At 46.1% G+C, this 72089-nt stretch overlaps 1 protein-coding gene across 2 annotated transcripts; it reads left to right on the forward strand.

Annotated features, from left to right (window-relative positions):
- The first annotated feature begins 948 nt into the window (after positions 1 to 948).
- On the forward strand, positions 949 to 40655 carry LOC121274791 (atlastin-1-like). Of its 2 annotated transcripts, XM_041182142.1 has the most exons (13): positions 949 to 1080; positions 4051 to 4285; positions 7021 to 7158; positions 11217 to 11321; positions 14211 to 14261; positions 17315 to 17371; positions 17902 to 17988; positions 18455 to 18578; positions 19180 to 19310; positions 30520 to 30573; positions 38155 to 38229; positions 39191 to 39454; positions 39882 to 40655. In XM_041182142.1, the coding sequence occupies exons 2-13, from the start codon at positions 4079 to 4081 to the stop codon at positions 40440 to 40442; spliced, it is 1854 nt and encodes a 617-aa protein (XP_041038076.1). In that variant the 5' UTR covers positions 949 to 1080; positions 4051 to 4078; the 3' UTR covers positions 40443 to 40655. The 2 variants fall into 2 exon arrangements, with proteins under 2 accessions (XP_041038076.1, XP_041038077.1); XM_041182143.1 differs by lacking the exon at positions 38155 to 38229.
- Positions 40656 to 72089: the final 31434 nt, after the last annotated feature.

Raw genomic sequence — 72089 nt, forward strand, 5'->3', positions numbered from 1 at the left:
TGCTGTCTCAATCCCACTGGCCCACCAGGTCAAACCTGCTCTCTAAGTGATATTGAATAGAGGAAACATGGGAATTTAAAGGGATGGGAATAGGGGCAGGGGAACCTATAGGGATGAGTATAAAGATGCAGGATCTATAGGAGTGGGTACAGGGTCACAGGATCATATTGGGATGGGTATTTTAAGCAGGACCCTATCAGTTTGGGTAAGTGTGCCCCATAAGCAATGATCAGCAGACATGTTCCGGGGGGGGGAGGGAATCCCCAGCTGTCAAAGTGAGCTCTTTGCACATGTGTGCAAAAGAATGCACTGCTCCCTGAGGCAAAGTCCTTCATCAGGGAGATTCGTGAAAGGTAAGTAAACTCTAAAAATAGAACAATATTAAAAAAACGAGATGGGACAGGTTAATCATAAACAATTAAAATTTATTACATTTTTAAAAATTGGACTTGAAACTTCATCCCGCCAGTGAATGAAGTTTCATGAATAATCTGGAGCCCGCTGGGGCTCCTGACCTGCCCGCCAGCCTTAAGCTTGGATGGGCAGGTCTTTAATTATGTTAACTAGCATGTCTCAATTGGCCATTGACAGGTTGGCGGGCAGACAGCTGATTTCGCTGTCTGCCCGCCTTCCTAAAAATTTAAAGGGACCGGGATGACGTCGGGGATTCCTCCTGATGTCATCCCGCATCACTTTCCCCTCAGCGAGCTGGCCCCGCCCCCAAATCACAGAGGGGAAAATCCTGGCCGTTAAGTCAAGTATCTGGATTGAGAATGCAGTAGGGCCAGTTCCTGTGTTTTCTCAAATACTGAGGTTCACCGAGTGATTTCTCAACATTCGAAAGTGAAATAAATGAGCAAAACTCTGCTCAGGTACTAAACCGCAGCTTCCTTCCACTGGCACTGTAGTGTCTTGCTTGGTGCTGACTGAACCGTTCACATTCCTGGTGAGAGTTTGGACAGGGTGTGAGAGGAGATCACAGCTGGGTCTGTCCAGGACCATCTTACTGCTTCATCTCTGACAGCTCAGGATACACTTGCTGTTTCCAGTTGCTGCTTCCTGAGTGTCATCGTGTGCCAGGTAAAGACATTGGGATTTAAAGGAGCAAATTTCACTCTCTCTTCAATTTCTGTCACTCTGTCCCTCTCTCTGTGTCTGTCTGTCTCTCTCTCTCTCTCTGTGTGTCTCTCTCTCTCTCTGTGTCCGTCTATCTGTCTCTCTGTCTGTCTCTCTCTCTCTCTCTGTGTCTGTCTCTCTCTCTGTATTTGTCTGTCTGTCTCTCTCTTCCCCTGTCCCTCTCTCACTGCCCCTTGTTAATTATATATAAACTGTGTGCTCATTGGATTAAGGTGCTGGGTATGAATTGGAAACTCACCTGTTTTCAGGAGTCGACTGCAGGAGGAGTTTCCTTTGGAGGTGTACAGTATATATTACATGTCTCTGTAAACCAAGGCTTGGGGATGAATAAAGACTCCAATATCCTATCCTTCATCACTCAGCTATTCTCTCTCTACCTGGCTGTGTGTTTCTGTTTGCCTCTCTCTTATTGAAACTCTCTCACTTTCTCTTTGTCCCTCTGCCCAAGAATCTCTCTCTCTCTCTAGCTCTATTTCTCTCTCTATCTTTTTCCCACTCTTCTTCTCTCTCCCTGTGTGTGACTCCCTCTGTCCCAAACTTTCCCCTTGTCGCTCTGTCTCTCCCCTCATCCCTCTCCGCCCCTATTCTATTTCTCTGTGCCTCTGTCTGCAGCTCTCCCTGTCTCTTTCTATCCCTGTGTCTCTCTCTCTACGTGTCCCCATCTCACTCTCTGTATTTCTTGCTCCCCTTTTCTGTGTCTCATGCTCTTTCACTGTCTCCATCTCTCTCTACATCTCCATGGGATATATCTTACCTGTGACAAGCAGAGAGGGTCTTCGGGTTTAATGTCTGAACTGAAAGACAGCACCTGTGACAGTGTACCAGGCCCTGAACGCTGCCCTCACTCCAGTGCTGCCTGTCCCTGCCGACTCAGGCAGGTTGACCAGCTAGTATGAAATGAAAAAAATAAAGCTGGATTCAAAGCTACAGATTTGGCTGCTTCTGACCTCCAACAGCACCAGAGGTTCAAAGCGGGAGAGCGTGCGGGTGCTGAAATATCAGAAATACACTGTTGGGCGCAAGGTGTGGAGTTCATTCCTGGAAGTTTCCCCAATCGATTTTAAAAATGGGACAAAGGCCGTTCTGGGAGGAAACCGTACAGGACGAGAGACGATCATCTGAGAAACAGGACCAGCCCACGAAAAGGGGATGATTGGTCCCCTCAAGATCCCACTCCCTCCTTGGTTCCAGGTCTAATCCTTCTCACTCTCTGCTCTTACAATCCAAACGACTGTTCACATGGATCACCAAAACACAGTAATTTTCGCCATCGTGTCACAGAGAGATGTAAAATAGGGAAAACACAAAAAGGTTTCAGCTCCCCTCTGGGACCGGGTGTTACAGTGCATTAGATACGCTGTCCTTTCCCCCTCTGGGACTGAATGTCACAATGCATTACATACTCTGTCCTTTCCCCATCTGGGACTGGGTGTCACAATGCGTTAGATACACTGTCCTTTCCCCCTCTTGGACCGGGTGTCACGGTGCGTTAGATACACTGTCCTTTCCCCCTCTGGGACCGGGTGTCACGGTGTGTTAGATACACTGTCCTTTCCCCCTCTGGGACCGGGCGTCACAGTGCGTTAGATATGCTGTCCTTTCCCCCTCTGGGACCGAGTGTCACAGTGCGTTAGATACACTCTCCTTTCCCCCTCTGGGACCAGGTGTCACAGTGCGTTAGATATGCTGCCCTTTTCCCCTCTGGGACCGGGTGTCACAGTGTGTTAGATACACTGTCCTTTCCCCCTCTGGGACCGGGTGTCACAGTGCATTAGATACACTGTCCTTTCCCCCATCTGGGACCGGGTGTCACAGTGCATTACATACTCTGTCCTTTCCCCCTCTGGGACCGGGTGTCACAATGCATTACATACGCTGTCCTTTTCCCCTCTGGGACCGGGTGTCACAGTGCGTTAGATACACTGTCCTTTCCCCCTCTGGGACGGGGTGTCACAGTGCATTAGATACACTGTCGTTTTGCCCTCTGGGACCGGGTGTCACAGTGCGTTAGATACACTGTCCTTTCGTGTCACAGTGCGTTAGATACACTGTCCTTTCTGCCTCTGGGATCGGGTGTCACAATGCATTACATACTCTGTCCTTTCCCCCTCTGGGACTGGGTGTCACAGTGCGTTAGATACACTGTCCTTTCCCCCTCTGGGACCGGGTGTCACAGTGCGTTAGATACGCTGTCCTTTCCCCCATCTGGGACCAGGTGTCACAGTGCGTTAGATACACAGTCCTTTCCCCCTCTGGGACCCTGTGTCACAATGCATTACATACTCTGTCCTTTCCCCCTCTGGGACCAGGTGTCACAGTGCGTTAGATACACTGTCCTTTACCCCTCTGGGACCGGGTGTCATAGTGCGTTAGATACACTGTCGTTTCGCCCTCTGGGACCGGGTGTCACACTGCGTTTGATACACTGTCCTTTCCCCCTCTGGGACCGGCTGTCACAGTGCGTTAGATACACTGTCCTTTCCCTCTCTGGGACTGGGTGTCACAATGCATTACATACTCTTTCCTTTACCCCTCTGTGACCGGGTGTCACAGTGCGTTAGATACACTGTCGTTTCGCCCTCTGGGACCAGGTGTCACACTGCGTTAGATACACTGTCCTTTCCCCCTCTGGGACCGGGTGTCACAGTGTGTTAGATACACTGTCCTTTCCCCCTCTGGGTCTGGGTGTCACAGTGCGTTAGATACACTGTCCTTTCCCCCTCTGGGACCGGGTGTCACAGTGCGTTAGATACACTGTCCTATCCCCCTCTGGGACCGGGTGTCACAGTGCATTAGATACACTGTCCTTTCCCCCTCTGGGTCCATGTGTCACAGTGCGTTAGATACTTTCCTTTGTTATGGAATTGTATAGTGAAGTTTTGAATTATTTTCATTCTCTCTCTGTCTCAACAGGTCCTGATAAGACACTGTGTTCCTGGAGATGGAAGGCAAACTACAAGTCGGAGAATCCATGCGCCTGCTGGCTATTGACAATGGCTCAATAAGCATTAATGATGATGTTTTAAAATATTGTTTTTTAAGAGAGGATGTGAAAGATCTGCCAGTTTGTCTGATTTCCATCATCGGCAAAGAGGGGATGGGAAAATCCTTTTTACTCAATTACCTTCTTTGGAGACTCAATAATCTAGTCAGTAACAACAAAAAGCACTTGTTCTTACCGTGTTTACCTTAATTTTAACTCCTATTCCTTCATTGAAACACCTATAATCTCTCTTCCCTGCCCCCTCCCACAATCCTACCCCAATTCCCTGCCCCTCCCCCATCCCTCTTCCCCGCCCCACCCCCAATTCCACCCCATTTCCCAATTCCCCACCCCTCCCCTTCCCCAATCTCTCTTCACCGCCCCCTCCTCCAATCCCACTCCAAGTCCCAATTCCCTGTCCCTTTGCCATCCCTCTCCCCCACCCCATATCCCACCTCAAATCCCAATTCCCCTCCCCTCCCCCAAACCCTCTTTCCCACCCAAACCTACGCCAATCCCAATTCCCCTCCCCTCACTCCCACCCCCAATCCTACCCCAAGTCCCAATTCCCTGTCCCTCCCCATTCCTCTCCCCCACCCCAAATCCCAATTCCCCACCCCGAATCCCACCCCAAGTCTGAACTCCCTGCCCCTCCGCCTTCCCCAATCCCTCTTCCCCATCCTACTTCCCTGCCCCTTCCACATCCCCATCTCTCTTCCCTGCTCCACGCCAAATTCCATCCCAAATCCCTCTTCCCTGCCCCCTCCCCCAATTGTTTGCCCCTCCCCCATCCCTATTCCCCACCCCACCCCCAATTCCACCCCATTTCCCCATTTCCCGCCCCTCCACTCCCCCAATCCCTCTTCCCTGCCCCCTCCCCAATCCCACTCCAAGTCCCAATTACCTGCCCCATCCCCAGACCTCTCCCCCACCCTCAATCCCGTCCCAATTCCCCTCCCCTCCCCCAATCCCTCTTCCCCACCCCCACCCCAATCCTACCCCAAATCCCAATTCCCTGCCCCTCCACCTTCCCGAATCCCTCTTCCCCTCCCCTTCCCCCATAGCACTTCCCTGCCCCTTCCACATCCCCATCCCTCTTCCCCGCCCCAAACCCGATCCCTCTTCCCCAACCCCATCCACAATTCTTCTTTGCCTCCCCCCACCCTCAATATCTCTTCCTCTCCCCCTCTCTGATCCCCAATCCCTCTTCCCCATCCCAATCCCTATTTGCCTCCCCCTTACCTCTTCCCCATCCCCAACTCCAATCCCTCTTCCCCGTCCCTCCCCATCCCCCTACCCCTGCCCCATCCCCAATCTCTCATCCCCTTCCCTGCCCCCATCCGTCTTCCCTGCCCCTTCCCCATCTCCATCCCTCATCACCAATCACTCTTCCCCACCCCATTCCCAATCCCTTTTCCCCACTCTCGCTGCCTCCATCTCCAATCCCTCACACAGTTTCCCCTTATTCTGGCCCCTCTCTCTATCCCTTCATCTGCGATTCTGCACTTGCTCAGTCCCTTCAGCTTCATTGTCTTCTCCCCATCCCTCTTCCCCTCCCCATCCTCCATCCCCAATCCCTCTTCTCCTCCCCTCCCCAACCCCTTTTCCCCATCCCTCACCATCCCCCTTACCCTCCCCCATTGCTGTTCCCCACCCTCATTCCCAATCCCTCTTCCCACCCCATTCCCAATCTCTCTTCCCCATTGCTGCCGCCTCCATCTCCAATTCCTCAGTTTCCCCACCACTAATCTCTCTCTCTCCCTTCATCTGTGATCCTGCATTTGCTCATTGTCATCTCCCCATCCCCATCCCTCTTCCTGCCCCAACCCCCATCCTTCTTCCCCTTCCCGGCCCCCATCCCTCTTCCCAGCCCCCATCCCCATTCCTCCTCTCCTCCCCTATCTCCATCCCATCCCTTTCCCCCAATCCTTCCCTGCCCCCAACCCCTCTTCCCCATTCCTCCCCCATCCCTATTCCTCTCCCATCCCTCTTCCCTACTTCTCCCCCATCCCCAATCCTTCTTCCCCTTCCCCACCCCATCCACATCCCTCTTCCCTGCCCCCAACCCCTCTTCCCTGTCCCTCCCCTATCTCTATTCTCCTCCCCCATCCCCATCCCTCTTCTCCGCCCCCAACCCCAATCCCTCTTCCCACATCCCTCCACAATCCCTCTTCCCTGCCCTCTCCCCATCTCCAATCCCTCTTTCCCACTCCCTCCTCCTCGCTCAATCCCTCTTTCCCGTGCTTCCCCCAACCTTTCCCCATCCCCAATCACTCTTCCCCTCCCCATCCCTCTTCCCCCCACCACCATCCCTATCCCTCTTCCCTGCACCATCCCTCTTCCCTGCCCCTCCCCCGCCCCAATCCCTCTTCTCTTCTCCCACCCCCAATCCCTCTTCCCTGTCCCTCCCCCATCCATCTTCCCCTCCCCTTCCCCACCTCTCTTCACCGGCCCCACCCCCAATCCCAATCCCTCTTCCCCGCCCCTGCACTTGCTTCATTGTCTTCCCTCCATCCCCAATCTCTCTTCCCTGCCCCCAAACCCAATCCCTCACTCTCCCTCCAACTCCAATCCCTCACTCTCCCTCCAACTCCAATCCCTCTCTCTCACCATCTCCTATCCCTCTCTCTCTTCAATCCCTCAGCCTTAGTTCCGTCATTGAGGTAAATAATGGGAACCCCATTGAATTGTGTCAATACTGGATACTTCCCTAGACTATGACCCTGCTATTCATCCCTGAACCAGATGTCTATCCCCTGACACCTCCCTCCCTTCAGCCTCTTAACTCACTTAGTGATTCATTTCTCATAATTATTTCTGCCACCTGAGAATGGAGGGACATTTTTCAGATATAGAGCTGTAAATTTTGAGCTTGTTTTAACCTTCTCCGATTCCCTCAGGAGAGCAGAGACCAGGAGTGGATGGGAGGTGCAGATGAGGACTTGCGTGGATTTGAGTGGAAATCAGGATTGAACACAACAACCAAAGGTGTTTTTATCTGGAGCAAACCGTTCCTGATAGATACTGAGCAGGGTAAGGTAGGTGTGAACTCGATTGTGTCTCACTCTGTAACACACTCTCACCCTGTGTCTATCCTGATGGATACAGAGCTAGGTAAGGTAGGTGTGAACTCGATTGTCTCTTACTCTGTAATACACTCTAACCCTGTACCTTTCCTGATGGATACAGAGCAGGGTAAGGTAAGTGAGAGCTCAATTGTCTCTCGCTCTGTAACACACTCTCACCCTGTACCGTTCCTAATGGATATTCCTGATGGATACAGAACAGAGTAAGGTAGGTGTGAACTCGATCGTCTCTCGCTCTGTAACACACTCTCACCCTGTACCTTTCCTGATGGATACAAAGCAGGGTAAGGTAGGTGTGAACTCGATTGTCTCTCGCTCTGTAACACACTCTCACCCTGTACCTGTCCTAGGAACAGGAGTAGGCCATTAAGCCCATTGTTTTTGCTGCACCAGGCAATTAGATCATGGCCAATTATCTAACTCAATGCTACTTTCCCATGCTACCTACATATCCCTTGATGTCATGAATCTCCAGAAATCTATCCATTTTTGTCTTAAACGTGCTCAATGATTGAGCTTCCACCATCCCGTGGGGTGCAGAATGCCAACGATTCACTACCCTCTGAGTGAAGAAATTCCTCCTCATCTCAATCTCAGGATAAGGGGCAGGCTGTTTAGGATTATGTCACCTGGTTCTAGACTCACCAGCCAGGGGAAGCATCCCATCTACCCTGTCATGTCCTGTAAGAATGTTGTAAACTTCAATGAGATCACATCTCATTCTTCAAAACTCTGGAGAATACAGGCCCAGTTTCCTCAATCTCTCCTCACAGGACAATCCCACCATCCCAGGGATCAGTCTGGTGGACCTACATTACACTCCCTGTATGACAAATATATCCTTCCTTTGATAAGGAGACCAAAACTGCACACACAACTCTAGGTGCACTCTCACCAAGACTCCATACAATTGCATCAAAACATCCTTACACCTGGACTCAATTGCCATGCAGTGAAGGCCAATATACCATATGCCTTCCTTATTGGTTGTTGCATCTGCATGTTAGCTTTTAGTGACTCATGAACAAGGACACCTGGGTTCCTTCAGACACCCGCACTTCCCAACCTCTCAGCCTTTAAGAAATATTCTGTCTTTGCTTTTACCAACCAAAGCGGATAACTTCACACGTATTCACATCATATTCCATCTGCCATCTTCTTTCCCAGTCGCTTAGCCTGCCCAAGTCTGCTTGAAGCCTCCTTGCATCCTCCTGACAACTTACCTTCCCATCTCGTTGTCATCATCAGCAAATTTGGAAATAATACAATTGGTCCCCAGATCCAAATCACTAACATAAAATAGCTGTGTACCTAGCGCTGATTGTTGTGGTACCCCACTAGTAACAGCCTGCCATCCAGTTTACCCCTGCTCCGTGCTTTCTGTCTGTTAACAAATTTTCAATCCATACCATAGCAACAGGGGTCTCACAGAGATGGAGAGGCAGAAAGCAGATTGAGTTCAGTTGGTGATTATGCTGTAAGTGGAGGAAGCAGTTTAAGACTCTCTCTAGTTGGACATACTAATAGACTGCTCAGGAAAATAAGTCTACGAGTCATAGATGGCTGCCCGATAGTTAAAGTAACAGGGAATGTTGAGTCAGTTCTGGATCTCAAGGGAGATACCGGGTTGTCAGCAGTCTACTGAGAGAGAGAACTGCAGGGAGCAGGTCCCAAAGGAAAAGGAGGAAGGTCCCAAGAAGGCCCCCATACCATATTACCCCCAATCCCATGCATTCTAATTTGGCTTACTAACCTGTGTAGGATCTTATCAAAAGCCTTCCAAAAATCTGGATACACCACAACCACTGGTTCTCCTTTCTCCATGCTACAAGTAACATCCTCAAAAAATGGCAACAAGTTTGCAAAATAATATTTCCTTTTCATAAATCCATGTCGACTCTGCCCAATTTTACCATTAATTTAGAGGGCAGGATCCACCTCCAGGGCTTTATCCTCTCCTTCTGATGTTCCTTTCCCCTGGATCACCATGTGCTTTCCACGCAGCCTCTCAGAGATACTTAGGCATGCCAACAGAACACCATTGCTCCACAGGCCTGTAGTAAGGAGTCACCAACCTTTGGCTTTGGATCTTCTGGCATCTCACAAGCCCACTTTGCCTTGATTCTGCTTCCCACAGCTTTCACTCTTTAATATGGAGCCTTTTCCTCTGCTCCTTACTAGAACTTTACTAAACAGGATCTTATTCCAGATTCCTGTCCTTTGATTTAACCTAAAGGTCTTCTTAGGACTTTTCTCCTTTTCCTTTGGGACCTGCTCCCTGCAGTTCCCTCTCTCAGTAGACTGCTGACAACCCGGTATCTCCCTTGAGATCCAGAGCTCACTCAACATTCCCTGTTACTTTAACTTTAGAGCAATGCATTTAAGACTCTTAGAGATATTTTCCTGAGCAGTCTGCAAGTATGTCCAAGTAGAGAGAGTCTCAACTACTTCCTCCACCTTAGAGCATAATCACCAACTGAACTGAAACTGCTTTCTGCCTCTCCATCTCTGTGAGACTCCTGTTGCTAAGCAAAAGCACAGTGTTCCCGGCTTTGTTTTGACTTCCCTAAACACTTCAAGGGTCATAAAGTCTCATTAACATGAAAGTATACACCGATGCTGCCAGACCTGCTGAGCTTTTCCAGGTAATTCTGTTTTTGTTTTAAACAAATCCACAGACTTGCAAGCAACTCCTTAAAGTGAAACTAAAACTCAGGTTCCCCTTTGCTTAATACAGAGATACAGAACACAAAATTAAAATCAAACTTAAAGCTATAGCTGATTCCGAACACCCATAAATACAAATACAACGTAACTTAACCTATATCTAGTTCCTAACATTTACTAACTTTACTTAATTAACTTGCTTTACTTACACATTAATACCAGTTCAATGTTAATTGCAGAGCAGACTTTTAGAAAGATAGACACTTGACAATCACGACACACACCAATCTCAAATCTGCTTTCTCAGCTTGCAAACTGCATTCCATTTTTAAGCTACATCCAGACCTCTATATTAGTACTCTGAAGCTGAAGCCGCAGCAACTAGATTGGACGAATTAGCTAATTAACGAATCAGCAGTTCTCCACTAGAGCTTGTTAATTCTGCTCAAGGCTGGGAGGAATGTGATCCTGATGGATGCAGAGCAGGGTGGTTTGGAATGCCAATGTTGAGGGTGCCATTACTGAGGAAGCACCGAAGGGTGAGGACTGAGGGAGCTCGGCACTGTCAGAGGGTCGGTACTGAGGGAGCTCGACACTGTCGGAGGGTCAGTACTGAGGGAGCTTGACACTGTCGGAGGGTCAGTACTGAGGGAGCTCAACACTGTAGGAGGGTCAGTACTGAGGGAGCTCAGCATTGTTGAAGGGTCAGAACTGAGGGAGCTCAGCACTGTCGGTGGGTCAGTACTGAGGGAGCGCCTCATTGTTGGGGTGTCAGTACCGAGTGAGCGCTGCATTGTCGGAGGGTCAGTACTGACAGAGCTCAGCACTGTCGGAGGGTTAGTACTGAGGGAGCTCAGCACTGTCAGAGGGTCAGTACTGAGGGAGCTCAGCATTGTCGAAGGATTAGTACTGAGGGAGCGCCGCACTGTCGGAGGGTCAGTACTGAGGGAGCTCAGCACTGTCAGAGGGTCAGTACTGAGGGAGCGTCGCACTGTCAGAGAGTCAGTACTGAGGGAGTGCCGCACTGTCGGAGGGTCAATACTGAAGGAGCTCCGCACTGTCGGAGGGTCAGTACTGAGGGAGTACCACAGTGTCGGAAGGTCAGTACTGAGGGAGTGCCGCACTGTTGGAGGGCCAGTACTGAGGGAGCGTCGCACTGTCGGAGGGTTTGTATTGATGCCCTCTGTTGTGAAGTTTGTTTAGAGGCATCAGCCTCAGGATTAATATGCATGGGGGAAGGTGAAGCTTGAGTACCGAATGATATAAATAAGGCCAGGGACAAATCCCGGATGCGGAATGACAGAAAGTACCAAAACAAGCCAGATTTCTCATTGCATTTACAGGTGGCTGTCTTCCTGATGGACACAGAGGGATGTGATGGTGTTGACCAAGACAAAGGCATCAGTGTCCAGCTGTCAACACTCAGCATGTTACTGAGCTCTTACCTTGTAAGTGCATATCTCTGTTCATCTGCTTAGTAGTGAGTTACGACTGTTAGTGTAGCACTTTGGGTATATTATAACAGTCAGTATAGCACGCAGGATATATTACAGCAGTCAGCGTCACACTTGGGGTGTATTATAACAATCAGTGTGACACTTGGGTTGTATTGTATAGGGTTTCTCTTTTCTCTCAGAGACCCTCCCCACACCCAAGTTCGTGATACCAAATTCACATGTGTTTGGCTTGAAGACAATGACCGGAGAGACAAGTTTCTTCTGATAATTCACGATCGCTTTTTTTGAAGCACCCACAACCCCACGGTGCAAAATCCCACAATTTAAAACAACCCGTTCCCAGTGCCCGACACGAAGTCCCCACAGCTCAGGCTTAAACTTATAAAAAGACAGGCAAAACACAAGTCTTATCCTGAAACCTTAAGATGAAAAACCCCCAGACCAATATCACCACAATAAGGCTGAAACTTACATTCCCCAACATGCCTGGTCTGTCCAGTATTGACTGTAGGCCTGAGTCAAGGTGACCAGCCCTGACCCTCCTTCTGACTGCAGCCCAGATACTCAGATCTGCTCTTCTTTTGTAATAATTTAATCAAATGTGTCAAAACATATTTCCTGTTGTTCCAATGTCCATTTAGTTGATTCCACGCAAAGTCCAGAAAATGTCATCAGCTCCTGCTGGGCGGAACAATACATGGATTTCTGTGGAAGATGAATCCAGACGAATGCAATTAGTTGTCGTTGTATGAACAATTCTTCTGCTGTTTGAGGTGGCACAGTAACAGCATATAACAGGACCTGGCTCCAAAGTTAATGATTGACCCTATTCCAGTACTATTGTCTGTGATGCAGACCTTAGTTGCATAATTCCTTGAGTGTATTGTATTGCTGACATGTCCTTTGTGCCATTGCATTGGGCAATCAGACTTTGTGATTGCATTAGTCAACGTCTGAATCATTTTGATGAGTTACTGCTCTTTTTACTAGATATCTGAATTAGCCCATTGGTCCCCAGCCCTTTACTGCTGGCTGCAGCTTGGCTTTTGCAATTTATAGTTGCAAGCATGAGGTCAAAACATGTCCATGGGTTTGAAATTATGTTCCATAAATTTCACAGTCGGAGGGGATTCTAATCCTACAATTGTCATAGCCAGTGTGACATACTAGGTGCATTATAACAGTCAGTGTGACACTCGGGGTGTATTATACCAGTCAGTGTGACACTTGGGGTGTATTATACCAGTCAGTGTGACACTCAGGGTGCATCATAACAGTTGGTTTGACACTCAGGCTGTGTTATAACAGTCACTGTGGCACTTAGGGGGGTGTGTTATAACAGTCAGTGTGAAAGTTGGGGTGTATTATAACAATCACTGCGGCACTCGGGGTGTATTATAACTGTCAGTATGACACTCGGGGCGTATCATAGCAGTCAGTCTTACAGTAACAGTCAGCGTGACACTCAGAGTTACTATAGCAGGTTGTGTGGCACACGGGGTATAGTGTAACAGTCAGTGTGACACTCGGATATTATAACAATCAGTGTGATACTCGGGGTATGTTATAACTATCAGCGTGACACTCAGGGTGTATTATAACAGTCACGTGACACTCGGGGTATATTGTACCAGTCAGTGTGACACTCAGTGTGTATTATAACTGTGAGTGTAACACTTGGGATGTACTGTAACAATCAGTGTGACACTCAGGGTGCACTATAACTGTCAGTGTGACATTCTGTGTACATTATAACAGTGTGACACTGGGGGTACAATAGAACAGTCAGTGTGACACTTGGGCTATTTTATAGCAGTGTGATAATCGGGGTGTATTATAACAGTCAGTGTGATGGTCGGGGTGTATTATTACAGTCAGTGTGACAATCGAATATTGTAACGGTCAGCGTGACACTCAGGGTTTTTATAACAGTTTGTGTGACACTCGGTGTATTATAACAGTTTGTGTGACACTCGGTGTATTATAACAGTTTGTGTGACACCCGGGGTGTATTATAACAGTTTGTGTGACACCCGGGGTGTATTATAACAGTGTGTGTGACACCCGGGGTGTATTATAACAGTCACTGTGGCACTTGGGTTGTATTATAACAGTCAGCATGATGCTTGGGGTGTATTATAACATTCAGTCTGACACTCGGGGTGTATTTTAACAGTTTGTGTGACACCCGGGGTGTATTATAACAGTGTGTGTGACACCCGGGGTGTTTTATAACAGTCACTGTGGCACTTGGGTTGTATTGTAACAGTCAGCGTGATGCTTGGGGTGTATTATAACATTCAGTCTGACACTCGGGGTGTATTTTAACAGTTTGTGTACACTTGAGGTGTACTATAGCAGTCAGTGAGACAGATGTTGTGTATTGTCACAGTCACTGTGACACTCAAGTATATTGTCACAGTCAGTGACAAAACCGCAATCGTAACACTGACTGCTATAATACACCCTGAGTGTCACACTGATTGTTATAATACACCCTAAGTGTTAGACTGACTGCTATAATATGCCTTGAGTGTCACACAAACTGTTATAATACACCGAGTATCACACTGACTGTTATAACACACCCCGAGTGTCACGCTGACTGTAACAATAAACCCCGAGTGTCACACTGACCGTGATAATACACCCTGAGTATCACACTGACTGTGACAATACATCCCGAGTGTCACATTGTTATAATAAACCCCGAGTGTCACACTGACTGTGTTAATGCACCCCAGGTGTCACATGGGGTGTAACAAACAGTCACTTTATCTCTCGGATTTTACCAAGTGCATTGGTCTGAGACGCGTGGCAGAGTGTTACTTAAGGTCTGTTTACTCTGATGCCGGCCAAGTTCTCTCTCTTCCTTTTCAGATATATAACGTTTCCAAGAAGATTCAACAGACAGACCTGGAGTTTTTGGAAGTGAGGATCCTGTGGATTGATTTCATTGATTATACGACAATGCTTAATTTACATTGGCTCCCACTCCTTTTACCAAATTAGTTCTGTGCCGAGCTCTTTGTCTGCAGGGATTTGACATGTTAGAATTCAATTTCTCCAGCTCAACACAGTGCAGGAGAGGTCCAGGCTTCATTTCCGGCCTCCTCACTGAGTTAATTAATCTCTCCTCGTGTGGGACTGATTCTCACCCCCACACGGAGCAGAAGAGGCCCAGACTTCATTTCCGGCCTCCTCACTGTGTTTAAGTCCCTCACAACATACAACCCATAATACACTTTACTTCACTGTCCCAGATTTGCACAAAGTGTGGTAACAGATGGGAAAAATTACGTTTTACCAGCTGGCTGCAATGGTGGGCTTTCGCGCCATATTGTCCCATCCCCGCCTCATTAATTCGGTAGCCGCAGAAAACACGCCAGCTCACTGGCGGGCGGCCTCCGATCTGTCCACCATGCCGTTACCTCGCCACTTCCTCAGGCAAGGTGCCACATTTAAACTGCAGCCCGTGCACACCCCTCGACGCTCGCAGCCCAGGAGGGTTCTGGTGAAGACATGGCTTAAAAATCCAAGAAGGGTGCAGCTCCCCGATTCAGTGATGCATCCCTGGCATGCCTTCTGGGCGATGTCCTCTACCTCAGCCCTGGCCCCAGGAGGTCCCATCAGTCTCATCACTCCGGCTTGGGAGAGGTGGTCAGTGCCAACGTTGCACACAAGATATCGGCCATTTGGCGCAGAAAACGGATGAATGATCTCACCCGTGCAGCCAGGGTAAGGCAACCATCTCATCACTCTAAACTCACTCACTCAAGCCCATCACACATTTACTGGCATCTCACTCACTGCCAGCTCAAGGGGCATCACCACTCATTCTCTCACACACACCCTCACATCTCCATCTGGCCTCATCTCCTCTGGATGCTGCCTCCTCAGCTCTCACCGTCTTGAGGCCACTTGCACAGATCAACATGTGACCCTCCCTCCCCACACGCACACACCCTGGGACCCCCCCCTTCTTTCCCCAGCACGGCCCTCATCTTGCAGCCTCTCCCCTCACCCGAGGCCACTTCTCCCCCTTCTCCTGGCAAGCCCTAGCCCCGCAGCCATTGAAAAGGCACCCTCGCCTCAAAGCTGATCTGGCAGGCAGAGACCTGCCCGTGAGCGCACCCCCCTAAAAGTGATGTGGTGCTGCCTGTGAAGCCTGGTGCTGATGACCATGAATGCTGCCTGAAGCAAGGTAGGCACACAAACCTTGAAGTCCTGAGCGAAGTGCAGCTCGCCTGTTGCATGTTACTTATATGCAGTTGTGAGACACGTCAGCGTGCAATCACGCCTAAGCGCCCGGATGATCCAGCGAGGGGCTATGATTCTGATGAGCAGAACTTATAATCAGATAGGAAAGTATTGAAATTAGGTTACCAAATGCTGTCACTGATGGGTGGAGCGGACGATAGCAAGCTGGTTTGACGATGGCGTGAAACTGATTTTTGGCCTTCTTGCCATATTGTCGTTCCCCCACACCTACCATGATGCCCGACACCAACAGTCCTGAATAATTACGGCCATAGTCTTTCTCCTTGGCCCTGTCAACGCTGTTCATTGCTGCTCCCTTGAAGTTCCAAGTCGCTCCCCAGAAGCTCCAATGCTGCAGTGTGTACCATCTACAAGATGCACTGCAGCAACTCACCAAGGCTCCTTCGACGGCCCCTTCTAAACTCACGACCTCTATCATCTAGAAGGACAAGGGCAGCAGCCACATGGGAACACCACCACCTGGACGTTCCCCTCCGAGCCATTCACCATCCTGACTTGGAAATATATCGGCCGTTCCTTCACTGTCACTGGGTCCAAATCCGGGAACTCCCTCCCTAACAGCACTGTGGGTGTACCTACACCACACGGGACGGCAGCAGTTCAAGAAGGCGGCTCACCCACCACCTTCTCAAGGAGCAATTAGGGATGGGCAATAAATGCTGACCTATAAGCAATGCCCACATTCCTTGAAAGAGTAAAAAAAATACTGATTTTAGACAAATACGAACCCCCCTCCCTGCCTAACTTGTCCCCCCGCTGACAAATATTCTCAGCGACCCCTCTCCCCAACCTCCCTTTTCCCCACTCTCACTCAGAAGTCTCTGTTCTAAAAGCCCGGTCCATCCCGTCACTCAATCAGCAGACACTACCCCTTTCTCACCTGTCCCTAGGACCTGAGACTTTGAGTGCTGCTGTCAGCCTACCCCGTTTGGGCCCCATCTCGGGTCTGAGTCCCTGATGGCGCCTGAGTGTCACTGGACCCCTCACCCCCTGTCCCCTCCATCCTGAGCAGAGCAATTTCACAGCAGAGTGCTGGGCTGCTGCTTAGTGTTCCACTGACCCCCTTTTCTCCTGCTCCTTGTGGCTGAGACGGCATGGGCTCTGGGCTGCACAGCGCACTTGCACAGACTCCAAAGGTACTTGGGATAGTGACAGCAGGAAGCTCTGAGCAAACTGCTCAGAGACTGCCCTGAAGAATCCCGAACAAGTGGTGCCCCGGGAAGCCCATGCGTGGGACGTGGGACAGGAAGGCCAATTTTGGGACAGCCCCCTCACATTCGGGATAGTTAGTCACTCTGATGGCTGCTGCCCCAGAAGGAAAAACATTAAAGCTTGGAAATGACTGGTACTGGCCGAACGGGATCATGTGTACCTGAAACTGGAACTCCAGTAGTGCTGTGGGGTGCCAATAGACAGGTTTTTGACAAATGTTTTCTCTATTTGCGGGTCTAGGCCAGGGATGGCACATTTCGCCTCAGTAGAGCTCATACCCAAGGCGACTGGCCAAAGGTGGACTATGGTTAGGCGTGTTTTGTTGTAAGTGCCACCAAAGGGCCTGAGCTGACATTGGGATGTCCATGCACTGCTCAGATACTGGACAGTCCGTGGTGTCCGTACAACCCAATCTACAGCGGGAGTTAAGAGAGTTAAGGAGTATCGTCAAACGGGGGGCCATTGACGTCTTCTTTCTGTTTCCTTTGCAGCTGTTTCTCCACGTGGCCCAAAAGGTCGGGGAGGTTTCTGACTTGGAACCTATTCAGGTACCAGAGCCACCACCGACTCATTCCCATCGAACCGTAAGGTGACAGGGAGGGCGAGAAGGGGAGGGAGAGGGTGTGAGCGCCTTTCACCACTTCACGTCCCAAAGTGCTTCACGCTGCAAAAACACTTCTACAGTGTAGTCACTGTTGTAATACAGGGAAACAGCTAATGTTTGTATACAAACAGCAATGATCCAGGTCACCTGTTTTTGAGTGATGTTGATTGAAGGATAAAGATTGGGTCACAGGATAAGGGATCATTTTTGAGGACAGTTAAAAGTCAAACAAATGGTTGTGGATCTGGAGTCACATGTAGGCTCAGGGCAGACCCAGTGCTCAGACTCTCAGTCACTCAGACATACACACTGACTGTTATACACTTACATATGCAGATGCAACACAAAACACTCGCACACACATCCCTTCAGATCCGAGCACAAACACAAAGGCACACATAGGCAGAAGAGGACAGACAACATGTTCATTTTCTGCACTTGCCAATGTTAATGAAATGTTCCCTCTCCAATTAGCATCTGGATATTCTCATTCGAGACTGGCAGGCGTCCAAGAACTATGGTATGCAGGCTGGAAAACAACATCTTGATGAAACCATACAGGTGAAGGAGATTTTGGATTGACAGTGTAAGGGAGCTGGATTAACATAATAGAGATATAGTCAGTAACACTGGGAGCGGGGAGGAGAGGGGTTACTGAGTGACAGTGTAAAGGAGTTGGATTAACATCAGTAGAAATACAGTCAGTAACACGGCACAGAGGGGAGAGGGGTTACTGAGTGACAGTGTGAGGGGGCTGGATTGACATCAGTAGAGATACAGTCAGTAACACAGGGCATTGGAGGGGAGAGGGGTTACTGAGTGACAGTGTGAGGGAGCTGGATTAACATCAGTAGAGATACAGTCAGTAACACAGGGCACTAGGGGGGAGAGGGGTTACAGAATGACAGTGTGAGGGAGTTGGATTAACATCAGTGGAGATACAGTCAGTAACACAGGGCACCGGGGGGGGAGAGGGGTTACAGAATGACTGTGAGATTCACAAAACTGTTTAAATTTCTATTACCAGAAAGTTGAGAATGGCAACACGCAATATCAACCTTCCATTAAGATGCAACTTTCAAGATCTCAATGCTTCCTCATGCCCTATCCAGGCAAGAAGATTGCAATGGGGTTCACAGGACATGTGAAAGGTTTGTGAGGGAGGGAAAGGACAGTGTATCTAACGCACTGTGACACCCGGTCCCAGAGGGGGAAAGGACAGTGTATCTAACGCACTGTGACACCCAGACCCAGAGGGGGAAAGGACAGTGTATCTAACGCACTGTGACACCCGGTCCCAGAGGGGGAAAGGACAGTGTATCTAACGCACTGTGACACCCAGTCCCAGAGGGGGAAAGGACAGTGTATCTAACGCGCTGTGACACCCGGTCCTAGAAGGGGAAAGGATAGTGTATCTAACGCACTGTGACACCCAGTCCCAGAGGGGGAAAGGACAGTGTATCTAATGCACTGTGACACCCGGTCCCAGAGGAGGAAAGGACAGTGTATCTAATGCACTGTGACACCCGGTCCCGGAGGGGAAAAGGACAGTGTATCTAACGCACTGTGACACCCGGTCCCAGAGGGGGAAAGGACAGTGTATCTAACGCACTGTGACACCCGGTCCCAGAGGGGGAAAGGACAGAGTATCTAACGCACTGTGACACCCAGTCCCAGAGGGGGAAAGGACAGTGCATCTGACATGTTGTTACACCCTGTATTCAGTTGAACTCCTGCCTCTTTTCCTGGTAGATTTGGATGAGGACTTCAGAGACTCGCTGGTGGATTACTTCAGCTCTGTGCTAGAAACGCTGCCCACCTGTGCAAGAAGAGACATCAGGGACTCCATCATAAGCTGCTCCCAGTTGTTTGATCTGATGAAGGTATGAAGCCACTGAAAGCAACTGATCGCCTTTGTTTCCCTGCCTTTGGTGTATCAGTTATGCGTTTGAAAGTGCTTGGGTGTTTGCATGTTGTGTGTGTGTCTATGTGTGTGTTATAGTGTAACCGAGTGTGTTTGTCCATGTCCCACCAAGGGTTAATTGTAATTGGAATAAAAACAGAAAATTCTGGAAGAACTCAGCAGTCCTAGCAGCCTTTGTTGTGAGAGAAACAGAGTTAACGTTTCCAGTTCAATATGACTCTTCCTTGTAGCTGGGTAGCTGGCAGTTTTGGGGAATTATTGAAACTGCTGCAACCCAACAAAATAGTCATATATGGTAGCCAGCAGATAAAGATGGTGATAGAAAAACCTTTTCCTAAATTGGAAGTGCTTTGAGAAAGTTTTAAGCCCTAATCAGGCAGAAACCTGGTCAACCTGGCACAGGATATTCACACGATTTTAATATGATTGGCTCTTGCAGTGAAGCCAGACTATAAGCAGGTCAGTACATGTTTGTATGCAGTGAACAGCATACTCTCTCACACACTCTCTCTCGATCGATGTGGGTAAAGCCATATATGCCAAAGTGATTGATAGGTTGGCAATGATACCAATTAGGAGGAACTGACGAGTATTGTCATTTTAAAGAAGAGCTAATTTAGAACAGTATGGTTGTTGGAGTAATCAAATGATGAACTCTCAGATAGTTTGCAATCCTAAATCGACCAGTGAAGGCAACTCAATTTCATAGGCAAGCTGAGATCAGGAGGCAGAATTGATGGGTCATCAGAGGAGTGAGTGACAGCCTGAATCCTGCACTAACAGGTGCAGTTAATTCGTCAGGCATAAAGGAAAGGAGAATAGAGAGAAGGAGAAACATGCACCATGTAAAGCAATTAATGGTGGCAGTCCAGACTAGTTGTTGCTAGTGTGAAAGAGAAAGGAATGGGCATGGGAACTGTACTTCCAAACTCATGCAATGCCGTTGGTGCAAAAAATGGGGCAGTTCCAGGCAGAATGTCTGCACGAGATTCTGCTCCCGTTCCCCCCCTACAATAGTTGGGCACCAGAATGTGTGTGTGTGAGAGAGTGAGTGTGTGTGTGTGTGTGAGAGAGTGAGTGTGTGTGTGTGTGAGAGAGTGAGTGTGTGTGTGTGTGTGAGAGAGTGAGTGTGTGTGTGTGTGAGAGAGTGAGTGTGTGTGTGTGTGAGAGAGTGAGTGTGTGTGTGTGTGAGAGTGTGTGTGTGTGAGAGAGTGAGTGTGTGTGTGTGAGAGAGTGAGTGTGTGTGTGTGTGAGAGAGTGTGTGTGTGTGTGGGAGAGAGTGAGTGTGTGTTTGAGAGTGAATGTGTAAGTGTGTACGAGTGAATGTGTGTGAGAGTATGTGGGTGTGTGTGAGAAAGTGAATGTGTGTGTGCGAGAGATTGAGGCTGTGTGTGCAAGAGATTGAGGCTGTGTGTGTGAAAGGGAGTGAATGTGTGTATGCAAGAGAGTGTTTGTGAGAGAGAGTGCGTGTGTGAGAGAGAGAGAGTGCGTGTGTGTGAGAGAGAGAGTGCGTGTGTGTGAGAGAGAGAGTGCGTGTGTGAGAGAGAGAGAGTGCGTGTGTGAGAGAGTGCGTGTGTGAGAGAGAGAGTGCGTGTGTGAGAGAGAGAGTGCGTGTGTGAGAGAGAGAGTGCGTGTGTGAGAGAGAGAGAGTGCGTGTGTGAGAGAGTGTGAATGTGAGAGTGCATGTGTGTGTGAGAGAGTGAGGCTGTGTGTGTGTGTAAGAGAGTGTGTCTGTGAGAGAGAGAGTGGGTGTGTGAGAGAAAATGTGTGTGAGAGAGAGCGAGTGCATGTGTGAGAGTGAATGTGTGTGGAGAGAGTATGTATGTGTGAGAGAGAGTGTGTGTGAGAGAGAGTGTGTGTGTGTGTGAGAGAGAGTGTGTGTGTGTGTGTGAGAGTGTGTGTGTGTGTGTGTGAGAGAGAGTGTGTGTGTGTGTGAGAGAGAATGTGTGTGTGTGTGTGAGAGAGAGTGTGTGTGTGTGTGAGAGAGAGAAAGAGTGTGTGTGAGAGAGAGTGTGTGTGAGAGAGAGTGTGTGTGTGTGTGTGAGAGAGAGTGTGTGTGTGTGTGTGAGAGAGAGAAAGAGTGTGTGTGAGAGAGAGTGTGTGTGAGAGAAAGTGTGTGTGAGAGAAAGTGTGTGTGAGAGTGAATGTGTGTGTGAGAGAGAGTGAATGTGTGTGTGAGAGAGAGTGAATGTGTGTGTGAGAACGAGAGAATGTGTGGGAGAGGGAGAGTGAATGTGTATGTGTGTGTGAGAGGGAGAGGGAATGTGTGTGAATGTGTGAATGAGAGAGTGAATTTATGGTGTGTATGTGTGAGAGCGAATGTGTGTGTGAGAGAGAGTGAATGTGAGAGTGAATTTATGGTGTGTGAGTGAATGTGTGTGTGAGAGTGAATGAGAGAGTGATTTTATGGTGTGTGATTGTGTATGTATCAGTGAGAGTGAATGTGTGAATGAGAGAGTGAATTTATGGTGTGTGTGTAAGAGTGAATGTGTGTGTGTGTGAAAGTGAATGTGTGTGTGTGTGAGAGTGAATGTGTGGGTGTGTGAGAGTGAATGCGTGTGTGTGTGAGAGTGAATGTGTGGGTGTATGTGTATGTGTGAGTGTGAATTCATGGTGTACATCTGAGAATGAATGTTTGTGAGAGTGAATGCATGGGTGTGAGAGTGAATGCGTGGGTGTGTGTGTATGTGTGAGAGAGAGTGTGAATGAGAGTGAATTTATGGTGTGTGTGAGAGTGAATGTGTGTGTGAGTGAATTTATGGTGTGTGTGAGAGACTGAATGTGTTTGTATGTGTATATGTGTGAGAGTGAGTATGTGTGTGACTGAGAGTGAGCATGTGACTCTCTTTCTCTCTCACTCTCTTTCTCTTGCACACACACACTCTCTCTCTCTCAATTTCACACTCGAACAGATCTAGCAATTCAAGAATGGGCAACCATGTGGCGCTGTGGGCCATCAGCAGCAGCAGAATTGTACTCAAACACAATCTGTACCCTCATGGCCTGGCATATCCCCCACTCTACCATTGCCACCAAGACAGGGGGTCAACACTGGTTCAATAAAGAGTGCAGAAGGGCATGCCAGGAGCAGCACCAGTCATACCTAAAAATGAGGTGTCAACCTGGTGAAGCTATAACACAGGACTACTTGAGTGCCAAACAACATAAGCAGCAAGTGATGGACAGAGCTAAGCGATCTCACCACCAACAGATCAGATCTAAGTTCTGCTGTCCTGCCACATCCAGTCATGAATAGTGGTGGACAATTAAACATCTCACTGGAGGAGGAGGCTCCACCAATATCCCCATCCCCAATGATGGAAGAGCCCAGTACATCAGTGCAAAAAGATAAGGCTGAGGCATTTGCAACAATTTTCAGCCAGAAGTGCTGAGTGGATGATCCATGTTGGCCTTCTCCGGAGGTCCCCAACATCACAGATGCCAGTCTTCAGCCAATTCGATTCACTCTACTTGATATCAAGAAATAAGAACAAAAGAACATAAGAAATAGGAGCTGGAGTAGGCCATTCGGCCCTTCAAGCCTGTCCCGCTATTCAAAAAGATCATGGCTGATCTGCCCTAGGCCTTAACTTCTCTTTGTGTCAGCTTCTCATAGCCCTCAACTCCCTGATATTTCAAAAATCTATCTACCTCCTTTTTAAATCCTCTGTGATTTAACCTCCACAACTGTCTGAGGTAGAGAATTCCAGACATTCACTACCCTCTGAGAGAAGAAATTCCTTCGCATCTCAGTTTTAAATGAGTGTCCCCTTATACTGTAACTATGTCCCCTAGCTTGAGATTCCCCCACTAGTGGAAACATCTTCTCAACGTCCATCCTGTCGAGCCCTCTCAGAATCTTGTACATTTCAAGAAGATCACCCATCTTTCTTCTAAACTCCTAATGAATCAAGGCCTGACCTGTTTAGCTGTTCTTGTTAAGTCAACCCCTTCATCCCAGGAATCTTTTGAACTGCCTCCAATGCCAGTATATCCTTTCTTAAATACGGGAACCAAAGCTGTGCACAGTACTCCAGGTGCGGCCTCACTAACACCCTGTACAGTTGTAACAGTACTTCCCTATTTTAAACCCCAACCCCCTAGCAACACAGGCCAAACTTCCATTTGCCTTCTTAATTAATTGCTGTACCTGCATGCTAACATTTTGTGTTTCATGCACAAGAACAGCTAGATCCCTCTGTGCTGCACATTTTTGGAGTCTCTCTCCATTTAAATAATAGTCTGCCTTTTGATCTTTCCTACCAAAGTGCATGACCTCACACTTTCCTTCATTAAATTCCATCTGCAAATTTTTTGCCCACTCACTTAATCTGTCTATATCCCCTTGCAGATCCCTTACAACCTCATCACAACGTGCCCTCCCACCTATTTTTGTATCATCAGCAAATTTGGATATATTACACTCTACCCCCTCCTCTAAGTCATTAATATAGATAGTAGTTAATTGAGGCCCTAGGACTGTTCCTTGTGGTACTCAACTAGTTACGTCATTCCAACCTGAAAAAGACCCATTAATCCCGACTTTTGGTATCCTGTGTGTTAACCGATCCTCAATCCATGCTAATACGTTATCCCCAAAACTATGAGTCCTATCTTGTGCAATAAGCTTTTACGTAGAACCTTACTGAATACCTTTTGGAAATCCAAATACACATCTACCGGTTCCCCTTCATCAACTCTACTTGTTATATCCTCAAAGAACTCTAGCAAATTTGTCAAACATGATTTCCCTTTCATAAAACCATGTTGACTCCATTTGATTGTGTTAAGCTTTTCAAAATGTCCAGCTATTTCTTCCTTAATAATGGACTCTAGGATTTTCCCAATGACAGATGTCAGACTGCCTGGCCTATAGCTCCCTGCTTTTTGTCTTCCTCCCTTCTTGAACATCTGCGGTTTTCCAAACCGCTGGGACCCTCTGGAATCCAGTGAGTTCTGAAATATTTCGACTAATGTCTCCACTATCTCTGCAGCCACATCCTTTAAACTCCTTGGATGCAGGCCATCAGGTCCTGGTGACATGTCTGTCTTTAGTCCCATTAGTTTGTCAAATACTTTGTCCCTTGTGATAGAGACGGTTACAAGATCTTTCCTCCCATTAGCTCTTTGCTTATCTGATATCTTTGGAATGTTTATAGTGTCCTCCACGTGAAGACCAATGCAAAATATTGGTTTAAATTATCTGCCATTTCCCTGTTCCCCATTATCAATTTTCCAGTTGCATCCTCCAAGGGACCCATGCTGGGGGCTGAAGTACTGGATGTTTAAATGGCTATGGGCCCTGATAATATTCCAGCAATAACACTGAAGACTTGTGCTCCAGAACTTGTCACACCCTTAGCCAAGCTGTTCCAGCACAGCTACAACACTGGCATCTACCCGGCTATGGGGAAAATTGTCCATGTATGTTCTGTACACAAAACAGGAAATATTAAACCCAGCCAATTACTGCCCCATCAGTCTACTCTCGATCATCAGTAAAGCAATGGAAGGAGTCATCAACAGTGCGATTAAGTGGCACTTGCTTAGCAATAATCTGCTCACTGATGCTCAGTTTAGGTTCCGTCAGGGTCACTCAGCTCCTGACCTCATTACAGCCTTGGTAAAAAACATGGACAAAAGAGCTGAACTTCTGAGGTGAGAGTGAGAGTGACTGCCCTTGACTCCCTTACCCGCACATTTTCGCCCTCCTCCGCACACTCTCCCCCGCACACTCACTCTACCCTGCACACTCTCTGCCATGCACACTATTGCCCTCCCCTGCACACTCTCTCCCTCCCCTGCACACTCCCTGCACTGCACACTGTCTCTCTTTCTCTCTCGCCCACACACTCGCTCCTTCTCTCTCTCTCCTGCACACACTGTCTTCATCTCTCTACTGCACGCATTCTCGCTCCCTCTCCCGCACACACTCTCTCCCTGTCCCACACACTGTCTCCCTCTCTCTCTCCTGCACACACTCTCTTCCTCTCTCTCCTGCACATAATCTCTCTCCCTCTCTATCTCTCCCACACACACTCTCTTCCTCTCTCTTGCACATACTCTGTCCAGCACACACTCTCCCTTTCTAGCACCCAGACACACTCTCCCTCTCTCTCTCTTCAGTGCATACTCTCCCTCTCTCTGCACACACTCTCCCTCTCTCTCTACCCACACACTCTCCCTCTCTCTCTACCCACACCCTCTCTCTCTCTCTCTACCCACACACTCCCTCTCCCTCTCTGTCCCACACACTCTCTCCCTCTCAAACCCGCACACACACTTTCTCCTCTCTCACATTCACCCTCTCCCACGTCTTTCCTGCACACTTTCTGCCTCTCTCTCCCACACACTCTCTCCCTCTCTCTCTCCTTCACTCGCTCTCTTCCTCTCTCTTCTGCACACGTTCTCTCTCTCTCCTACATATGCTCTCCCTCTCTCATGCACACAGCCTCTCCAGCACACATTCTCCATCTCTTGCTGCTGGACACTCCTCTCTCCCCCGCAGACATTCTCTGTCCCTCTCCCTCCCACGCACACTCTCTCCTTCTCTCTCGCACACACTCTTTCCCTCTCTCTCTCTCCCACACACTCTCCCTTTCTCTCTCCTGCACACACACTCTCCCTCTCAAACCCGCACACACACTCTCTCTCGCACTCTCTCTCTCCCTCTCTCCTGCACACACTGTCTCCCTCTCTCTCCCACACAGTCTCTCCCTCCTGCACACACCCTCTTCCTCTCTCTCCTGCACACATTCTCTCTCCCTCTCCCTCTCCCGCACACACTCTCTCCCTCTCCCGCACACTCTCTACCTCTCTCCAAAACACACCCTCTTCCTCTCTCTCCTATATACAATCTCTCCTCTCTCTCCCGCACACATTTGCTTCCTCTCTCTTGCACACACTCTGTCCACCACACAATCTCCTTTTCTTTCTCCTGGACACTCCCTCTCCCTCACCCGCAGACATTCTATCTCCCTCTCCCTCCCGCGCACACTCTCTCCCTCTCTCCCCCACAGTCTCTCCCTTTCTCTCTCCTGCACACACTCTCTCCCTGACTCTCGTATATGCTCTCTCCCTCTCTCTTTCTCTCTCTCCCATACAATCTGTCCCTCTCTCTCTCCTTCACACTCTCTCTCCCTCTCTCTCGTACACGCTCTCTCGCTCCCTCTCTCTGTCTCCCATAACTCTGTCCCTCTCTCTCTCACTTGCACACTCTCTCTTACTCTCTCTCCCACACACGTTCTCTCTCCCTCGCACATGCTCTGTCTCCCTCTCTCTCTCCCTCCCACATAAACTGTACCCCTCTCTCATGCACACACTTTCTCCCTCTCTGTCTCTCCCACACACACTCTCTCCCTCTCTCTCTCCCACACACTCTCTCCCTTGGTCTCTCCTGCACACACTCCCTCACTCTCATACACTCCCTCTCCCTCTCTCTCTTTCTCCCATACATTCTGTCCTTCTTTCTCTCCTGCACACTCTCTCCCTCTCTTTCGTACACGCTCTCTCCCTCTCTCTCTAACCCATACACTCTGTCCCTCTCTCACTTGCACACTCTCTCTCTCCCTCTCTCTATTCACGCACTCTCTCCCTTGCTCTCTCCTGCACACACTCCCTCTCTCTTGTATACTCTCTCTCCCTCTCTCTCTCTCCCACACACCGTCCTTCTCTCCTGCACACTCTCTCCCTCTCTCTCGTACACGCTCTCTCCCGCTCTCTCTCCCATACAGTCTGTCCCTCTCTCACTTGCACACTCTCTCTCCCTCTCTCTCTCCCACACACATTCTCTCACCCTCTCTCTCTACCACACACCCTCTCTCCCTCTCTCACTCGCACACACTGTCCCTCTCTCTCCCACATAAACTGTATCCCTTTCTCTTGCACACACTTTCTCCCTCTCTGTCTCCCGCGCACTCTCTCCCTCTCTCTCTCCCATGTACATGTTCTCCCTCTCTCTCTCACCCACACACACTCCCTCTCTCTTCCACAGGCGCTCTCTCTGTTCCTCCCTCTCCTGCACACATTTCTTCTCCCTCTCTCTTGACCACATACCCTCTCTCCCGCTCTCTCTTGCCAACGAATACTCTCTCTCCATCTCTCTCCTGCACATACGGTCCCTCTCTCACATACACACTCCCTCTCTCTCCCACGCACATACTGTCCCTCTCTCTTGCACTCTCTTTCTCCCTCTCCAACCTGCACACACTCTCTCTCTTCATCTCTCTCGCACATTCTCCCCCTCTCTCTACCCACACACTCTCTTTCCCTCTCTGTCCTGCACACACTCTCTCCCTCTTCAACCTGCAAACATTCTCTCTCCCACACACACTCTCCCTCTCTCCTACACACACTCCCTTCCTCTCTCTCCTGCACACATTCGCTCTCCCTCTCTCTCCCACACGCACATTCTCCCTATCTCTTGCACACACTCTCTCCCTCTCCAACCTGCACACACTCTCTCCCTTTCTTTCCCACACACACTCTCTCCTTCTCTGTCCCGCACACACTCTCTCCCTCTTCATCCCGCACACACTCTCTCCCTCTCTCTGCCACACCCTCTCTCTCTCCTGTACATACTCTCTTCCTCTCTCTCCCGCACACATTCTCTCTCCCTCTCTCTCTCTCTCCCACATGCACACTCTCCCTATCTCTTCAACACACTGTCTCCCTCTCCAACCTGCACACAGTCTCTCCCTCTCTCTCCCACACACTCTCTCTCTCCTGTACGCACTCTCTTCCTGTCTCAACTGCACAATTCTCTCTCCCTCTCTCTCTCCCACACGCACACTCTCCCTACCTCTTGCACACACACTCTCCAGCACACTCTCCCTCTCCAACCCACGTATACACTCTCTCCTTCTCTATCCCACACACAGTCTCCATCTCTCTCCTGCACGCACTCTCTTCCTCTCTCTCTTCTGCACACACTCTCTCCCTCTCACACACACTCTCTCCCCATTTCTCTCTCGCACACTCTCCCTCTCTCTCACACTCTCTCCCTCTCTCGCTCCCTGTCTCTCGCATACACTCTCTCCCTCTCTCTCGTGCATACACTCTCTACTTCTCCAACCTACACACACACACACACACTCTCCCTTTCTCCTGCACACACACTTCCTCTCCATACTCTGTGTCCTTCCCTTTCCCCCGCACACTTTCTCTCTCTCCTGCACACTTTCTCCCTCTCTCTCACCCATACACACTGTCTCCACATTTCTCTCTCGCCCACACTCTCTCCATCTCTACCCACACACACTCTGTATCTCTCCAACCCACACATACACTCTCTCCCTTTCTCCCATGCACACTCTCTTCCTCTCTCTCTTGCACACACTCTCTGTACCTCTCTTTCTCCCGCACACTTTCTCCTTCTCTATCTCCCACACACCCTCACTCTCTCCCTCTCTCTTGCACACCCTGTCTCCAGCACACACTCCCTCTCTCTCCCACACAAACTCTCTGCCTCTCCCTTGCACACACTTTCTCCCTCTCTCTCTCCCACACACTCTCTCCCACTCTCTCATCCACACACACTCTCTCCCCTCTCTCCCACACACACTCCCTCCCTCTCTCTTGCACACACTCTCTCCCTCTCTCTCTCCTGCATACTTTGTCTCTCCCTCTCCCATTATGCATTTGCAACGTATCACCTGTCCTACCATCTTTATTATATGTTAATTAATTTATTTTCTAAATTAGCTTATAATTAATATAACCTACCACGACAGCTAGTAAAGTTTATTAATAGTAATAAAACCTTAGGCTTTACACAAATGTGCAAAGGAAAACAAACAAAATACTCCCCAACCCATCACTTACCTGTTTCTCTGGGACTACTTTTTTCAGAAGTTAGTCGGTCCACAGCCTGAGCCCCTCCTCACTGCTCTCTCACTGTCTCTTCCTCACAGTGAGAGGAGGGAGACACTGGATCACAGTGAGAGGAGGGAGACACTGGATCACAGTGAGAGGAGGGAGACACTGGATCACAGTGAGAGGAGGGAGACACTGGATCACAATGAGAGGAGGGAGACACTGGATCACAGTAAGAGGAGGGAGACACTGGATCACTGAGAGGAGAGAGGCACTGGATCACAATGAGAGAAAAGAGACACTGCATGAAAATGAGATGAGGGACACACTGGATCACAGATAGAAGAGAGAGACACAATCACAGTAATAGGAGACAGCCACTTGATCACAGTGGGAGTAGAGAGACACTAGATCACAATGAGAGGAGAGAGACACTGGATCACAGTGAAAGGAGAGAGACACCTAATATCGGTGACAAGGAGAGGCACTGGATCACATTGAGAGGAGAGAGAGACACTGGATCACAGTGAAAGAAGGGGGACAGTGGAACTCTGAGAGGGTGAGAGACACTGGATAACTGAGTGTAGGAGAGACACTGAATCACTGAGAGGAGGGAGACACTGGATCTCAGTGAGAGGGGGAGACACTGGATCACTGAGAGGAGAGAGAGACACTGGATCTCAGTGAGAGGGGGTGACATTGGATCACAATAAGAGGAGAGGGACATTTCATCACAGTGAGAGGAGGGAGACACTGGATCACTAAGTGTAGGAGAGACTGGATCACAGCGAGAGGAGAGAAACACGATCGAGGTGAGAGGAGGGGACACTGGATCACAGTGAGAGTGGAGATAAACTGGAACACAGTGGAAGGAGAGAGAGACACTGGATCAGAATGAGAGGGGAGAGACACTAGATCACTGTGAGTGGGGAGAGACAGTGGATCACGGTGAAAGGAGGGAGACAGTGTATCACAGTGAGAGGGTGAGTCACTGGATCACAGTGTAAGAGAGACACTGCATCACTGAGAGGAGGGAGAGATTGCGTTCCAGTGAGAGGAGGGACACTCTGGATCACAAATAGAGGAGAGAGACACAGGATCACAGTCAGAAGGGAGACACACTGGATCATAGTGAGAGAAGAGAGACAATGGATGACGGTGAGGGGGGAGAGACATGGGTCATCATGAGAAGGGAGAGACACTGGATCACAGTGAGAGGGGAGACACTGGATTACATGATTCTCATTTGCAGTCTTCACTCATTCACTTCTGCCGTAATCCAAATCTGCCGTGCAATAATCTAGATACCCAACTCCAGAGTCCCCAGTCTAAAACCCTTGTATGTTTATCCATAGGCATTTGTCCAAACCATCAAAAAATATTCCGTTCAGATCAAAACGCCACTGCAGGTGAGATATTCATATCACTTCAATGAATAAGCAAGCATGACTGCTGGTAATTACGAAGAATTGGACTGAGAGACACCAGTCAATGTACAGATAATTCCCTGAGAGAGGGGGACTGAGAGACACCAGTCAGTGTACAGATATCTCCCTGAGAGAGAGGGGACTGAGAGACACCATTCAATGTACAGATATCTCCCTGAGAGAGAGGGACTGAGAGACACCAGTCAGTGTGCAGATATCTCCCTGAAAAGGGGCTGAGAGACACCAGTCAGTGTACAGGTATCTCCCAGAGAGAGAGAGAGGACTGAGAGACAGGAGTCAGTATACAGATATCACTCAACGAGAGAGAGAGAGAGGACTGAGAGACACCAGTCAGTGTACAGATATCTTCCTGAGAGACACGGGACTGAGAGACACCAGTCAGTGTGCAGATACCTGCCTGAGAGGACGCTGAGAGACACCAGTCAGTGTACAAATATCACCCTGAGAGAGAGGGACTCAGAGACACCAGTTTGTGTACAGTTATCTCCCTGCAGGAAAGAGGACTGAGTGACACCAGTCAGTGTACAGATATTTCCCTGAGAGAGAGAGGCGACTGAGAGACACCAGTCCGTGTAGAAATATCACTCTGAGAGAGAGGGACTGAGAAACAGCAGACAGTTTATAGACATCTCCCTGAGAGAGAGGGGACTGAGGGACAACAGTCTGTGTGCAGGTATCTCTCCAAGAGTGGGATGAGAGACATCAGTCAATGTACAGAAATGTCCCTGAGACAGAGAGGGAAATAACAGACTCCAATCAATGTGCAGATATCTCCCTGCGAGAGAGGGAATGAGAGACACCAGTCAGTGTACATAAATCTCCCTGAGAGAGAGTGGACTGAGGGACCCTAGTCTGTGTACAGATATCTCCCTGAGAGGGGGCTGAGAGACACCCGTCAGTGTACAGATATCTCCCTGAGAGGGGGCTCAGAGACACCAGTCAGTGTGCGGATATCTCACCGAGAGGGGGCTGAAAGACATCAGTTAGTGTACAGAAATTTCCCTGAGAGAGAGTGGGGACTGAGAGACACCGGACAGTGTACAGATATTTCCCTGAGAGAGAGTGGGGACTGAGAGACACCAGTCTGTGTGCAGATATCTCCCTAAGTGGGAGCTGAGAGACACCAGTCAGTGTGCAGAAAACTCCTTGAGGGAGAGTGGACTGAGGGACACCAGTCAGTGTAAAGATATCTCCCTGAGAGAGAGGGCCTGAGAGACACCAGTGTGTGTGCAGATATCTCCCTGAGAGAGAGGGGAGTGAGAGACTCCAGTCAGTGTATAGATATCTTCCTGAGAGACACGGGACTGAGACAGTCTGTGTACAGATATCTCTCTGAGGGAGTGGGGACTGAGGGCCACCAGTCAGTGTACAGCTATTACCCTGAGAGAGAGTGGGGACTGAGAGACACCGGACAGTGAACGGATAATTCCCTGCGAGAGCGAGGGACTGAAAGATGCCAGGCAGTGTACAGATATCTCTCTGAGGGAGTGGGGACTGAGGGCCACCAGTCAGTGTACAGCTATTACCCTGAGAGAGAGTGGGGACTGAGAGACACCGGACAGTGAACGGATAATTCCCTGCGAGAGCGAGGGACTGAAAGATGCCAGGCAGTGTACAGATATCTCCCTGAGAGAGTGAAGGACTGAGCGATATCAGTCAGTGTACAGATATCTACCTGAGAGAGAGGACTGAGAGTCACCAGTCTGTGTATAAATATCACCCTGAGAGAGAGGACTGAGAGACACCAGTCTGTGTATAAATATCACCCTGAGAGAGAGGGACTGAGAGACACCAGTCAGTGTACAGATATCACCCAGAGAGAGAGGGGACTGCGAGACATCAGTCAGTGTACAGATATCTCCCTGAGAGAGAATGGACTGAGAGACACCAGTCAGTGTACAGAAATCTCCCCGAGCGAGAGGGGACTGAGGGACACCAATATGTGTACAGATAACTCCCTGAGAGCGAGGTACTGACAGAATCCAGTCAGTGTACAGATATCTTCCTGAGGGAGACAGGGAGTGGGAGGGACACCAGTCAGTGTACAGATATGTCCCTGAGAGAGAGGGGATTGAGTGACACCAGATAGTGTACAGACATCTCCATGAGAGAGAGGGATTGAGAGACACCAGTCAGCGTGCAGTTATCTCCCTGAGCGGGAGCTGAGGGACACCAGTCAGTGTGCAGAAAACTCCCTGAGGGAGAATGGACTGAGGGACACCAGTCAGTGTACAGGTATCTCCCTGATTGAGAGAGGGACTGAGAGACAGCAGTGTGTATGCAGCTATCTCCCTGTGAGAAAGGGGTCTGTGACCCCGGTCAGTGTACAGACATCTCCCTGCGAAGGAGGGGACTGAGGGACATCAGTTAGTGCAAAGATATTTCCCTGAGAGAGAGAGGGACTGAGAGACAACAGTGAGTGTACACCTATGTCCCTGAGAGTGAGAAGGGACTGAGAGATTTCAGATAGTGTACAGACATCTGCCTGAGAGAGAGTGGGACTGAGAGACACCAGTTAGTTGGCAGATATCTCCCTGAGAGGGGGCTGAGAGACATCAGTCAGTGTACAGAAACGTCCCTGATACAGAGAGGGGAGTGACAGACTCCAATCAGTGTACAGATATCTCCCTGAGAGAGAGAGGGAACTGAGGGACCCCAGTCCCTGTACAAATATCTCCCTGAGGGAGATGTGACTGAGGGACACCAGACAGTGTACAGAAAGTTCCCTGGGAGGGAGAGGGTCTGAGAGACACCAGTCAGTGTACAGATAGTTCCCTGAGAGAGAGAGAGGGACTGAGAGACAACAGTCAGTGTACAGATATCTCCCTGAGAGATAGGGGACTGAGGGACACCAATCTGTGTACAGATAACTCCCTGAGAGAGAGGGACTGACAGACTCCGGTCAGTGTACAGATATCTTCCTAAGAGAGACAGGGATGGAGAGAAACACCTGTCAGTGTACAGATATCTCCCTGAGAGAGAGGAGACTGAGGAATACCAGATAGTGTACAGACATCTGCCTGAGAGAGATTGGAGCTGCGAGACACCAGTCAGTGTACAGATTTCTTCCTGAGAGAGATGGGACTGAGAGATACCATTCAGTGTACTGATATCTCCCTGCGAGAGAGGGACTGAGAGACAACAGTCAGCGTGCAGATGTCTCCCTGAACGGGGGCTGAGGGACACCAGTCAGTGTGCAGAAAACTCTCTGAGGGAGAGTGTACTGTGAAACACCAGTCAGTGTACAGATATCTCCCTGAGAGAGAGGGCCTGACAGACACCAGTGTGTGTGCAGATATCTCACTGAGAGAGAAGGTTCTGGGGACCCCGGTCAGTTTACAGACATCTCCCTGCGAAGGAGGGGACTGAGGGACATCTGTTAGTGCAAAGATATTTCCTTGAGAGAGAGAGGGACTGAGAGACAACAGTCAGTGTACATCTATGTCCCTGAGAGTGAGAGGGGACTGAGAGATTTCAATTAGTCTACAGACATCTGCCTGAGAGAGTGGGACTGTGAGACACCAGTTAGTTGGCGGATATCTCCCTGAGAGGGAGCTGAGAGACATCAGTCAGTGTACAGAAATGTCCCTGAGACAGAGAAGGTAATGAGAGACTCCGATCAGTGTGCAGATATCTCCCTGAGAGAGAGGGAACTGAGGGACACCAGTCCCTGTACAGATATCTCCCTGAGGGAGAAGTGACTGAGGGACACCAGACAATGTACAGATAGTTCCCTGAGAGAGAGAGGGTCTGAGAGACACCAGTCAGTGTACAGATATCTCCCTGAGAGAGAGAGAGGGACTGAGAGACACCAGTGTGTGTGTGTGCAGATATCTCCCCTGAGAGTGGGCGAAGGGACACCAGTCAGTGTACAGATATTTGCCTGAGAGAGAGGACTGGAGGAGCTCGGTCAGTATGCAGATCTCTTCCTGATAGAGAGAGGTACTGAGAGATACTGGACAGTGTACAGATAATTCCCTGAGGGAGCGAGGGGCTGAGAGATGCCAGTCAGTGTACAGATATCTCCCTGAGAGAGAGAGGGGACTGAGAGACACCATTGAGTGTACAGATATTTGCCTGCGAGAGAGGGGACTGGAGGAGCTGGGACAGTATGCAGATCTCTTCTTTGTGAGAGGGGGGACTGAGGAACACCAGTCAGTACACAGATATCTACCTGAGAGAGAGGACTGAGAGACACCAGTCTGCGTACAAATATCACCCTGAGAGAGAGGAACTGAGACACAGCAGACAGTTTATTGATATCTCCCTGAAAGAGAGGGGACTGAGGGACAACAGTCTGTGTGCAGATATCTCCCCAAGAGGGGGCTAAGAGACATCAGTCAGTGTACAGTAATATCCCTGAGACAGAGAGCGGAGTGACAGACTCCAATCAGTGTGCAGATATCTCCCTGCAAGAGAGGAACTGAGAGACACCAGACAGTGTACAGATATCTCCCTGAGAGAGAGAGACTGAGAGACACCAGTCAGTGTACAGATATCTCCCTGTGAGAGAGGGACTGAGGGACACCAGTCAGTGTACAGATATCTCCCTTGGAGAGAGGGACTGTGAGGCACCTGTCAGTGTACAGTTATCTCCCTGTGAGAGAGGGACTGAGGGACACCAGTCAGTGTACAAAAAGCTCCCTTGGAGAGAGGGACTGTGAGGCATCTGTCAGTGTACAATTATCTCCCTGAGAGAGAGGGACTGAGAGACACCATTCAGTGTACAGATATGTCCCTGAGAGACCGGGGACTGAGGGGCACCAGATAGTGTACAGACATCTGCCTGAGAGAGAGTGGGCCTGTGAGACACCAGTCAGTGTACAGTTTTCTTCCTGAAAGAGACGGGACTGAGAGATACCAGTCAGTGTACTGATATCTCCCTGCGAGAGAGGGACTGAGAGACACCAGTCAGTGTGCAGATATCTCCCTGAGAGAGAGAGACTGAGAGACACCAGTCAGTGTACAGATATCTCCCTGTGAGAGAGGGACTGAGGGACACCAGTCAGGTTACAGATATCTCCCTTGGAGTGGGGGACTGTGAGGCACCTGTCAGTGTACAGTTATCTCCCTGAGAGAGAGGGACTGAGAGACACCAGTCAGTGTACAGATATGTCCCTGAGAGAGCGGAGACTGAGGGGCACCAGATAGTGTACAGACATCTGCCTGAGAGAGAGTGGGCCTGTGAGACACCAGTCAGTGTACAGTTTTCTTCCTGAAAGAGACGGGACTGAGAGGTACCAGTCAGTGTACTGATATCTCCCTGCGAGAGAGGGACTGAGAGATACCAGTCAGTGTGCAGATATCTCCCTGAGGGAGAGTGGACTGAGAGACAGCAGTCAGTGTACAGGTATCTCGCTGAGAGAGAGGGCCTGAGAGAGACCAGTGTGTATGCAGATATCTCCCTGAGAGGGATGGGGACTGAGGGACACCAGTCAGTGAACAGATATATCCCTGAGAGAGAGGCGACTGAGAGACACCTGTCAGTGTTCTGCTATTTCCCTGAGAATGAGAGAGACTGACAGACAGCAGTCAGTGTACAGATATGTCCATGAGAGAGAGAGGGGAGTGGGAGACACTAGACAGTGTACAGATATCTCCCTGAGAGAGAGGGTACTGAGAGACACCAGTCACTGCACAGATATCTCCCTGAGAGAGAGGGGACTGTGAGACACCAGTCAGTGTACAGATATTTTCCTGAGAGCAAGAGGGAGTAAGGTACACCAGACAGTGTACAGATATCTTCCTGAGTGAGAGACGGACTGAGAAACACCAGTCAGTGTATAGATAACTCCCTGAGAGAGAGGGAACTGAGGGACACCAGTCAGTGTACTGATATCTCCCTGCGGGAGAGGGACTGAGAGACACCAGTCAGTGTGCAGATATCTCCCGGAGAGAGAGGGGACTGAGTGACACTAGTCAGTGTACAGATATCTCCCTGAGTGAGCGAGGGACTGAGAGACACCAATCAGTGTACAGATATTTCCCTGAGTGAGAGGGGGACTGAGGGATAATAGTGTTCTGATATTTCCCTGAGAATGAGAGAGACTGACAGACAGTGTACAGATATGTCCATGAGAGAGAGTGGTGAGTGGGAGACTCCAGTCAGTGTATAGATATCTTCCTGAGAGAGAGGGGTCTGAGAGACACTGGTCACTGCACAGATTTCTTTGTGAGAAAAAGGGAATGAGAGACACCAGACTGCGGACAGATATCTCACTGAGAGAAGGGGACTGTGAGACACCTGGCAGTGTACAGATATCTCCCTGAGAGAGAGGGGACAGTGGGACACCAACCAGTGTGCAGATATCTCCGAGCGGGGACTGAGAGACACCAGTCAGTGTACAGATATTTCCCTCAGCGAGACAGAGGGGTGTAAGAGACTGCAGTCAGTGTAGAGATATCTTCCTGAGAGAGAGGGACTGAGAGATTCTAGTAAGTGTACAGATATCTCCCTGAGAGAGAGAGGAGACTGAGAGACACCAGTCAGTGTACAGATATCTCCCTGAGAGAGGGGGAGTGACAGACAGCAATCAGAGTACAGATATCTCCCTGAGAGAGAGAGGGGACTGAGAGTCACCAGTCAGTGTACAGATATCTCCCTGAGATTGGGCTGAGAGACACCAGTCAGTGTACAGATATCTCCCTGAGATTGGGCTGAGAGACACCAGTCAGTGTACAGATATCTCCCTGAGAGAGAGAGAGGGACTGAGAGACACCTGTCAGTGTACAGATATATCACTGAGAGAGAGGGGAGTGAGAAACTCCAGTCAATGTTTTGATATCTTCCTGAGAGAGATGGGACTGAGAGACACCAGCCAGTGTCCTGATTTGTCGCTGGGTGAGAGAGGGACTGAGAGACACCAGTCAGTGTACTAATATCTTCCTGAGATTCGGATGAGAAACACCGGTCAGTGTACAGTTATCTCCCTGGGCGAGAGGCGGCTGAGGGGCCAGTCAGTGTACAGATATTTCCCTGATAGAGAGAGGGATTGACAGTCAGTGTACAGATAATTCCATGAGAGAGAGAGGGGAGTGGGAGACTCCAGTCAGTGCACAGATATCTCCCTGAGTGACAGAGGGCGTGAGAGACACCAGTAAGTGTGGGTATATCTCCCTGAGAGTGCTCTGAGCGACAAAAATCAGTGTACAGACATGTCTCTGAGGGAGAGAGGACTGAGAGACTCCAGTCAGTGTGCAGATATCTTCCTGAGAGAGAGGGTCTGAGAGACACCAGTCAGTGTACAGATATCTCCCTGAATGAAAGAGTGAGTGAGAGACACCAGTCACTGTGCAGATATCTCCGAGTGAGAGAGGGAGTGAGAGACACCAGTCAGTGTGTGGACATCTCCCTGTGGGGGGTCTGAGCGACAAAAGTCAGTGTCCAGATATCTCCCTGAGTGAGAGGGGACTGAGGGACATCAGTCGATGTACAGATTTGTCCCTGAGAGAGCGGGGACTAAGTGAGGCCAGTCATTGTACAGATATCTCTCTGAGCGAGAGATTGCGATAAGTCAGTTACGGTATATCTAATCTCCTCAGATGTCGAATGCCTTCTGGAATGTAAAACTAAGGAACAAGAAGCTGAACGAGTTTCAAAGTTATTTCATACAGCAGGTACTTCAGTTTGCATATTCCCTCAGTTTATGGATGGAACAGTGGAGAGGACCAAACTTTACTTTGTATCTTACCCAGCGCTGTACCTGTTCTGTGAGTGCTTGATGGGGACAGTGTAGAGGAAGCTTTATTCTGTCTCTAAGCCCATGCTGTACCGGTCCTGGGAGTATTTCATGGGGACAGTGCAGAGGGAGCTTTACCCTGTATCTGACCCTGTGCTGTAACTGTCCAGGGAGTGTTTGATGGGGACAGTGTAGAGGGAGCTTTACTCTGTATCTAACCCCGTGCTGTACCTGTCCTGGGAGTGTTTGACGGGGATGGTGTTGAACGAGTTTTAATCTGTATCTAACACAGTGCTGTACCTGTCCTGGGATTGTTTGATGGGGACAGTGTAGGGGGAGCTTTACTCTGTATCTAACCCCGTGCTGTACCTGTCCTGGGACTGTTTGATTGGCACAGTGTAGAGAGAGCTTTACTCTGTATCTAACCCCGTGCTGTACCTGTCCTGGGAATGTTTGATGGGGACAGTGTAGAGGGAGCTTTATTTTGAATCTAACCCCATGCTGTACCTGTCCTGGGAGTGTTGGGGACAGTGTAGAGGGAGCTTTACTCTGTATCTAACCCCATGCTGTACCTGTCCTGGGAGCATTTGATGGGGACAGTGTTGATGGAGTTTTACTCTGTATTTTACCCCGTGCTGTAACTGCCCTTGGAGTGTTTCAATAAGAGTGTAGAGGGAGCTTTACTCTGTATCTAACCCCGTGCTGTACCTGTCCTGGGAGTGTTTGATGGGGACAGTGTAGAGGGAGCTTTACTCTGTATCTAACCCCGTGCTGTACCTGTCCTCGGAGTGTTTGATGGGGACAGTGTCGAGGGACCTTTACTCTGTATCTAACCCTGTGCCATACCTGTCCCGAGAGGTGTTAATCTTGATCCAGCATTTTTTGTCTTTGTTGCTCAGAATGCAGATGTAGGCCGTTATGTGACAACTCCAGGTTCTATGCAAGCCTGCCTGTTGATGAAGGCCAATGAGCTGAAAGAGGATTGTCAGAGGCTTCTCAGAGGGACTGCGGTGGAGAAGAGGACAGAAGCTACTGAGCTCAACCATCTACTGGCGCAAGAGATTGAAATCTCATGCAACGCTTACAATGTGACATTCCAGGGCCAAATGGCTAGGCGAATGGATGCAATACTTAATGGTTTACTAAATTGCTACTCAGAAGAGGTAGAATAAAGTGACTTCCTGAACGGAACACTGCAGACGGAGTTTTACTCTGTTTGTAACCCTGTGCTGTACCTGTCCTGGGAGTGTTTGATGAGGACGTTGTAGAGGGAGTTTTACTCTGTATGTAACCCCGTGCTGTACCTGCCCTGGGAGTGTTTGATGGGGACAGTGTAGAGGGAGCTTTACTCTGTATCTAACCCCATGCTGTACCTGTCCTGGGAGTGTTTGATGGGGACAGTGTAGAGGGAGCTTTACTCTGTATCTAACCCCATGCTGTACCTGTCCTGGGAGTGAGTGATGGGTACATTTTAGAGGGAGCTTTACTATGTATCTAACCCTGTGCTGTACCTGTCCTGGGAGTGATCGATGGTTACATTTTAGAGGGAGCTTTACTCTGTATCTAACCCTGTGCTCTCTATGCATTCAGGTGCCCAATATAGATGCAGCCTGCAAGTGTGTTAGTACTACTCCAAGTGTAATGAGGAATCTCCTGGGGCAGAAGGCCATGGATCTGAGTGTGGATTTTCAGATATGTCTGCTAGGTTCTCCTGCGGAGATCGAGATCGAAGTGACGAATCTGAATACACAGCTGCTGAGAAAACTCCAGGACCTCTGCGCGATTTACAACAAGAAATACAAGCAAGACCTGCAGTGCATCTGTGCCATGTTGTTGGCTGTTGTATTTGGAACCATTGGGATGTTCTTGGGGGCGTTGGAAGCTGGTCCTGTGTTGGCAAGGTGCACATTGCTGATCTTTTTACCTCAGGCAGCCACCCTGTGTACTGCACTTGGCTGTTTCTTGGGGCTTTCCCTTGGGTTAATCTTTGGCGTAGTGGTGGGCATCGGGCTGGGTACGTGCGTGATTCGTTGCATGGTAGCCAGTGAGCCAGCGGAAGATGCCCCCCATAATGGAAGAACCAGCAACCGCATTATTACGGAGAGAGATCCACTGCTTGGTACGAGGGGTCACAGCGAATGTCCCTGCTGATGACCTGAGGCCATATCTAGAGCATGAAAATTGAGAAATATAGAATGATCCAGGTGAACATGCTGAGATTTTGCTGTCCCTTCTGCTGTCCTTTAATGATTTTAATGTAAGATATTCCCCCACTGCAGCGAGGCGCTGACGACGCCAAGTCAAGTTGGGGACTTCCTCTCACACTAAGTTTCTCTGTCAACTTTAAATTATGTTCCCATCAGCTTTCCAAATAAACAGACCAGTCTATAATTTAGGTTAGTGTTCACGTTCTGTCATTCTTTTCCTGCTGACAAGTGTCCGCAGTCATGCACTGCGTCTCACTCTATCCCCTCCCTGGCTCCTCGATCTGAGGCTCCATAACTCATAAAACGAGGTCTGATAGTCACCGCTTGTCAGTAATGAAGGACATGAAAGAGTTAGCCCCGAACTGAAGGAAGTGAAACAGTTAAACCCAAAGTGAAAAACGTGAAACAATTAAACTTCGAATTGAAGGACGTGAATCAGTTAATCCGTGAACTGAAGGAGGTGAAACAGTTAAACATGAACTGAAGGAGGTAAAACAGTTAAACCTCGAACTGCAGGAAGTGAACCAATTAAACACTGAACTGAAGGTGGTGAAACACTTAACCCTCAAACTGATGGAGGGGAATCACTTAAACCCCGAACTGAAGGAGCTGAAACAGTTAAACACAAGCTGAAGGAGTTGAAACAGTTAACCAGCAAACTGAAGGTGAAACAGTTAAACCCCGATCTGAAGGTGGTCAAACAGTTAAACCCCGAACTGATGGTGGTCAAACAGTTAAACCCCGAACTGAAAGATGCGAATCACTTAAACTCCGAGCTGAAGGAGGCGAAACTGTTAACCCCGAGCTGAATGAGGTGAAACAGCAAAACCCCGAAAAGAAGGAAGTGAAACAGTTAAACAACAAACTGAAGTAGGTGAAGCAGTTAAAACCTGAACTGAAGGAGGTGAATAAGTTAAAACATGAAGTGAAATAGGTGAATCAGTTAAAACCCGAACAGAAGGACGTGAAACAGTTAACCCCCGAACTGAAGGAATTGAAGCAGTTAAAACCCAAACTGAAGGAGGTGAAATAGTTAATACCCGAACTGAAGGAGATTAAACCCCGAACTGAAGGAGGTGAAACCGTTAAACTCCGAACTGAAGGAGGTGAAACAGTTAAACACGATCTGAACAATGTGAAACAGTTAACCCCCAAATTGAAGGAGGTGAAACAGTTAAACCCTGAGATGAAGCTAGTGAAACAGTTAAACCCTGAACTGAAGGTGGTGAAAAAGTTAAACCCCGAACTGAAAGATGTGAATCAGCTAAACCCCGAACTGAAGGAGGCAAAACTGTTCACGCCAAGCTGAATAAGGTGAAACAGTAAAACCCCGAAATGAAGAAGATGAATCACTTAATCACTGAACTGAAGTAGGTGAAACTGTTAAACCCCGAACTGTATAGGTGAAACTGTTAAACCCCGAACTGAAGGAGGTGAAACGGTTAAACCTGATCTGACGGAGTTGAAACTGTTGAAATTGTTTAACCCAAATTGAAGCAGGTGAAACAGATAAACCCTGTACTGAAGATGGTGAAACCCTTAAACTCCGAACTGAAGGAAGTGAAACAGTGAAACCCCAAAGGGAAGGAAGTGAAACAGTGAAACCCTGAACTGAAGGAGGTGGAATAGTTAAACCCTGAACTGAAGGAGGTGAAACAGTTAAACCTGATCTGACGGAGTTGAAACTGTTGAAAATGTTTAACCAGAACTGAAGCAGGTGAAACAGATAAACCCCGAGCTGAAGATGGTGAAACCCTTAACCCCCGAACTGAAGGAGGTGAAACAGTGAAACCCCGAACTTAAGGAGGTGAAACAGTGAAACCCCAAACTGAAGGAGGTGAAACAGTGAAACCCCGAACTGAAGGAGGTGAAACAGTGAAACCCCGAACTGAAGGAGGTGAAACAGTGAAACCCCGAACTGAAGGAGGTGAAACAGTGAAACCCCGAACTGAAGGAGGTGAAACAGTGAAACCCCGAACTGAAGGAGGTGAAACAGTGAAACCCCGAACTGAAGGAGGTTGAACAGTTAAACCCCGAACTGAAAGATGTGAATCACTTAAACTCCGAGCTGAAGGAGGCGAAACTGTTAACCCCGAGCTGAATGAGGTGAAACAGCAAAACCCCGAAAAGAAGGAAGTGAAACAGTTAAACAACAAACTGAAGTAGGTGAAGCAGTTAAATCCTGAACTGAAGGAGGTGAATAAGTTAAACCATGAAGTGAAGTGGGTGAATCAGTTAAACCTCGAACTGAAAGACGTGAAACAGTTAACCCCCGTATTGAAGGAATTGAAGCAGTTAAAACCTGAACTGAAGGAGGTGAATCATTTAAACACCGAACTTAAAGAAGTGAGACAGTTAAACCCCGAACTGAAGGAGGTGAAACAGTTAAACCCTGAGCTGAAGGAGGTGAAACAGTTAATCCCCAAACTGAAGGAGGTGAAACACTTAATCCCCGAACCGAAAGAGGCAAACTGTTAAACCCCGAACTGAATGAGGTGAAAGAGTTAAACTCTGAACTGAAGTAGGTGAAACAGTTAAACACAGAATTAAAGGACGTGAATCAGTTAAACACTGAACTGGAAGCCGTGAAACTGTTAAAACCTGAAATGAAGGAGGTGAAACAGTTAATCCCCGAACTGAAGGAGGTGAAACAGTTCAATCCCGAACTGAGGGAGGTGAAACAGTTAAACCCTGAACTAAAATATTTGAAACAGTTAACACCGAACTGATGGAAGTCAAACAGTTAAACCCCGAACTGAAGGACGTGAAATAGTTAAAGCCCGAACTGAAGGAGGTGAAACAGTTAACCCTGAACTGAAGGAGGAGAATCAATTAAGCCCAAGCTGAGGCAGTTGAATTAAATTACCCCCGAACTGACGGAGGTGAAACAGTTAAACCCTGAACTGAAGGAGGCAAAACTGAAACTGTTGAAATTGTTTAACCCGAATTGAAGCAAGTGAAACAGATAAACCCCAAGATGAAGATGGTGAAACACTTAACCCCTGAACTGAAGGAGATGAAACAGTGAAACCCCTAACTGAAGGAGGTGAAACAGTGAAACCCCAAACTGAAGGAGCTGAAACAGTGAAACCCCGAACTGAAGGAGCTGAAACAGTTAAACCCTGAACTGATGGAGGTGATTCAGTTAAACATGAACTGATGGAGGTGATTCAGTTAAACCCAGAACTGAAGGAGGTGAAACAATTAAACCCCGAACTGAAGGAGGTGAAAGTTAATCCCCGAATTGAAGGTGTTGAAACTGTTAATCCCCGAACTGAAGGAAGTGAAACAGTTAATCCCCGAACTGAAGGAGGTGAATCACTTAATCACCGAACTGAAGGAGGTGAAAGTGTTAAAACCTTAACTGAAGGATGTGAAACAGTTAACCAGCAAACTGAAGGTGAAACAGTTAAATCCCGAACTGAAGGTGATCAAACAGTTAAACCACGAACTGAAAGATGCGAATCACCTAAACTCCGAGCTGAAGCAGGCAAAACTGTTAACCCCGAGGTGAAACAGCAAAACCCCGAAAGGAAGGAAGTGAAACAGTTAAACAACAAACTGAAGGAGGTGAAGCAGTTAAAACCTGAACAGAAGGAGGTGAATAAGTTAATCCCCGAACTGAAGGAAGTGAAACAGTTAATCCCCAAACAGAAGGAGGTGAAACACTTAATTCCCGAACTGAAAGAGGCAAACTGTTAAACCCCAAACTGAATGAGGTGGAACAGTTAAACCCTGAACTGAAGTAGGTGAAACAGTTAAACACAGAATTAAAGGACGTGATTCAGTTAAACACTGAACTGAAGGCAGTGAAACTGTTAAAACCTGAAATGAAGGAGGTGCAACAGTTAAACACTGAACTGAAGGAGGTGAAACAGTTAACCTTCGAACTGAAGGAGGTGAAACAGTTCAATCCCGAACTGAAGGAGGTGAAGCAGTTAACCCTCGAACTGAGGGAGGTGAAACAGTTAAACCCCGAACTGAAGGAGGCAAAACTGTTAAACCCCAAACTGAAGGAGGTGAATCACTTAATCACTGAACTGAAGGAGGTGAAAATGTTAAAAACTTAACTGAATGATGTGAAACAGCTAAACCCACAACTAAAGGACGTGAACCCGTTAAACTCCGAACTGTAGTATGTTAAACAGTTAAACCCCGAACTGAAGGAGGTGAAACGGTTAAACCTGATCTGACAGAGTTGAAACTGTTGAAATTGTTCAACCCGAATTGAAGCAGGTGAAACAGATAAACCCCGAGCTGAAGATGGTGAAACCCTTAACCCCCGAACTGAAGGAGGTGAAACAGTGAAGCCCCAAACTGAAGGAGGTGAAACAGTTAAACCCTGAACTAAAGAATTTGAAACAGTTAACACCGAATTGAAGGATTTGAAACAGTTAACCCTGAATTGAAGGACATGAATCACTTAAACCCCGACCTGAAGCAGGTGAAACAGTTAAACCCTGATCTGAACCCGAACTGACGGAAGTCAAACAGTTAAACCCCGAACTGAAGGACGTGAAATAGTTAAAGCCCAAACTGAAGGAAGATAAACAGTTAAACCCCAAACTGAAGGAGGCAAAACTGTTAAACCCCGAACTGAAGGAGGTGAAACAGTTAACCCTGAATTGAAGGAGGAGAATCAATTAAGCCCGAGCTGAGGCAGTTGAATTAGATTACCACTGAACTGACGGAGGTGAAACAGTTAAACCCCAAACTGAAGGAGGCAAAACTGTTAAAACCTGAACTGAAGGAGGTGAATCACTTAATCACAGCTAAACCCTGAACTAAAGCAGGTGAACCCGTTAAAGCCCGAACTGTAGTAGGTGAAGCAGTTAAAACCCGAACTGAAGGAAGTGAAACAGTTAACCCCCAAACTAAAAGACGTGAAACAGTTAAACCCCAAACCTAAGGTGGTGAATCAGTTAAACCCCGAACTGAATGAGCTGAAACAGTTAAACCCGAACTGACGGTGGTGAACCAGTTAAACACTGAACTGAAGGTGGTGAAACACTTAAGCCTCAAACTGATGGAGGGGAATCACTTAAACCCCGAACTGAAGGAGCTGAAACAGTTAAACACAAGCTGAAGGAGTTGAAACAGTTAACCAGCAAACTGAAGGTGAAACAGTTAAACCCCGAGCTGAAGCAGGTGAATCAGTTAAACACCGAACTGAAAGAGCTGAAACAGTAAACCCCGAACTGATGTACGTGAAACATTTAAACCCCGAAATGAAGGAGCTGAAATAGTTAAATCCCGAACTGAATGACGTGGAACAGTTAAACCCCGAACTGAAGGAGGTGAAACAATTCAGCCCGAACTGAGGCAGTTGAATTAGATTACCCCCGAACTGACAGATATGAAACAGTTAAACCCTGAACTGAATGACGTGAAATAGTTAAAGCCTGAACTGAAGGAAGTTAAACAGTTCTACCCTGAACTGTAGGAGGCAAAACTGTTAAACCCCGAAATGAAGGAAGTGAATTACTTAATCACCGAACAGAAGGAGCTGAAACAGTAAACCCCGAAATGAAGGAAGTGAAACAGTTAAACCCTGAACTGAATGACGTGAAACAGTTAAACACTGAAATCAAGGACGTGCAAACTTTCAACCCAGTACTGAAGGAGGTGAAACAGTTAATCCCTGATCTGAAGGACGTGAAATATTTAAGCCTCTTACTGAAGGTGGTGCAACAGTTAACACCGACCTGAAGGAGGTGAAACAGTGAAAGCCCAAACTGAAGGAGCTGAAACAGTTAACCCCCGAACTGAAGGAGGGGAATCAATTAAACCCCGAACTGAAGGAGCTGAAACAGTTAAACATGAGCAGAAAGAGGTGAAACAGTTAAACCTGAACCAAAGCAGGTGAATCAGTTAAATCCCAACCTGATGGTGCTGAAACAGTAACCCCGAACTGATGGACATGAAACATTTAAACCCCGAAATGAAGGAGGTGAAACAATTAAACCCTGAATTTAATGACGTGAAACAGTTAAACACTGAAATCAAGGACATGTAAATGTTCAACCCAGAACTGAAGGAGGTGAAAAAGTTATTCCCCGAACTAAAGGATTTGAAACATTTAAACCACGAAATGAAGGAGGTGAAACAGTTAAACCCTGAACTGAAGGGCGTGAACCCATTAAACCCTGAACTGGAGTAGGTGAAACAGTTACACATGAACTGAAGAAGGTGAAACAGTTGACCCCCAAACTGATGGATGTGAAACAGCCAAATCTCGAACTGAAGGAGGTGAATCAGTTAAATCCTGAACTGACGGAGGTGAATCACTTAAACACGGATCTTAAAGAGGTGAAACAGTTAAACCTTGAACTGGAGGAGGTGAGTCAGTTAAACACTGAGCTGAAGGTGGTCAAACAGTTTAACCCTGAAATGAAGGGCGTGAACCCGTTAAACCCAAAACTGAAGGAAGGGAATCAGTTAAGCACTGAAATCAAGGACGTGCAAATGTTCAACCCAGAACTGAAGGATGTGAAAAAGTTAAACACTGAACTGAAGGATGTGATTCAATTAAACAGAGAATTGAAGAACGTGAAACAGGTAAACCCCAAACTGAAGTAGGTGAATCAGTTAAGCCCCGAACTGAATGAGGTGAAACAGTGCAACATGAACTGAAGAAGGTGAAACATTTAACCCTCAAACTGAAGGAGGTGAAACAGTTAAATCCCGAGCTGAAGGTGGTCAAACAGTTAAACCCTGAACTGAAAGATGCGAATCACTTAAACTCTGAGCTGAAGGAGGCGAAACTGTTAACACCGAACTGAAGAAGGTGAAACAGTTAAACAATCAACTGACGGAGGTAAATCACTTAAACACCAAACTGAAAGAGATGAAATATTTAAACCCTGAACTGAAGGAGGTGTGTCAGTTAAACACTGAACTGAAGCACGTGAAACTGTTAAAACCTGAACTGAAGAAGGCAAAACAGTTAAACCCTGAACTGAAGGATGCGAAACAGTTAAATCAAGAACTGAAGAAGGTACAACAGTTAAAGCCCGAACTGAAGGAGGTGAATCAGTTAAACACCAAACTGAAGGACGTGATACAGTTAAACCTTGAACTGAAGGAGGTGAAACGGTTAAAGCTCGAACTGAAGGAGGAGAGACAGTTAATCCCTGAAATGAAGGACGTGAAACAGTTAAATCTCTTACTGAAGGTGGTGCAACAGTTAACCCTCGACCTGAAGGAGCTGAAACCCGATGTGAAGGAGTTGAAACGTTTAAATCTGATCTGAAGGTGGAGAAACTGTTAAACCCTGAACTGAAGGAGGTGAAACGGTTAAACCTGATTTGACGGAGTTGAAACTGTTGAAATTGTTTAACCCGAATTGAAGCAGGTGAAACAGATAAACCCCGAGCTGAAGATGGTGAAACCCTTAAACCCCGAACTGAAGGAGGTGAAACAGTGAAACCCCGAACTGAAGGAGGTGAAACAGTGAAACCCCAAACTGAAGGAGGTAAAACAGTGAAACCCCAAATTGAAGGAGGTGAAACAGTGAAACCCTGAACTGAATGACAGTTAAACACTGAAATCAAGGACGTGCAAATGTTCAACCCAGTACTGAAGGAGGTGAAACAGTTAATCCCTGATCTGAAGAATTTGAAACAGTTAACACCGAATTGAAGTAGGTGAAACAGTTAATCCCCGAACTGAAGGAGGTGAAACAGTTAAACTCCGAACTGAAGCAGGTGAAACAGTTAAATCCTGAACTGAAGGAGTTAAATCAGCTAAACCCTGAACTGTTGGTGGTGATTCAGTTAAACATGAACTGATGGAGGTGAAATAGTTAAACCCCGATCTGAAGGTGTTGAAACATTTAAACTCCGAACTGAAGGAGGTGAAACAGTTAATCCCGGAACTGAAGGAGGTGAAACAATTAATCCCTGAACTGATGGAGGTGAAAGAGTTAACCCTGTACTGAAGGAGGTAAAACAGTTAATACCTGAACTGAAGGACGTGAAAGAGTTAAACCCCGAACTGAAGGAGGTGAAACATTTAAACCCTGAACTGAAACAGGTGAAACAGTTAAACCCCAACAGAAGCAGGTGAAACAGTTAAACCCCAAACTGAAGGAGGCGACAATGTTAACCCCGAGCTAAATGAGGTGAAACAGTAAAACCCCAAAAATGAAGGAAGTGAAACATGTAAACAACAAACTGAAGGAGGTGAATCAGGAGGTGAAGTGAAGGAGGGGAATTAGTTAAACCCCAACTGAATGAGGTGAAACTGTTAAACCCGAACTGAAGGAGGTGAAACAGCTAAACCCCGAACTGAAGGGAGTGAAAATTTCAAATTCCGAACTGAAAGAAGTCAATCAGTGAAATCCCGAGCTCAAGGAGGTGAAAAAGTAAAATCCCAGACTGAAGGTGGTGAGACAGTTAATCCCCAAACTGAAGGAGGTGACATAGTTAGTCCCGAACTTAAGGACGCGGAACAGTTAAACTCCGACCTGAAACAGGGAATACTGTTAAACCCTGAACTGAAGGAGGAGAAACAGTTAAACGACGAACTGAAGGAGGAGAAACAGTTAAACACAGAATTGAAGGACGTGAATCAGCTAAACACCGAACTGAAGGATGTGAAACTGTTAAAACTTGAACTGAAATAGGTGGAACAGTTAAACCCCAGAACTGAAGGAGGTGAAACAGTTAACTCCCAAACTGAACAAAGTGAAACAGTTAAACCCCGAACTGAAGCAGGTGAAACAGTTAAACCTCGAACTGAAGAAGGTAAATCAAGTTAAACCCCGAACAGGTGGAGGTGAATCAGTTAAATATGAACTGATGGAGGCGAAACAGTTAAACTCCGAACTGAAGGAGGTGAAACAGTTAAATCCCGAGCTGAAGGTGGTCAAACAGTTAAACCCTGAACTGAAAGATGCGAATCACTTAAACTCTGAACTGAAGGAGGCGAAACTGTTAACACCGAACTGAAGAAGGTGAAACAGTTAAACAATCAACTGACGGAGGTAAATCACTTAAACACCAAACTGAAAGAGATGAAATATTTAAACCCTGAACTGAAGGAGGTGTGTCAGTTAAACACTGAACTGAAGCACGTGAAACTGTTAAAACCTGAACTGAAGAAGGCAAAACAGTTAAACCCTGAACTGAAGGATGCGAAACAGTTAAATCAAGAACTGAAGAAGGTACAACAGTTAAAGCCCGAACTGAAGGAGGTGAATCAGTTAAACACCAAACTGAAGGACGTGATACAGTTAAACCTTGAACTGAAGGAGGTGAAACGGTTAAAGCTCGAACTGAAGGAGGAGAGACAGTTAATCCCTGAAATGAAGGACGTGAAACAGTTAAATCTCTTACTGAAGGTGGTGCAACAGTTAACCCTCGACCTGAAGGAGCTGAAACCCGATGTGAAGGAGTTGAAACGTTTAAATCTGATCTGAAGGTGGAGAAACTGTTAAACCCTGAACTGAAGGAGGTGAAACGGTTAAACCTGATTTGACGGAGTTGAAACTGTTGAAATTGTTTAACCCGAATTGAAGCAGGTGAAACAGATAAACCCCGAGCTGAAGATGGTGAAACCCTTAAACCCCGAACTGAAGGAGGTGAAACAGTGAAACCCCGAACTGAAGGAGGTGAAACAGTGAAACCCCAAACTGAAGGAGGTAAAACAGTGAAACCCCAAATTGAAGGAGGTGAAACAGTGAAACCCTGAACTGAATGACAGTTAAACACTGAAATCAAGGACGTGCAAATGTTCAACCCAGTACTGAAGGAGGTGAAACAGTTAATCCCTGATCTGAAGAATTTGAAACAGTTAACACCGAATTGAAGTAGGTGAAACAGTTAATCCCCGAACTGAAGGAGGTGAAACAGTTAAACTCCGAACTGAAGCAGGTGAAACAGTTAAATCCTGAACTGAAGGAGTTAAATCAGCTAAACCCTGAACTGTTGGTGGTGATTCAGTTAAACATGAACTGATGGAGGTGAAATAGTTAAACCCCGATCTGAAGGTGTTGAAACATTTAAACTCCGAACTGAAGGAGGTGAAACAGTTAATCCCGGAACTGAAGGAGGTGAAACAATTAATCCCTGAACTGATGGAGGTGAAAGAGTTAACCCTGTACTGAAGGAGGTAAAACAGTTAATACCTGAACTGAAGGACGTGAAAGAGTTAAACCCCGAACTGAAGGAGGTGAAACATTTAAACCCTGAACTGAAACAGGTGAAACAGTTAAACCCCAACAGAAGCAGGTGAAACAGTTAAACCCCAAACTGAAGGAGGCGACAATGTTAACCCCGAGCTAAATGAGGTGAAACAGTAAAACCCCAAAAATGAAGGAAGTGAAACATGTAAACAACAAACTGAAGGAGGTGAATCAGGAGGTGAAGTGAAGGAGGGGAATTAGTTAAACCCCAACTGAATGAGGTGAAACTGTTAAACCCGAACTGAAGGAGGTGAAACAGCTAAACCCCGAACTGAAGGGAGTGAAAATTTCAAATTCCGAACTGAAAGAAGTCAATCAGTGAAATCCCGAGCTCAAGGAGGTGAAAAAGTAAAATCCCAGACTGAAGGTGGTGAGACAGTTAATCCCCAAACTGAAGGAGGTGACATAGTTAGTCCCGAACTTAAGGACGCGGAACAGTTAAACTCCGACCTGAAACAGGGAATACTGTTAAACACTGAACTGAAGGAGGAGAAACAGTTAAACGACGAACTGAAGGAGGAGAAACAGTTAAACACAGAATTGAAGGACGTGAATCAGCTAAACACCGAACTGAAGGATGTGAAACTGTTAAAACTTGAACTGAAATAGGTGGAACAGTTAAACCCCAGAACTGAAGGAGGTGAAACAGTTAACTCCCAAACTGAACAAAGTGAAACAGTTAAACCCCGAACTGAAGCAGGTGAAACAGTTAAACCTCGAACTGAAGAAGGTAAATCAAGTTAAACCCCGAACAGGTGGAGGTGAATCAGTTAAATATGAACTGATGGAGGCGAAACAGTTAAACTCCGAACTGAAGGAGGTGAAACAGTTAATCCCCGAACTGAAAGAAGTGAAAAATTCAAATCCCGAACTGAAAGATGTCAATCAGTGAAATCCCGAACTCAAGGAGGTGAAAAAATAAAATCCCAGACTGAAGGTGGTGAAAAATTTAATCCCCAAACTGAAGGAGGTGACACAGTTAATCCCGAACTTAAGGATGTGGAACAGTTAAACTCCGACTTGAAGGAGGAGAAACAGTTAAGCCCCGAACTGAAGGAGGTGAATCATTTAAACCCTGAACTGAAGGAGGTGAAACAATAAAACCCTGAACTGAAGGAGGTGAAACAGTTAAACCCCGAGCTGAAGGAGGTGAAACCGTTAAACCTGAACTGAAGGACGTGAATCAGTTGTGCACCAAACTAAAAGATGTGAAATAGTTAAATCCAAATTGAAGGAGGTGAAACAGTTAAACCTTGAACTGAAGGACGTCAAATGTTAAGCCCGAATTGATAGATGTAAATGAGTAAAAGCTCTAAATGAAGGAGGTGAACCAGTTAAGCCCGGAACTGAAGGAGGCGAAACAGTTGAATCCCAAAATGAAGGAGTTGAAAGAGTCAAACGCGAACTGAAGGTGGTGAATCATTTAAACCCCGAACTGAAGGAAGTGAACATTTAAACTTTGAACTGAAGGAAATGAACAGTTAATCCCCGAACTGAAGGAATTGGAAGAGTTAAACCTGAACTGAATGGGGAGCAACTGTTATGCCCCAAATTGATAGATGTAAATGAGTAAAACCTCGAACTGAAGGTGAATCAGTTAAACCCCGAACTGAAGGAGCCGAAACAGTTAAATCCTGAACTGAAGGAGCTGAAAAAGTCAAACGCGAACTGAAGGATGTGATTCATTTAAACCCCAAACTGAAGGAGGTGAATCATTTAAACCGCGAACTGAAGGAGGTGACACAGTGAAACGCGAACTGAAGGAGGTGAATCATTTAAACCCGGAACTGAAGGAGGTGAAACAGTTAAACCACGATCTGAAGGAGTTGCATTACTTAAACTCTGAACTGAATGAGGTGAAAGAATTAAACCCCGAACTGAAGGAGGTGAAACAGTTAAACCCCAAACTGGAGTAGGTGAAACTGTTAAACCCGAACTGAAGGACGTGAATCACTTGTGCACCGAACTAAAAGGTGTGAAATAGTTAAACTCAAATTGAAGGAGGTGAAACAGTAAAACCCCAAACTGAAGGAGGTGAATCATTTAAAACCCGAACTGAAGGAAGTGAACAATAAACCACGAACTGAAGGCAATGAACAGTTAATCCCCGAACTGAAGGATTTGAAACAGATAAAACCCGAACTGAAGATGGTGAAACAGGTAAACCCGAACTAAAGGAGGTACAACTATTAAGCCCCAAAGTGACAGACATAAATGAGTAAAACCTCGAACTGCAGGAGGTGAATCAGTTAAGCTCCGAACTGAAGGAGGCGGAACAGTTAAATCCTGAACTGAAGGAGCTGAAATAATCAAACGCGAACTGAAGGAGACGAAACAGTTAAATCCTGAACTGAAGGAGCTGAAACAGTCAAACGCGAATTGAAGGAGGTGAACCTTTTAAACCCGGAACTGAAGGAGTTAACCGTGTTCTAAAGGAGGTGAATCATTTAAACCCCGAACTGAAGGAGGTGAAACAGTTAAACCCCGTACTGAAGGACGTAAATGAGTTAAACTGCGAACTGAAGGAGGAGAAACAGTTAAACCCCGAACTGAAGGAAGTGAACATTTAAACCCCAAACTGAAGGAAGTAAAGAGTTAAGCCCCAAACTGAGTGAGGTGAAACAGTTAAATCCTAAACTGAAGGAGGTGAAAAAGTTAAGCCCCGAACTGAAGGGGGTGAATCATTTAAACCCCGAACTGAAGGAAGTGAACATTTAAGCCCCGAACTGAAGGAAATGAACAGTTATTCCCCGAACTGAAGAAATTGAAATAGTTAAACCCGAACTGAAGGAGGTGAATCATTAAAACCCCAAACTGAAGGAGGTGAAACAGTTAAACGCGAACTGAAGGAGGTGCATCATTTAAACCCCGAACCATAGGACGAAATGAGTTAAACTGCGAATTGAATGAGGAGAAGCAGTTAAACCACCAAGTGAAGCAAGAGAACATTTAAACCCCAAATTAAAGGAAGTAAACAGTTAAATCCCGAACTGAAAGAGGTGAAACAGCTAAACCCCGAAATTAAAGAGATGAAACTGTTAAACACGAACTGAAGGACGTGAATCAGTTAATTCCCGAACTGAAGGAGGTTAAACAGTTAAATACCAAACTGAAGGACGTGAAACAGTTAAACCCCGAAGTGAAGGAAATGAACAGTTTTTCCCCGAGCTGAAGGAATTGAAAGAGTTAAACCCGAACTGAAGGAGGTGAATCATTAAAAACCCGAATTGAAGGAGGTGAAACAGTTAAACGCGAACTGAAGGAGGTGAATCATTTAAACCCCGAACTAAAGGAAGGGAAAATTTAAGCCCCGAACTGAAGGAAATGAACAGTTATTCCCCGAACTGAAGAAATTGAAAGAGTTAAACCCGAACTGAAAGAGGTGAATCATTAAAACCCCAGACTGAAGGAGGTGAAACAGTTAAACGCGAACTGAAGGAGGTGAATCATTTAAACCCTGAGCTGAAGCAGGTGAAACAGTTACATCCTGAACTGAAGGAGCTGAAACAGTCAAACATGAACTGAAGGAGGTGAAACAGTTAAACGTGAACTGAAGGAGGTGAATGAGTTAAACCGTGAACTGAAGGAGAAGAAACAGTTAAACCCCGAACTGCGGGAGGTCAAATGTGAGCCCGAATTGATAGACGTAAATGAATTAAACTGCGAACTGAAGGGGGAGAAACAATTTAACCCCGAACTGAAGGAGGTGAATCATTTAAACCCCGAACTGAAGCAGGTGAAACAGTTGAACGAGAAGTGAAGGAGGTGAATCATTTAAACCCCGAATTGAAGGAGGTGAAACAGTTAAAGCCGAACTAAAGGAGGTTAAACAGTTAAATACCAAACTGAAGGACGTGAAACAGTTAATCCCCGAACTGAAGGAGGTTAAACAGTTAAATACCAAACTGAAGGACGTGAAACAGTTAAACCCCAAAGTGAAGTAGGTGAAACAGTTAAACCACGAACTGAAGGATGTGAAACCGTTAAACCCCGAATTGGAGGAGTTGACACAGTTAAACGTGAACTGAAGGAGGTGAATAATTTAAACCTCGAACTGAAGGAGGTGAAACAGTTAAACCACGAACTGAAGGACGTAAATGAGTTAAACGTGAACTGAAGGAGGAGAAGCAGTTAAACCCTGAACAAAAGGCCGTGAAACAGTTAAAGCCCGAAGTGAAGGAGGCGAAACAGTTAACCCAGAAATTGAAGGAGGTGAAACATTTAAGCCCCGAAATGAAGTAGATGAAACAGTTAAACGTCAAACTGAAGGACATAAAACAGTTAATCCCCGAACTGAATGAGGTGAAACTGTTAACCCCGAAACTGAAGGAAGTGAAACACTTAAGCCCCTAACTGAAGTAGGTGAAAAAGTTAAACCACGATCTGAAGGACGTGAAACAGTTAAACCCCGAACTGGAGGAGTTGACACAGTTAAACGCGAACTGAAGGAGGTGAATAATTTAAACCCCAAACAGAAGGCCGTGAAGCAGTTGTGCACTGAACTATGTAAAATAGTTAAACCCGAATTGAAGGAGGTGAAACAGTTAAACCCGAACTAAAGGAGGTGCAACTGTTAAGCCCCAAATTGGTAGACGTAAATGAGTAAAACCTTGAACTGAAGAAGGTGAATCAGTTAAGCCCCGAACTGAAGGAGGCAAACCAGTTACATCCTGAATTGAAGGAGCTGAAACAGTCAAACGTGAACTGAAGGAGGTGAAACAGTTAAACGCGAACAGAAGGAGGTTAATGAGTTAAACCGTGAACTGAAGGAGAAGAAACAGTTAAACCCCGAACTGCGGGAGGTCAAATGTGAGCCCGAATTGATAGACGTAAATGAATTAAACTGCGAACTGAAGGGGGAGAAACAATTTAACCCCGAACTGAAGGGAGTGAACATTTAAACCCCAAACTGAAGGAAGTAAAGAGTTATGCCCCGAACTGAAGGAGGCGAAACAGCTAAAACCCGAACTCGGGGAGATTAAACAGTTAACCATGAAATGAAGGACGTGAAACAGTTAATCCTCGAACTGACGGAGGTGAAACAGTTAACCCCGAAACTGAAGGAAGTGAAACATTTAAACCCCGAACTGAAGTAGGTGAAACAGTTAAACCACGATATGAAGGTGGTGAATCACTTAAACTCTGAACTGAAGGAGGTGAAACTTTTAAACCCGAACTGAAGGACGTGAATCAGATGTGCACCGAACTAAAAGATGTGAAATAGTTAAACCCAAATTGAAGGAGGTGAAACAGTTAAGCCCCGAACCGAAGAAGGTCAAATGTTAAGCCCGAATTGATAGACGTAAATGAGAAAAACTCGAACTGAAGGAGGCGAAACAGTTAAACCCCGAACTGGAGGAGGTGAAACTGTTAAACCCGAACTGAAGGATGTGAATCAGTTGTGCACCGAACTAAAAGGTGTGAAATGGTTAAACCCATATTGAAGGAAGTGATTCATTTAAATCCTGAACTGAAGGAGGTGAATCATTTAAACCCCAAACTGAAGGAGGTGAAACAGTTAAACGCGAACTGAAGGATGTAAATGAGTTAAACTGCGAACTGAAGGAGGAGAAACAGTTAAACCCCGAACTGAAGGAAGTGAACATTTAAACCCGAACTGAAGAAAGTAAAGAGTTAAGCCCTGAACTGAGTGAGGTGAAACAGTTAAATCCTAAACTGAAGGAGGTGAAAAAGTTAAGCCCCGAACTGAAGGGGGTGAATCATTTAAACCCCGAACTGAAGGAAATGAACAGTTATTCCCTGAACTGAAGGAATTGAAAGAGTTAAACCCGAACTGAAGGAGGTGAATCATTAAAACACCGAACCGAAGGATGTAAATGAGTTAAACCGCGAATTGAATGAGGAGAAACTGTTAAACCACCAAGTGAAGGAAGAGAACATTTAAACCCCAAACTAAAGGAAGTAAACAGTTAAACCCCGAAATGAAGGAGGTGAAACAGCTAAACCCCGAAATTGAGGAGATGAAACTGTTAAACACGAAGGACGTGAAATTGTTAATCCCCGAACTGAAGGAGGTTAAACAGTTAAATACCAAACTGAAGGACGTGAAACAGTTAAACCCCGAAGTGAAGGAGGTGAAACAGTTAACCCAGAAATTGAAGGAAGTGAAACATTTAAACCCCTAACTGAAGTAGGTGAAGCAGTTAAACCACGAACTGAAGGACGTGAAACAGTTAAACCCTGAACTGGAGGAGTTGACACAGTTAAACGCGAACTGAATGAGGTGAATAATTTAAACTCCGAACTGAAGGAGGTGAAACTGTTAAAGCATGAACTGAAGCAGGTGAAACAGTTGAACGAGAACTGAAGGAGGTGAACCATTTAAACCCCGAATTGAAGGAGGTGACACAATTAAATGCGAACTGAAGGAGATGAATCATTTAAATCCTGAACTGAATGAGGTGAAACAGTTAAATCCCGAACAGAAGGCCGTGAAACAGTTGTGCACTGAACTGAACAATGTGAAATAGTTAATCCCGAATTGAAGGAGGTGCAACAGTTAAACCTGAACTAAAGGAGGTGCAACTGTTATGCCCCAAATTGGTAGACGTAAATGAGTAAAACCTTGAACTGAAGCAGGTGAATCAGTTAAGTCCCGAACTGAAGGAGGCAAAACAGTTACATCCTGACCTGAAGGAGTTGAAACAGTCAAACGTGAACTGAAGGAGGTGAATCATTTAAACCCCGAACTGTAGGATGTAAATGAGTTAAACCTCGAACTGAAGGAGAAGAAACAGTTAAATTCCGAACTGAGGGATGTCAAATGTGAGCCTGAATTGATAGACATAAATGAATTAAGCTGCGAACTGAAGGAGGAGAAACAGTTTAACCCCGAACTGAAGGAGGTGAATCATTTAAACCCCGAACTGAAGCAGGTGAAACAGTTGAACGAGAAGTGAAGGAGGTGAATCATTTAAACCCCGAATTGAAGGAGGTGACACAATTAAATGCGAACTGAATGAGATGAATCATTAAAACGCCGAATTGAAGGAGGTGAAACTGTTAAACGCGAACTGAAGGAGGTGAATCATTTAAACCCCGAACCGAAGGACATAAATGAGTTAAACTGCGAATTGAATGAGGAGAAACAGTTAAACCACCAAGTGAAGGAAGAGAATATTTAAACCCCAAACTAAAGGAAGTAAACAGTTAAACCCCGAAATGAAGGAGGTGAAACAGCTAAACCCCGAAATTGAGGAGATGAAACTGTTAAACACGAACTGAAGGACGTGAAATTTTTTTTCCCCGAACTGAAGGAGGTTAAACAGTTAAATCCCGAACTGTAGATGTGAAATAGTTAAACCCTGAACTAAAGGACGTGAAATAGTTAATCCCCCATCTGAATGAGGTGAAAGTGTTAACCCCGAAATTGAAGGAAGTGAAACATTTAAACCCCTAACTGAAGTAGGTGAAGCAGTTAAACCACGAACTGAAGGACGTGAAACAGTTAAACCCCGAACTGGAGTAGTTGACACAGTTAAACGCGAACTGAATGAGGTGAATAGTTTAAACTCCGAACTGAAGGAGGTGAAACAGTTGAAGCACGAACTGAAGCAGGTGAAACAGTTGAACGAGAACTGAAGGAGGTGAATCATTTAAACCCCGAATTGAAGGAGGTGACATAATTAAATGCGAACTGAAGGAGATTAATCATTTAAATCCCGAACTGAATGAGGTGAAACAGTCAAATCCCGAACAGAAGGCCGTGAAACAGTTGTGCACTGAACTGAACAATGTGAAATAGTTAAACCGGAATTGAAGGAGGTGAAACAGTTAAAGCCAAACTAAAGGAGGTTAAACAGTTAAATACCAAACTGAAGGACGTGAAACAGTTAATCCCCGAACTGAAGGAGGTTAAACAGTTAAATACCAAACTGAAGGACGTGAAACAGTTAAACCCCGAAGTGAAGTAGGTGAAACAGTTAAACCACGATCTGAAGGACGTGAAACAGTTAAACCCCGAACTGGAGGAGTTGACACAGTTAAACGTGAACTGAAGGAGGTGACTAATTTAAACCCCAAACAGAAGGCCGTGAAGCAATTGTGCACTGAACTATGTAAAATAGTTAAACCCGAATTGAAGGAGGTGAAACAGTTAAACCCGAACTAAAGGAGGTCCAACTGTTAAGCCCCAAATTGGTAGACGTAAATGAGTAAAACCTTGAACTGAAGAAGGTGAATCAGTTAAGCCCCGAACTGAAGGAGGCAAACCAGTTACATCCTGAATTGAAGGAGCTGAAACAGTCAAACGTGAACTGAAGGAGGTGAAACAGTTAAACGCGAACAGAAGGAGGTTAATGAGTTAAACCGTGAACTGAAGGAGAAGAAACAGTTAAATCCCGAACTGAGGGAGGTCAAATGTGAGCCCGATTTGATAGACGTAAATGAATTAAACTGTGAACTGAAAGAGGAGAAACAATTTAACCCCGAACTGAAGGGAGTGAACATTTAAACCCCAAACTGAAGGAAGTAAAGAGTTATGACCCGAACTAAAGGAGGTGAAACAGTTAAAACCCGAACTCGGGGAGATTAAACAGTTAACCATGAAACAGTTAATCCCCGAACTGAAATAGGTGAAACAGTTAAACCACGATATGAAGGAGGTGAAACTGTTAAACCCGAACTGAAGGACGTGAATCAGATGTGCACCGAACTAAAAGATGTGAAATAGTTAAACCCAAGTTGAAGGAGGTGAAACAGTTAAACCCCAAACTGAAGGAGGTGTCACAGTTAAAGGCAAATTGAGGGAGGTGAATCATTTTAAATCTGGAACTGAAGGAGGTGAAACAGTTAATTGCGAATTGAATGAGGTGCATCAAATAAACTCCGAACTGAAGGAGGTGAAACAGTTAAACCCCAAACTGGAAGTGATGAAACTGTTAAATACGAACTGATGAACGTGAAACAGTTAATCCCCGAACTGAAGGAGGTGAAACAGTTAAACACCAAACTGAAGGACATGAAACAGTTAACCCCGAAGCTGAAGGAAGTGAAACATTTAAACCCCTAACTGAAGGAGGTGAAACAGCTAATCCGCGATCTGAAGGAGGTGAATCACTTAAACCCCGAAGTGAATGAGGTGAAACAGTTAAATCCCAAACGGAAGGACTTGAAACAGTTAAACGGGAACTGAAGGGCGTAAATGAGTTAAATGCGAACTGGAGGAGCTGAATCAATTAAATTGCGAACTGAAGGAGGCGACACAGTTAAAGGCGAACTGAAGGAGGTGAGTCATTTAAACCCCGAACTGAATGAGGTGAATCATTTAAACCCAGAACTGAAGGAGGTGAACAGTTAATTCCCAAACTGAAGGAATTGGAAGAGTTAAACTCGAACTGAAGGAGGTGAAACAGTTAAATCCCGAAATGAAGGACGTAAATGAGTAAAAGCGCGAACTGAAGGAGGAGAAACAGTTATAACCCGGCCTGAATGAGGTGAAACAGTTAAACTCCAAACTGAAGGAAGTGTGCAATTAATCCCCAAACTGAAGGAATTGGAAGAGTTAAACCCGAACTGAAGGAGGTGAAACAGTTAAACCCTGAACTGAAGGAGGTGAAACAGTTAAATGCGAACTGAAAGAGGTGAATCATTTAAACCCCGAATTAAAGGAGACACAATTAAACGCGAACTGAAGGAGATGAATCATTTAAACCCCGAACGGAAGGAGGAGACACAATTAAACGTGAACTGAAGGAGGTGAATCATTTAAACCCCAAGCTGAAAGATGTGAAACAGTAAACTCCGAACTGAAGGATTTGTCTCACTTAAACCCCGAACTGAAGGTGGTGAAAAAGTTAAACCCCGAATTGAAGGAGGTGAACATTATGAAGCCCGAACTGAAGGAGGAGAATCAGTTTAACCTAAACTGAAGGAGGTGAAGCAGCTAAACCCCGAACTGGAGGAGATGAAACTGTTAAATACGGACTGAAGGATGTGAAGCAGTTAACCCCCAAACTGACTGAAGTGAAACAGTTAAACCCCGAACTGAAGGAGGTGAAACAGTTTACTCCGAACTGAAGGTGGTGAAACAGTTAAACGGGAACTGAAGGTGGTGAATCATTTAAACCCCGAACTGAAGGAGGTGAAACAGTTAAACCACGAACTGAAGGACGTCAATGAGTTAAACGCGAACTGAAGGAGATGATTCATTAAACCGCGAACTGAAGGAGGTGAATCATTTAAACCCCAAACTGAAGGATGTGAAGCAGTTAACTCCGATCTGAAGGAGATGAATCACTTAAACTCCGAACTGAATGAGGTGAAACAGTTAAATCCCGAACTGAAGGACTTGAAACAGTTAAACCCAGAACTGGAGGAGTTGAAACAGTTAAACGGGAACTGAAGGAGATGACTCATTTAAACTCCGAATTGAAGGAGGTGAAACAGTTAAGCCACGAACTGAAGGAAGTAAATGAGTTAAACGCGAACTGTAGGAGGTGAGTCATTTAAATCCCGAACTGAAGGAGGTGAAACAGTTAATCCCTGAACTGAATGACGTGAAACAGTTAAACCCGGAACTGAAGGAGGTGAAAACAGTTAAGCCCCGAATTGAAGGAGGTGAATAATTTAAACCCCGAACTGAAGGAAGCGAATATTTAAACCCCAAACTGAAGGAAATGAACAGTTAATCACCAAACTGAAGGAATTGGAAAAGTTAAACCCGAACTGAAGGAGGTGAATCGTTTAAACCCCGAACTGAAGGAGGAGAAACAATTAAACGCATACTGAAGGAAATGAACAGTTAATCACCGAACTGAAGAAATTGGAAGAGTTAAACCCGAACTGAAGGAAAAGAAACAGTTAAACCCCGAACTGAAGTAAGTGAACAGTTAAACCCAAACTGAAGAAGGTGAAACAGCTAAACCCCAAACTGAAGTAGATGAATGTTAAACACGAACTGAAGGCTGTGAAGCAATTAATCACCGCACTGAATGAGGTGAAACAGTTAAACCCGAACTAAAGGAAGTGCAACTGTTAAGCCCCAAATTGGTAGACGTAAATGAGTAAAACCTTGAACTGAAGAAGGTGAATCAGTTAAGCCCCGAACTGAAGGAGGCAAACCAGTTACATCCTGAATTGAAGGAGCTGAAACAGTCAAACGTGAACTGAAGGAGGTGAAACAGTTAAACGCGAACAGAAGGAGGTTAATGAGTTAAACCGTGAACTGAAGGAGAAGAAACAGTTAAATCCCGAACTGAGGGGGGTCAAATGTGAGCCCGAATTGATAGACGTAAATGAATTAAACTGTGAACTGAAAGAGGAGAAACAATTTAACCCCGAACTGAAGGAAGTGAACATTTAAACCCCAAACTGAAGGAAGTAAAGAGTTATGACCCGAACTAAAGGAGGTGAAACAGTTAAAACCCGAACTCGGGGAGATTAAACAGTTAACCATGAAACAGTTAATCCCCGAACTGAAATAGGTGAAACAGTTAAACCACGATATGAAGGAGGTGAAACTGTTAAACCCGAACTGAAGGACGTGAATCAGATGTGCACCGAACTAAAAGATGTGAAATAGTTAAACCCAAATTGAAGGAGGTGAAACAGTTAAACCCCAAACTGAAGGAGGTGTCACAGTTAAAGGCAAATTGAGGGAGGTGAATCATTTTAAATCTGGAACTGAAGGAGGTGAAACAGTTAATTGCGAATTGAATGAGGTGCATCAAATAAACTCCGAACTGAAGGAGGTGAAACAGTTAAACCCCGAACTGGAAGTGATGAAACTGTTAAATACGAACTGATGAACGTGAAACAGTTAATCCCCGAACTGAAGGAGGTGAAACAGTTAAACACCAAACTGAAGGACATGAAACAGTTAACCCCGAAGCTGAAGGAAGTGAAACATTTAAACCCCTAACTGAAGGAGGTGAAACAGCTAATCCGCGATCTGAAGGAGGTGAATCACTTAAACCCCGAAGTGAATGAGGTGAAACAGTTAAATCCCAAACGGAAGGACTTGAAACAGTTAAACGGGAACTGAAGGGCGTAAATGAGTTAAATGCGAACTGGAGGAGCTGAATCAATTAAATTGCGAACTGAAGGAGGCGACACAGTTAAAGGCGAACTGAAGGAGGTGAGTCATTTAAATCCCGAACTGAATGAGGTGAATCATTTAAACCCAGAACTGAAGGAGGTGAACAGTTAATTCCCAAACTGAAGGAATTGGAAGAGTTAAACTCGAACTGAAGGAGGTGAAACAGTTAAATCCCGAAATGAAGGACGTAAATGAGTAAAAGCGCGAACTGAAGGAGGAGAAACAGTTATAACCCGGCCTGAATGAGGTGAAACAGTTAAACCCCAAACTGAAGGAAGTGTGCAATTAATCCCCAAACTGAAGGAATTGGAAGAGTTAAACCCGAACTGAAGGAGGTGAAACAGTTAAACCCTGAACTGAAGGAGGTGAAACAGTTAAATGCGAACTGAAAGAGGTGAATCATTTAAACCCCGAATTAAAGGAGACACAATTAAACGTGAACTGAAGGAGATGAATCATTTAAACCCCGAACGGAAGGAGGAGACACAATTAAACGTGAACTGAAGGAGGTGAATCATTTAAACCCCAAACTGAAAGATGTGAAACAGTAAACTCCGAACTGAAGGATTTGTCTCACTTAAACCCTGAACTGAAGGAGGAGAATCAGTTTAACCTAAACTGAAGGAGGTGAAGCAGCTAAACCCCGAACTGGAGGAGATGAAACTGTTAAATACGGACTGAAGGATGTGAAGCAGTTAACCCCCAAACTGACTGAAGTGAAACAGTTAAACCCCGAACTGAAGGAGGTGAAACAGTTTACTCCGAACTGAAGGTGGTGAAACAGTTAAACGGGAACTGAAGGTGGTGAATCATTTAAACCCCGAACTGAAGGAGGTGAAACAGTTAAACCACGAACTGAAGGACGTCAATGAGTTAAACGCGAACTGAAGGAGCTGATTCATTAAACCGCGAACTGAAGGAGGTGAATCATTTAAACCCCAAACTGAAGGATGTGAAGCAGTTAACTCCGATCTGAAGGAGATGAATCACTTAAACTCCGAACTGAATGAGGTGAAACAGTTAAATCCTGAACTGAAGGACTTGAAACAGTTAAACCCAGAACTGGAGGAGTTGAAACAGTTAAACGGGAACTGAAGGAGATGACTCATTTAAACTCCGAATTGAAGGAGGTGAAACAGTTAAGCCACGAACTGAAGGAAGTAAATGAGTTAAACGCGAACTGTAGGAGGTGAGTCATTTAAATCCCGAACTGAAGGAGGTGAAACAGTTAAATCCCAAACGGAAGGACTTGAAACAGTTAAACGGGAACTGAAGGGCGTAAATGAGTTAAATGCGAACTGGAGGAGCTGAATCAATTAAATTGCGAACTGAAGGAGGCGACACAGTTAAAGGCGAACTGAAGGAGGTGAGTCATTTAAACCCCGAACTGAATGAGGTGAATCATTTAAACCCAGAACTGAAGGAGGTGAACAGTTAATTCCCAAACTGAAGGAATTGGAAGAGTTAAACTCGAACTGAAGGAGGTGAAACAGTTAAATCCCGAAATGAAGGACGTAAATGAGTAAAAGCGCGAACTGAAGGAGGCGAAACAGTTATAACCCGGCCTGAATGAGGTGAAACAGTTAAACCCCAAACTGAATGACATGAAACTGTTAAACCCCAAACTGAAGAATGTAAATGAGTTAAACGCGAACTGAGGGAGCTGAATCATTTAAACTCCGAACTGAATGAGGTGAAAGACTTAAACCCCGAACTGAAGGACGTAAATAAGATTAACACGAACTGAAGGAGCTGCATCATTTAAACCCCGAACTGAAGGTGGAGAAGCAGTTAAACACGAACTGAATGAGGTAAAACAGCTAAACCCCGAACTGAAGGAGGTGAAACAGTTAAACGTGAACTGAAGGAGGGGAATCATTTAAACCCCGAACTGAAGGAGGTGAAACAGTTTACCCCGAACTGATGGAGTTGAAACAGTTAAACTTGTACTGAAAGAGGTGAATCAATTCAACCGCCAACTGAAGGAGGTGAAAAAGTTAAACCCCGAACGGAAGGAAGTGAAAATTTAAAGCCCGAACTGAAGGAGGTGAATCACTTAAACCCCGAACTGAATGACATGAAACAGTTAAACCGCGAACTGAAGGAGGTGAAACAGTTAAACACCAAACTGAAGGACATGAAACAGTTAAACCCCGAACTGAAGGAGATGAAACAGTTAACCCCGAAGCTGAAGGAAGTGAAACATTTAAACCCCTAACTGAAGGAGGTGAAACAGCTAATCCGCGATCTGAAGGAGGTGAATCACTTAAACCCCGAAGTGAATGAGGTGAAACAGTTAAATCCCAAACGGAAGGACTTGAAACAGTTAAACGGGAACTGAAGGGCGTAAATGAGTTAAATGCGAACTGGAGGAGCTGAATCAATTAAATTGCGAACTGAAGGAGGCGACACAGTTAAAGGCGAACTGAAGGAGGTGAGTCATTTAAACCCCGAACTGAATGAGGTGAATCATTTAAACCCAGAACTGAAGGAGGTGAACAGTTAATTCCCAAACTGAAGGAATTGGAAGAGTTAAACTCGAACTGAAGGAGGTGAAACAGTTAAATCCCGAAATGAAGGACGTAAATGAGTAAAAGCGCGAACTGAAGGAGGAGAAACAGTTATAACCCGGCCTGAATGAGGTGAAACAGTTAAACCCCAAACTGAAGGAAGTGTGCAATTAATCCCCAAACTGAAGGAATTGGAAGAGTTAAACCCGAACTGAAGGAGGTGAAACAGTTAAATGCGAACTGAAAGAGGTGAATCATTTAAACCCCGAATTAAAGGAGACACAATTAAACGCGAACTGAAGGAGATGAATCATTTAAACCCCGAACGGAAGGAGGAGACACAATTAAACGTGAACTGAAGGAGGTGAATCATTTAAACCCCAAACTGAAAGATGTGAAACAGTAAACTCCGAACTGAAGGATTTGTCTCACTTAAACCCTGAACTGAAGGTGGTGAAAAAGTTAAACCCCGAATTGAAGGAGGTGAACATTATAAAGCCCGAACTGAAGGAGGAGAATCAGTTTAACCTAAACTGAAGGAGGTGAAGCAGCTAAACCCCGAACTGGAGGAGATGAAACTGTTAAATACGGACTGAAGGATGTGAAGCAGTTAACCCCCAAACTGACTGAAGTGAAACAGTTAAACCCCGAACTGAAGGAGGTGAAACAGTTTACTCCGAACTGAAGGTGGTGAAACAGTTAAACGGGAACTGAAGGTGGTGAATCATTTAAACCCCGAACTGAAGGAGGTGAAACAGTTAAACCACGAACTGAAGGACGTCAATGAGTTAAACGCGAACTGAAGGAGATGATTCATTAAACCGCGAACTGAAGGAGGTGAATCATTTAAACACCAAACTGAAGGATGTGAAGCAGTTAACTCCGATCTGAAGGAGATGAATCACTTAAACTCCGAACTGAATGAGGTGAAACAGTTAAATCCCGAACTGAAGGACTTGAAACAGTTAAACCCAGAACTGGAGGAGTTGAAACAGTTAAACGGGAACTGAAGGAGATGACTCATTTAAACTCCGAATTGAAGGAGGTGAAACAGTTAAGCCACGAACTGAAGGAAGTAAATGAGTTAAACGCGAACTGTAGGAGGTGAGTCATTTAAATCCCGAACTGAAGGAGGTGAAACAGTTAAATCCCAAACGGAAGGACTTGAAACAGTTAAACGGGAACTGAAGGGCGTAAATGAGTTAAATGCGAACTGGAGGAGCTGAATCAATTAAATTGCGAACTGAAGGAGGCGACACAGTTAAAGGCGAACTGAAGGAGGTGAGTCATTTAAACCCCGAACTGAAGGAGGTGAACATTTAATTCCCAAACTGAAGGAATTGGAAGAGTTAAACTCGAACTGAAGGAGGTGAAACAGTTAAATCCCGAAATGAAGGACGTAAATGAGTAAAAGCGCGAACTGAAGGAGGCGAAACAGTTATAACCCGGCCTGAATGAGGTGAAACAGTTAAACCCCAAACTGAATGACATGAAACTGTTAAACCCCAAACTGAAGAATGTAAATGAGTTAAACGCGAACTGAGGGAGCTGAATCATTTAAACTCCGAACTGAATGAGGTGAAAGACTTAAACCCCGAACTGAAGGACGTAAATAAGATTAACACGAACTGAAGGAGCTGCATCATTTAAACCCCGAACTGAAGGTGGAGAAGCAGTTAAACACGAACTGAATGAGGTAAAACAGCTAAACCCCGAACTGAAGGAGGTGAAACAGTTAAACGTGAACTGAAGGAGGGGAATCATTTAAACCCCGAACTGAAGGAGGTGAAACAGTTTACCCCGAACTGATGGAGTTGAAACAGTTAAACTTGTACTGAAGGAGGTGAATCAATTCAACCGCCAACTGAAGGAGGTGAAAAAGTTAAACCCCGAACGGAAGGAAGTGAAAATTTAAAGCCCGAACTGAAGGAGGTGAATCACTTAAACCCCGAACTGAATGACATGAAACAGTTAAACCGCGAACTGAAGGAGGTGAAACAGTTAAACACCAAACTGAAGGACATGAAACAGTTAAACCCCGAACTGAAGGAGATGAAACAGTTAACCCCGAAGCTGAAGGAAGTGAAACATTTAAACCCCTAACTGAAGGAGGTGAAACAGCTAATCCGCGATCTGAAGGAGGTGAATCACTTAAACCCCGAAGTGAATGAGGTGAAACAGTTAAATCCCAAACGGAAGGACTTGAAACAGTTAAACGGGAACTGAAGGGCGTAAATGAGTTAAATGCGAACTGGAGGAGCTGAATCAATTAAATTGCGAACTGAAGGAGGCGACACAGTTAAAGGCGAACTGAAGGAGGTGAGTCATTTAAACCCCGAACTGAATGAGGTGAATCATTTAAACCCAGAACTGAAGGAGGTGAACAGTTAATTCCCAAACTGAAGGAATTGGAAGAGTTAAACTCGAACTGAAGGAGGTGAAACAGTTAAATCCCGAAATGAAGGACGTAAATGAGTAAAAGCGCGAACTGAAGGAGGAGAAACAGTTATAACCCGGCCTGAATGAGGTGAAACAGTTAAACCCCAAACTGAAGGAAGTGTGCAATTAATCCCCAAACTGAAGGAATTGGAAGAGTTAAACCCGAACTGAAGGAGGTGAAACAGTTAAATGCGAACTGAAAGAGGTGAATCATTTAAACCCCGAATTAAAGGAGACACAATTAAACGCGAACTGAAGGAGATGAATCATTTAAACCCCGAACGGAAGGAGGAGACACAATTAAACGTGAACTGAAGGAGGTGAATCATTTAAACCCCAAACTGAAAGATGTGAAACAGTAAACTCCGAACTGAAGGATTTGTCTCACTTAAACCCTGAACTGAAGGTGGTGAAAAAGTTAAACCCCGAATTGAAGGAGGTGAACATTATAAAGCCCGAACTGAAGGAGGAGAATCAGTTTAACCTAAACTGAAGGAGGTGAAGCAGCTAAACCCCGAACTGGAGGAGATGAAACTGTTAAATACGGACTGAAGGATGTGAAGCAGTTAACCCCCAAACTGACTGAAGTGAAACAGTTAAACCCCGAACTGAAGGAGGTGAAACAGTTTACTCCGAACTGAAGGTGGTGAAACAGTTAAACGGGAACTGAAGGTGGTGAATCATTTAAACCCCGAACTGAAGGAGGTGAAACAGTTAAACCACGAACTGAAGGACGTCAATGAGTTAAACGCGAACTGAAGGAGATGATTCATTAAACCGCGAACTGAAGGAGGTGAATCATTTAAACACCAAACTGAAGGATGTGAAGCAGTTAACTCCGATCTGAAGGAGATGAATCACTTAAACTCCGAACTGAATGAGGTGAAACAGTTAAATCCCGAACTGAAGGACTTGAAACAGTTAAACCCAGAACTGGAGGAGTTGAAACAGTTAAACGGGAACTGAAGGAGATGACTCATTTAAACTCCGAATTGAAGGAGGTGAAACAGTTAAGCCACGAACTGAAGGAAGTAAATGAGTTAAACGCGAACTGTAGGAGGTGAGTCATTTAAATCCCGAACTGAAGGAGGTGAAACAGTTAAATCCCAAACGGAAGGACTTGAAACAGTTAAACGGGAACTGAAGGGCGTAAATGAGTTAAATGCGAACTGGAGGAGCTGAATCAATTAAATTGCGAACTGAAGGAGGCGACACAGTTAAAGGCGAACTGAAGGAGGTGAGTCATTTAAACCCCGAACTGAATGAGGTGAATCATTTAAACCCAGAACTGAAGGAGGTGAACATTTAATTCCCAAACTGAAGGAATTGGAAGAGTTAAACTCGAACTGAAGGAGGTGAAACAGTTAAATCCCGAAATGAAGGACGTAAATGAGTAAAAGCGCGAACTGAAGGAGGCGAAACAGTTATAACCCGGCCTGAATGAGGTGAAACAGTTAAACCCCAAACTGAATGACATGAAACTGTTAAACCCCAAACTGAAGAATGTAAATGAGTTAAACGCGAACTGAGGGAGCTGAATCATTTAAACTCCGAACTGAATGAGGTGAAAGACTTAAACCCCGAACTGAAGGACGTAAATAAGATTAACACGAACTGAAGGAGCTGCATCATTTAACCCCGGACTGAAGGTGGAGAAGCAGTTAAACACGAACTGAATGAGGTAAAACAGCTAAACCCCGAACTGAAGGAGGTGAAACAGTTAAACGTGAACTGAAGGAGGGGAATCATTTAAACCCCGAACTGAAGGAGGTGAAACAGTTTACCCCGAACTGAAGGAGTTGAAACAGTTAAACTTGTACTGAAGGAGGTGAATCAATTCAACCGCCAACTGAAGGAGGTGAAAAAGTTAAACCCCGAATGGAAGGAAGTGAAAATTTAAAGCCCGAACTGAAGGAGGTGAATCACTTAAACCCCGAACTGAATGACATGAAACAGTTAAACCGCGAACTGAAGGAGGTGAAACAGTTAATCCCTGAACAAAAGGATTTGAAACAGTTAACACCAAACTGAAGGATGTGAAACAGTTAACCCCGAACTGAAGGATGTGAATCACTTAAAGCCCAAACTGAAGGTGGTGAAACAGTTAAATCCCGAACTGAAGGAGGTTAAACAGTTAAACACCAAACTGAAGGCAGCAAAAATGTTAAACCCTGAACTGAAGGAAGCAAACATTTAAACCCTGAAGCTTGTATCAGTTAAACATGAACTGATGGAGGTGAATCACTTAAACGCCAAACTGAAGGACATGAAACAGTTAAACCCTGCACTGGGGAAGTTGAAACTGTTAAACCCGAACTGAAGGATGTGAGTTTTTGAAACCCGAATTGAAGGAGGTGAATCGCTTAAACCCCGAACTGAATGATGTGAAACAGTTAAGCCCCGAACTTAAGGAGGCGAAACAGTGAAATCCTGAAATGAAGGAGCTAAAAGAGTCAAACGCGAACTGAGGGAGGTGAAGCATTTAAATCCCAAACTGAATGAGGTCAAACAATTAAACCCGAACTGAAGGAGCTGAATCATTTAAACCTCGAACGGGAGGAGGTGTGACATTTAAATGCGAACTGATGGAGGTGAACCATTTAAACTCCAAACTGAAGGAGGTGAAACAGTTAAACCTCGAACTGAAGGAAGTAAACAGTTAAATCCCGAACTGAAGGAGGAGAAACTAATAAACCCTGAACTGGATGAGATGAAACTGTTAACCACGAACTGAAGGACGTGTAACAGTTAATCCCGAACTGAAGGAGGTGAAATAGTCAAAGGTGAACTGAGGGAGGTGAATCATTTAAACCCCAAACTGAAGGAGGTGAAACAGTTAAACGGGAAGTGAAGGAGGTGAATCATTTACCGCCAAACTGAAGGAGGTGAAACAGTTAAACGCGAACTGAAGGAGGTGACTCATTTAAACGCCAAACTGAAGGAACTGAAACATTTAGACCCCTAACTGAAGGAGGTGAAACAGTTAACCGATGATCTGAAGGAGTTGAATCACTTAAATCCTGAACTGAATGAGGTGAAGCAATTAAACCTCAAATTGAAGGACCTGAAGCAGTTAAGCCCCGAACTGGAGGAGTTAAAACAGTTAAATGCGAACTGAATGAGGTGAAACATTTAAACCCCAAACTGAAGGAGGTGAAACAGTTAAACCACGAACTGAAGGACGTAAATGAGTTAAACGCGAACTGAAGGAGCTGATTCAGTTAAACGTGAACTGAACGAGGTGAAACAGTTAAGCGCGAACTGAAGGAGGTGAGTCATTTAAGCGCCAAACTGAATGAGGTGAAACAGTTAAACCCGAACTGATGGACATGAATCACTTAAACCCCGAACTGAAGGAGGTGTAACAGTTAAACCCGAACTAAAGGAGGTGCAACTGTTAAGCCCCAAATTGATAGACGTAAATGAGGAAAACCTCGAACTGAAGGAGCTGAATCATTGAAACCCCGAACTGATTGATATGAAACAGTTAAACCCCGAACTGAAGGACGTGAAACAGTTAAACCCCGAACTGAAGGAGGTGAAACAGTTAAACCACAAACTGAAGGAGGTGAACATTTAAACCCTGAAGCATGAATCAGTTAAAAATGAACTGATGGAGGTGAATCACTTAAACCCCAAAGTGAAGGACGTGAAACAGTTAAACCCTGCACTGGGGAAGTTGAAACTGTTAAACCCGAATTGAAGGATGTGAGTTTTTGAAACCCGAATTGAAGGAGGTGAATCAATTAAACCCCGAACTGAATGACGTGAAACAGTTAAGCCCCGAACTTAAGGAGGCGAAACAGTGAAATCCTGAAATGAAGGAGCTAAAAGAGTCAAACGCGAACTGAGGGAGGTGAATCATTTAAACCCCAAACTGAATGAGGTCAAACAATTAAACCCGAACTGAAGGAGCTGAATCATTTAAACCTCGAATGGAAGGAGGTGTGACATTTAAACCCAGAACTGAAGGAGGTGAACAGTTAATCCCCAAACTGAAGGAATTGGAAGAGTTAAACTCGAACTGAAGGAGGTGAAACAGTTAAATCCCGAAATGAAGGACGTAAATGAGTAAAAGCGCGAACTGAAGGAGGAGAAACAGTTATAACCCGGCCTGAATGAGGTGAAACAGTTAAACCCCAAACTGAAGGAAGTGTGCAATTAATCCCCAAACTGAAGGAATTGGAAGAGTTAAACCCGAACTGAAGGAGGTGAAACAGTTAAACCCTGAACTGAAGGAGGTGAAACAGTTAAATGCGAACTGAAGGAGGTGAATCATTTAAACCCCGAACTGAATGACATGAAACAGTTAAACCCCGAACTGAAGAACGTAAATGGGTTAAACGCGAACTGAGGGAGCTGAATCATTTAAACTCCGAACTGAATGAGGTGAAAGAC

Source organism: Carcharodon carcharias (assembly GCF_017639515.1).
Source record: "Carcharodon carcharias isolate sCarCar2 chromosome 38 unlocalized genomic scaffold, sCarCar2.pri SUPER_38_unloc_2, whole genome shotgun sequence".
NCBI classification, from domain to species: Eukaryota; Metazoa; Chordata; class Chondrichthyes; order Lamniformes; family Lamnidae; genus Carcharodon; species Carcharodon carcharias.

Coding starts and splice junctions, on each gene's coding strand:
- LOC121274791 (XM_041182142.1), top strand. CDS start 4,079: ATGGAAGGCAAACTACAAGTCGGAGAATCCATGCGCCTGCTGGCTATT. Junction 14,262..17,314: donor CAGACCTGGAGTTTTTGGAA/GTGAGGATCCTG, acceptor TTTCCTTTGCAG/CTGTTTCTCCACGTGGCCCA. Junction 17,989..18,454: donor ATCTTGATGAAACCATACAG/GTGAAGGAGATT, acceptor TTCTATTACCAG/AAAGTTGAGAATGGCAACAC.